At 39.9% G+C, this 71,735-nt stretch overlaps 2 protein-coding genes across 2 annotated transcripts; both read right to left on the bottom strand.

Annotated features, from left to right (window-relative positions):
* Positions 1-19,437: 19,437 nt before the first annotated feature.
* LOC122121331 (sulfotransferase 1C1) lies at positions 19,438-30,464 on the bottom strand. Its single transcript, XM_042695497.1, has 7 exons — positions 30,293-30,464; positions 28,232-28,360; positions 26,877-26,974; positions 24,247-24,373; positions 21,315-21,409; positions 19,790-19,970; positions 19,438-19,550 (listed from the first exon to the last, which is right to left on the bottom strand). Exons 1-7 carry the CDS (start codon positions 30,462-30,464, stop codon positions 19,438-19,440), a joined length of 915 nt encoding a protein of 304 aa, XP_042551431.1.
* A 19,949-nt stretch (positions 30,465-50,413) lies between these two features.
* LOC122121299 (sulfotransferase 1C3-like) lies at positions 50,414-65,356 on the bottom strand. Its single transcript, XM_042695456.1, has 8 exons — positions 65,201-65,356; positions 63,073-63,252; positions 58,499-58,627; positions 57,664-57,761; positions 55,005-55,131; positions 52,765-52,859; positions 52,429-52,609; positions 50,414-50,783 (listed from the first exon to the last, which is right to left on the bottom strand). Exons 2-8 carry the CDS (start codon positions 63,233-63,235, stop codon positions 50,671-50,673), a joined length of 906 nt encoding a protein of 301 aa, XP_042551390.1. The 5' UTR covers positions 63,236-63,252; positions 65,201-65,356; the 3' UTR covers positions 50,414-50,670.
* Between the last annotated feature and the right edge of the window lie 6,379 nt (positions 65,357-71,735).

Here is a 71,735-nt window from a genome sequence, read left to right as displayed (position 1 = left end):
CTCCCTCCAGTTTGGCAGGGAATCCAAAATGGGCAGAGATAGGCAACATAGCTATGCTTTCTGGTCAAAGAAAACTCAGCCCAAAGCTTTCTATGCTTCTGACTTTTGCAAAAGAAAAAAAAAAAAAGAAAAAAGAAAAAGGCATATGCCTCTTTGAACACACAGCCCTTGTTAATCATTTAAACTAACAGTGCCAGGTTGGTTACCTGACTCTCTCCTCCCTTTTTAAGACACATAATGCCAAGATATGCCAAATCAGTAGATTCCTAGCCACTAGGTTTTGTTAATGATTTCCTAACCTAAGGAGTTCTCTTCCTACGTTGCATAAAGATGAAAGAAAAGAGCCTAAAACCTGTGTTATGGTGTTTTAGGCCACCTGCCTATTGTATTTGTTTTGCTGGCCTCCTGAAAATATTCTTTTCCTTCCTCAACAATTTGTGTGTGTGTGTGTGTGTGTGTGTTGTGTGTGTGTGTGTGTGTGTGTATGCTTGAACTAATTTAGCTTCTTTGCTTAAGGCTGGCACAATACCATTGGTTAGCATAATAACCATCTGATTAGTTGGAGATAAGACTCTCATAGACTTTTCTGACCAGGCTGGCTTTACACCAAGATCCACAGATCTGAATGGCTAATATTATTGGTGAGAGCCAATGGTGTTCAGATTTTCCCAACAATTATATCCTCAATCCATTGAACCTCTTTTGAGTGGCAAATAAATGGATCGGGGTTCAGTAATAGGGGAAAATGAAGAGTTGGTTTTTGGACCAAATGCATCCAGCTCCAAACGGTTTCCATTCCTTTTGTGAGACTCTCTTCTTAAAGAGATTTTCTTTTTTTCTTTTTTATAATATTTTTATTCTCTCTCTCTCTGTTTTTTTTTTTTTTTTTTTTGCCGGTCGTGGGGCCTGAACTCTGGGTCTGGGCACTGTCCCTCAGCTCTTCAGCTCAAGGCTTGCACTCTACCACTGGAGTCACAGCGCCACTTCCGGCTTTTTCTGTTTATGTGGTGCTGAGGAATCGAACCCAGGGCCACATGCTTGCAAGGCATGCACTCTACCGCTGAGCTACCTTCCCAGCCCCTATTTTTATTCTCTTTAAATAGTTGTATAAAGAAGTTACCATTCAACAAAGCAGCTTATGAATACAGTGTGTTTTGGTCAATGTCACCCCTTTCAACGTTCTCATGTACCCCTCTCAAACCCATCTCTTCCCTCACTTTTCTTAATTTTTAGTATATTGAATTTTTTGCTACTTAACTAAGAAGTTTATGTATACAATGCGTCATGATCTATGCGAGATTTTTCTTAGTGAAATTTCCTTTCTGCATGTATGTAATGTGGTACCTATATTCAATTGATGATTGTGTGTGTGTGTGTGTGTGTGTGTGTGTGTGTGTGTGTGCTGGGTCTAGAACTCAGGGCCTAGGCATTTTCCCTTAGCTTTTTTGCTCAAGGCTCATGCTGTACCACTTGAGTCATAGTTCCACTTCCACTTTTTTGTTATTTTGGTTTTCTTTTTTTTTTTTTAATACATTTTTATTCTAAAAATACTATACAGAGGGATTACAGTTACATGAGCAAGGTAATGAGTACATTTCCTATCAAACATTGTCACCTCCTCCTTTGTTTTTCCCCTACCATCCCTTCCCTCCCACTTCTACAACTATACTCCCCTGCTCTGTTATTTTGCTTTTCTTTTGCCAGTCCTTGAACTCAGGGCCTGGGTGCTGTCCCTGAGCTAGCTTTTGTGATTAAGGCCAGTGCTCTACCACTTGAGCCACAGCTCCATTTCTGGCTTTTTAGGATTTAATTGGAGATGAGTCTCATGAACTTTCTTGCCCAGGCTAGCTTCAAATTGTGACCCACAGACCTCAGCTGCCTGAGTAGCAAGGATTACAGGTATAAGCCATTGGTGCCAGGCTCCAACTGATATTGTATGATTAAAAACATCAGGGTAATGAAAACTACCTGTCTAGCACCATAGTAAGTGTTTCCAAATGCTGGTTCTTCTTTTCTCCATCCCTGCCCCCCAATATAGTCATCAATGCCTATATGTGGAAGAAATAGAATAAAAATTTACATGTGTAGTTATTTATATTTATATCATATCTTATACAAAAGACATACTTGCATGAAGGTAGCTTAGGTTTCTGGAGTTCCTGGCTACCTGTGAAACTGAACGGATCATTCTGCCAACCTGTTCATAACTTACTCTTTAATTTCTTGAATTCAAGTATTAAATCTGTATTCAGCTTGCGTTCCTGCCAAAGCTTGCCTTGCCTTCCCTGACCCTGTCCCTGCTGATGTTACATAGCGGGGACCTCACATTCCTCCCCTTTCCAAAGGGTGTTTTCTTTCTTTAATTGTGAATTATTTTTCTTCCTTCTGTTCTCTTTCCAATTCACCTCTCTTGGTGCTGTCAACTCAGTCCCATGACTGTCATAGTTCTCAGCATTTACTCAAATATGTTCTCTGCAGTTGAAGTCTCTCATGTCTAGCTGTCTGCTTATGTGTTGAGAATACCACCATACATCAAATTTCACCATCTTTCACACCTGACTCCTCCTACCTATCAATGCCATTGATTAATTAATTATGTATTTATTGAGGGAGTCCATCTATCCCATTGCAGTTAGTAACCATTGCACATAACTGCTTCTTCCTGGGACACTGCACAACCAACCTTCCAGCCACTCTGCTGTCCTTTGGTCTCAGACACTCAGCATAAAGACTAAGCTCAGTTCAGATCGGTATCCTTGTGGTTGTTGATGACCCAAGTCTGGAAGTTTCCATCTGGAATTCAAGGTGCTTTTACTCCGTTTACCACGGTCCTCTCATACCAGATGAAATGTGCAAGTAACTGTTCCCTACATGCACTCTATAGTTCCAGACTCTGCTTCATGTCTGTAATTTTCCTTGCCAAAATGCTTTTAATTCATTTAATTTTAATATTAATTCATTTTAATTCATTTAATACACGGAGTCAAATCTGTCACTGTTGCTCCCATCTTTCAATTGAAGTCTTTCCGTAGGTTCCAGCTGACAGTAATCTGGACTGTGATCTATCACATGTTATTATTTTTCATATGCTTTTTAATTTTAATTTTATTTTTCATATGATTTTTAGAAATACAAGTTTTATTAAGATCTAACTCACATGCTATATATGTTACTCATTTGAAGTTAAAGTTCAGTTGGTTTTAATTATTCATGTATCACTTTAATCTTGTGTGTGTGTGTGTGTGTGTGTGTGTGTGTGCGCGCGCGCGCGCGTCTGTGCACACGCACCTACACCTACCATACTGGGGTGTGAACTCAAGGCCTCATGGTCTCACTTGGTTTTCCACTCAGGGTTGGCACTCTGCACTTGAGCCATACCTTCACTTCTAGCTTTTTGCTGGTTAATTGGAGATAAAGAGTCTCTTGGGTTTGTCTGCCAGTGCTGGCTTTGATCTTCAATCTTTATATCTCATTCTCCTGAGGAGCTAGGATTACAGGCATGAGCCACCAGCACCTGGCTTATTATTGCATTTAGCTCTCTAGCCACTGGTTCTTGGCACATCACTATAACTTTAAGAAGATTTTTCTGTCTCATAAATAAACCCAAGGCTAATGACAGAGCCCTAGAATGCATGAGGGCCTGGATTCCATCTCCATTACTGAAAAAATAAACAACCCAAGCCCAGTTAACAGTCATTTTTAATTCTCTTATCTCTCACCCTTAGGTAGTCACTAATTTATTTTATGTATCTATAAACTTGCCTATTATGGGATATTTTATGTAATTGTAAATCAATCTGATTTAAAGTGTCCCTAAATTGGTAACTTAATGCCCAATCCCATACTGTTGAAAGGAAAGACCTTTAAAAAATGATTAGAAGCTAGGTGCTCATGGCCCATACCTGTAATCCTAGCTACTCAGGAGGGTAAGATCTGAGGATCAAGGTTTGAAGCTTATTTGCACAGGAAAGTCCATGAGGCTTTTATGTCCAATTAAATACCCAAAAGTTGAAAGTAGAGTTATGGCTCAAGTGATAGAGCACTAGCCTTGAACACAAAAGCCCAGATCCTGAATCCAAGCCACAGGATTCCACGCACATGTGGGCACACACACACACACACACACACACACACACACACACACACACACACACACACACGATTAATGCTAGGTGCAAGTGGCTCATGCCTATAATCCTAAACTACTCAAGAAGCTGAGCTCTGAGGATAACAATTCAAAACCAGTCTGGGTAGAGAAGTCTGCAAGACTCTTGTCTCCAATTAATCACCCCAAAAAGTTCGAGTGGAGCTGTGGTTCAAGTGGTTGAGCACTAGCCTTTAGCAAAAATGTTCAGAAACACTGCCCAGGTTGGCTTCAAATTGTGATCTTCAAGTCTTAGCCTCCATAGTAGCTAAGATTACAGGCATGAGCCACCACCACCTGGCTTACATTTAGCTTTCTAGCTACCCTGCTGCTTTTCTTCCAAGAGAACACTGAGCCAGTGGGGGTGGGGGTGGGGTGCTGGGGTGGGGGATAGGATGTGTGGCTCCAGATCACAGCAGCAGGGCTCAGGTTTGAATCCCAGCAGGCAGCAGCTTAAATCAGGCTTTCAAGTCTCTCTCTCTCTCTCTCTCTCTCTCTCTCTCTCTCTCTCTCTGACTTACTCCTCAGTTTTTAATTTCTTTATTGTAAAAATATGGTACAGAGGGGTTACAGTTACATGAGTAAGGTAATGAGTACATTTCCTATTGAGCATTGTTACCTCCTCCTTTGTTTTTCCCCTACCATCCCTTTCCTCCCCACCTCTCCAACTTCTTTCTCCCACCCCAAGTTGTAAAGTTCATTTTCAACACAGTGTCTTGTACATCTCATTGTTACAATGGGTCAACCCGTGTCCTTATTTCAGCATTTTGTTATTTCCCTTCTCCCCCCCCCAAATTAGAAAAATGCATATACAAGATGCAGGGCACTGACATCAAATACAGTGAAAACAGGGGTTATACCGTGGGGGAAGAACATACAAGAGAAACAAAAAAATGACATGGTATACTTTAAATACATTGAAAACAATAGCAATAAAGAAAAAAAAACACTTCTGTCTCTATCTTAGGGTTCATCAAATATCTCATTTTTTTAAATTAAGTTTTTTATTGTGAGAATACTGTACAGAGGGGCTACAGTTACATGAGCAAGGTAATGAGTACATTTTTATCAAGCATTATTGCCTCCTCCTTTGTTTTTCCCCTACCATCCCTTCCCTCCAATCTCCACAACTTCACTCCCCTCCCCCACCTAAATTGTAAAGTTCTTTTTTCAAAACAGTGTCTTGTACATCTCATTGTTGCAATGGGTCAACTTGTATCCCTATTTAAACAATTTGTTTTTTTCCTTCCTCTCCCCAAATACCAACATCAAATACAGTGAAAACAAGGGTTATGGAGGGGGGGGAGGGACATACAAAGCAACAAAAAAAATCATGTGGTATCTTATAAATATGTTAGAAACAATAGCAAGAAAGAAAAAACCACTTGTGCCCTTATCTTGGGGCCCATTTTGCCTAACATCATCTTTTTTTTTTATTGTGAAAATACTGTACAGAGGGGTTACAATTACATTGGAAAGATAATGAGTACATTTCTTATCAAGCATTGTTGCCTCCTCCTTTGTTTCCCCTTTCCATCCCTTCCCATCTCCCCCCTCCCCTTACCCACCCCCAAAGTTGTAAAGTTCGTTTTTCGATATGATGATTTGTACATCTCATTGTTGCAATGGGTCCACCTGTATCCCTATTTAAATGATTTGTTTTTTCCCTTTCCCTCTACAAATTATACCAACATCAAATACAGACCTTTTCTGCTTGTCTCAGACATATACTACTTATTGCAAATAAGGGAAACCATGGGACTTATGTTTCTTTGGGCCCGGCTTACTTCACTTAATATAATTTTTTCCAAGTCTTTCCATTTCCTAACAAATGGGACAAGGCCATTCTTTCTGATGGAGGCAAAGAATTCCACATTTTTTTGATCCATTCATCTACTGAGGGTATCTGGTTTGGTTCCATATCTTAGCTATGGTAAATAATGCTGCAACAAACATAGTTGTGTTGGTAGCTAAAGGTTGGACAAATGGGATTGCATTAAGTTGCAGAGCTTCTGCATGGCAAAGGACATAGCTGGCAAGATCAATAGAAAGCCCATGGATTGGGAGAAGAACTTTACTAGCCATACAATGGACAAGGTTCTCATATCTAAAATATGCCTGGAACTCAAAAAATTAAATCCCCCAACAACAAATCCTCAAAGAAACAACTGCCCAATAAATAAGTGGGCTAAAGACTTAAAGAGAAACTTCTCTGAAGAGGAAAGAAGGAAGGCCAATAGACACATGAAGAAATGCTCAACCTCTCTAGCCATAAAAGAAATGCAAATCAAAACAACATTGAGATTCCACCTCACCCCAGTTAGAATGGCTATAATCAAGAACTCTAATAACAACAGATACTGGAGGGGATGTGGACAGGAGGGAACCTTACTGCATTGTTGGTGGGAGTGTAAACTTGTTCAACCACTTTGGAAAGCAGTATGAAGGTTCCTCAAAAGTCTCCACATACAGCTCCCCTATGACCCAGCAATCCCACTTTTGGGCATTTACCCAAATGTTCATAAACAAGACCACACTAAAGCTACCAGCATGACTATGTTTATTGCAGGATTACTTACCATAGCTAAGATATGGAACCAACCCAGATGCCCCTCAGTAGATGAATGGATCAAGAAAATGTGGTACATATATATACACAATGGAATTCTATGCCTCCATCAGAAAGAATGACATTGCCCCGTTTGTTAAGAAATGGAAAGACTTGGAAAAATTTATATTAAGTGAAGTAAGCCGGGCCCAAAGAAACATAGGTCCCATGGTTCCCTTATTTGCAATAACTAGTATATGTCTGAGTCAAGTAGAAAAAGTCAGTTAAGTTGATGTTAGGGAAATGAACCCTAAGATATGTATTCAAATGTTTTTTTTTTCTTTCATGCGATTGTTTCTAACACAGTTATAAGATGATTTCTTTGTTGCTTTGTATGTCCTTCCCCCATGGTATAACCCCTGCTTTCACTGTATTTGATGTTGTTATAATTGGTGGAGGGGAAGGGAAAAAAACAAATCATTTAAATAGGGATACAGGTGGACTCATTGCAATAATGAGATGTACAAGTCGTTATGTCGAAAATGAACTTTACAACTTTGGTGGGGGGGAGGGAGGAGGGTTAGGTGGGGGAATGGGGGAGGAGGGGATTGGAAGGGGAAACAAAGGAGGAGGCTACAATGCTTGATAAGAAATGCACTCATTATCTTGCCCATGTAATTGTAACCTCTCTGTACAGTATTTTCACACACAAAAAAAAAAACTAAAAAAAGAACATTGAGATATCACCTCACCCCAGTTAAATGGCTATAATCAAAAACTCTAATAACATTTACCATAGCTAAGATATGGAACCAACCCAGATGCCCCTCAGTAGATGAATGGATCAAGAAAATGTGGTATATATACACAATGGAATTCTATGCCTCCATCAGAAAGAATGACATTGCCCCATTTGTTAAGAAATGGAAAGACTTGGAAAAACTTATATTAAGTGAAGTAAGCCAGGCCCAAAGAAACATAGGTCCCATGGTTTCCCTTATTTGCAATATCTAGTATATGTATGAGTCAAGTGGAAAAGGTCAGATAATGTGATGTTAGGAAAATGAACCCTTAGATATGTATTTTAATGTTTTTTTCTTTCATGCATTTGTTTCTAACGCATTTATAAGATTATTTCTTTGTTGCTTTGTATGTCCCTCCCCCACAGTATAACCCCTGCTTTCACTATATTTGATGTCAGTATAACTTGTGGAGGAGATGGGGAAAAACAAGTCGTTTAAGGATACAGGTGGACCTGTTGCAACAATGAGAAGTACAAGTTGTCATGTCGAAAACGAGCTTTACAACGTTGGTGGGGGGGGGGGGGGAGGCGGGGAGGATTGGGTAGGGGGGGGAGGCTGGGAAGGGATGTGAAGGGTAAACAAAGGAGGAGGCTCCAATGCTTGATAAGAAATGTACGCATTATCCTGCCCATGTAATTGTAACCCCTCTGTACAGTATGTTCACAAAAAAAAACAAAACTCTAATAACAACAGATGTTGGAAGGGATGTGGACAGAAGGGAACCCTACCACATTGTTGGTGGAAAGCAGTATGGAGGTTCCTCAAAAGATTCCACATAGAGCTCCCCTATAACCCAGCAATCCCACTTTTGGACATTTACCCAATTGATCACAAATAAATATCTCATTTTAAGGCTATCTTTATTATCTTTGTTTCTTGGTGATTGTAGACTTTGAGAATAGCTTGCAAAGTCCTTTCACTGGGTACCATGGTTTGGACAAGTGTTCTTCAGAGGCCCCTGTGTTAAAGGCTTGGTTCCTAGCTTGTGGATCTCTTTTGGAAGGAATGCAACCTTTAGGTGTGAGGCCTAGTGAGAGGAAGTAAGGTTTTTGGAGGTGTGCTTTGGATAAAGGATCTTGGGACTCTAGCTGCTTCCATTCTTTCTTTGCTTCCTGGCTGCCCTAAGGTGAGCAGCCTTTTCTGTTCTACATCCACCCATCATAGACTGTGCTGCCACAGGCCAAAAAGCAACAAAAAGCAACATGGGTAAAGTTGTAAGCCAAAGTAACATTTTTCTCTTTTTAAGTTATCTCAGATATTTTGTTGCAGTCACACTGGGTCACTTCTTTTGAGGTTAGTCTCCTCACCCCTGGGTTTGAATTTCTAGAGGAAAAAAATGTCTGCTAGTCTCTTATAGCACTGAATCCTTTCCCTTAAGTGCCAGAGGGAGCTCTGGATCACATTGTTAAGGAAACAGTTATCACTTGTTTTGTCTTCTAGGGAAATTGTTCTTTTGCCTTTGGGGTTTCATGTTAAATGTAAAGGGAAATTTGTTGATTTAAGGTTTGTACAGATAAATATCATATATCTATCTATCATCTGTCTGTCTGTCTGTCTGTCTGTTTGTCTATCTACCTATCTGTCTATCTTGAAGATTAAACCCAGGGCCTTGCTCTTGTTAGGCCAGTGTTCTATCACTGAGTTACATCCTCAGCCCCTAATCACTTTTCTTTCCCCTGTGCTGTGGCTCAAACACAGAGCCTTGCACTTGCTAGGTAGGTACTCTATACTGAGTCACATCTCCATTCCCTGCTCCAGTCCCCACTTAAAAAAAAAAATCTCTAAGTAGATCAGGCTGGTCTTGAACTTGTAATTCTCCTCCTCTACTTTCCAAATGTTTCAATTAAAGGCAGGTACCACCATTCCTGACAAACACTATTAATTTTTTTTATAGTTTTAGCAGAACAGAGCCAGGGTCTTGTGTATGTTAAGCATAGTTTAAAAAGGTTAGTCAAATTCAGTTGAAGTTTACCCTTATTGTTTAAGGGACTAAAAAATCTTACCTTTTCAAATTTCAAATCTCACCTGTTCAAATTCAAAACAGCTTTTTTTTGTTCATTGTTTGAATCTATTTCATTTTAAGGATTGTTAAGTAGAGGCAAAGCTACAAATATACTCTGAAGTCTCTCTCTGATTGCTTACAGTTGATGTTTAAGGCAAGCAGTATATCCTTAGGTGATAAAGTTGGGGTCTAGGTTTTGTATTTCCCGAGAGAGTCTTAAACCAAGGCTCACTTTATTTGAGTGCCCTGATTTAAGATTAACTTGCATGCAGGAATCTAATCACTGTTACCCTACCATGGAGGGTGTGGCAACATCTTGGTGAAGCTGTAGCCCATAGTTTAATGTGACATCCTTCTTCAAGAATTCATTTTTTCAATGTTACCCTATCAGGGTTCTGATTAATGAGTTTACTTTTGATAGCATTGACCACTCCTAGGTATGTGGTCAGGGTTGGATTTCTGACCTCTGGGGACAAGTACACACATGCTGAATCTACCCTTTGTGAAAACTAGACTTACTGAAAGTCTGAGTCCTCTTTGTGTTTCCTGTGTAGTATAAGGGAACCACGGGAATAGTTGCCAGCTTAGATGCTTGCTTCTGCCATCATGATTCAGTTATGGAAAGGTAGAAAGTACTGGAGGCAGGTGGGAGAAGGCTGATGATTATATTAAAAGATTGAGAAGGACCCAGATGACCCTTCCTTCAGAAATAGAAGTGAAAGAGATACTGAAGTTTCCACAGAAGACTTATAGCAACATCATCCGCTCATTTATTTCTTCATTCACTCATTGTTCACTCATTCATTTTTTCATTTATTCATTCAGCATTGGTTGATCACCAGGCACTGTATAGAACATTGAAAATACAAAGAAACAAGAGATTAATAAGCCAAGTGAGCATGAGACACAGAGTTCAAACCTCAATACTTCAGAGAAAACTCTTTAACTTGGTGGAAATAAACAGCTACATTTAATAAGATTTCTCCCTATATACTACTTGTTGCTTAAATCCTCTCCTCTCCTCTCCTTTCCTTTTCTTTTCTTTCCTCTCTTTTCTTTGGCACCAGTCCTGGGGCTTAAACTCAGTGCCTGGGTGCTGCCCCTTAGCTTTTTTTTGCTCAAGGTTGGTGCTCTTCTAGTTGAGCCATAGCTCTACTTCCAGCTCCTTCTCTTTCTGTCTCTCTTTGTTTTGTGATTAATTGGACATAAGAGTCTTATAAAGGTTTATTTCTGGGCTGGCTTTGAACTGTGATCTGTAGATCTTAACCTCCTGAGTAGCTAGGATTATAGGCTACTCTGATTTAGAATTTTCATGCACTACTGTTGACTCAGACCTTCCACTCAGCCCTAGAAAGAGTCTCACCACCTGCCTTTAGGTAAGTTAGAAAGTGCAGATGACCTATCCATGTGATCCACACAAAGCTGGGTCTTGTTCTGGAGATAGAGGGTGGACCACTAACCTCAGTATGCTCAGGGAAGAGACTGGTATCTTCTGCCTGCTCCAGGCCTTCAAGCAGCTTCTGCCCCTTCTTCTCATGAGCTGCTCTAAGCATTTTTCCTGACTCACGAGGATAATGTTAAGGTCTGGCTTCCTCTTTTCCTTTCCTGCATTGTTTATATTTTGTATCACTTTTTCTTTCTGTAGATAAAATAAATGTGAAGGATTAGTATTGGTTTGTCTTTTTTTTTTTTGGTGCTGATCCTGATCCTGGGGCTTGAAACTCAGGGCCTAGGCTCTGTCCCTGAGCTTTTTTTGCTCAAGGCTAGTGCTCTACCACTTGAACTACAACTGTACTTCCAGGTTTTTGGTGGGTAATTGAAGTTAAGAGTCTCACAGATTTTGCTGCCCAGGCTGGCTTTGACCTGTGATCCTCAGATCTGAGCCTCCTAAATAGCTAGGATTATAGGCATGAACTACCAGAATCCAGTCATGTTTGTCCATTTTTAAATTGGGTTATCATTTTATTGTTGAGTTGTAAGGCTTTTTTTAAAAAATGTATTCCAAATCCAAGTCTTGTCAGATGTGTGACTTGCAAATAGTTTCTCCTACTGTGTTGATTGGTATCCTCCTTCTTCTCCTTGTGTTCTTCCTCCCTCTTCCTCCTCCTTCTCCTTCTCCTCCTCCTCCTCCTCCTCCTCCTCCTCCTCCTTCTTCTTCTTCTTCTTCTTCCTCCTCTTCCTCCTCTTCCTCTTCCTCCTCCTTCTCTTCCTCTTCTTCTTCCTCCTCCTCTTCCTCCTCCTCCTCTTCCTCCTCCTCCTCTTCTTCCTCCTCCTCTTTTTCCTTCTCCTCCTTCTCCTTCTTTGCCATAACCATGATTTGAACTAAGGACTTTCTTACTTATGGCAGGTGCTCTATCACTTGAGCCATGTCTCCAGTCGAGCATTTTGCTTGTTAATTGGAGATATAATATAGCAGACTTTTCTACCAGCAATGACTCAAACCATGATTCTTAGATCTCAGGCTCCTGAGTATCAGGATACAGGTATAAGCCACTGATGCTTGAGTCCTACTTTTTTGAAAGTATCTTTGAAACATTTAATGTTGATGAAATTCAACCTGCCTATATAAAATTTTTGAGAAAGTGATGGTATTGTAGCTCAAATGGTAAGGTATCAGCCTTGACCAAAAAAGCCAAAGGAGAACATGAGGCCCTGAGTTCAAAGCCACAATACCAACACACACACACACACACACACACACACACACACACACACACACACACACAATACATAATTTTCTTGTACTTTTGTCAGTACTCCTGGTTTAGAGGCTCATCCTCAAATTCCTGTGGTCTCTCCAGCTCTTCCATTTTAAATCTTTTGGTTTGTGAGACCACCTGTTCTTCTTTACTTTCAAAAAACATAAAGCACTTCTATCTCACATTAAGTATTTATTGTTCTGCTTGTGTCCCCTGAACCTACCCATGGACTGAAGCACCAGATTCTGCTCTTCTCTTCTGGTTGGGGGTCTGTGTAATCTCCAAATGTCCCTAGCAGAGAGATGAGATGAGGCCATTCATTTAGGATATTGTGATGGCAAGAACTCCATTGTAAAAGTTGATATTGATTTATTTGTATAGTTATGTTTATATGTGTGTGTATGTGCACATGCATGTGTCAGGGAGGGAAAGAGGAGAGATAATGGGAGGGAAAGAGGAGAGAGAATGGGAGGGAGGAAGAGAGAAAGAGATACGGGGGTGAGGCGGGGAGATATCCTGGAGGTTATGTATCTCTTGGAGTTTGCATTGATGTGAATTTATATACCATACATTTATGTTGAGGTGCTAGATTTCTTTGATTGTTAGCAATAGGAACTAACTTGGGAGGTGAGGAACAAATGTTCTTTATTGGAAAGATATGATATAACCACAAATCTGAGAGAAAAGAAGAAGAACCAGGACAGGAAGTAAGTAGGCTTGGTAATCTAGAAAGCTGTACTTACAGGACCATCTCTTCAGAATTCTCCTCCTCCTCCTCCTCCTCCTCCTTCTCCTTCTTCTTCTTTTATGGTCAGTTGTGGGGCTTGAACTTTGGGCTTGGGTACTCTCCCTGAGCTCTTCAGCTCAAGGCTAGTGAACTACCACTTGAGCCACAGCACTACTCCAGTTTTCTGGTGGTTAATTGGAGATAAGAGTCTCACGGACTTTTCTGCTTGGGCTGGCTTTGAACCACGATCCTCAGACCTCAGCCTCCTGAGTAGCTAGGATTACAGACGTGAGCCACCAGTGCCCAGTCAGAACTCTTCTCTTAAGTTGAGTGGGCACCAAATAAATTCAGTCAGTGCATCATTAACATTCTATAGCTATTGCTCTTTGGTCAGGTAGACAGTTCTGTGAAATTGTGTACCTTTGGGGAGAGACATTTCCTCAGAACAAAATTGATGTGTCAGTAGAAGGAGGAACTGGTTTTTGAAAGGCAAAAGCAACACAATAATTAGAGCAATACAGGAACAGCAACAATTGAAGATGAAACAGATACATACCATAAAGAACATATAAATAAAGTGTTTTGAAGGCTTAAACAATTTTTTAAAATAAATCTACTGAGGGACAGGTATCTATCTGACTCTAATTAGGCAATTAGGGATAGAAGGAGGCTGGGACAAGGCTCATACAGCAGAAAACAAAGAAAGGACATAAATTACTATTTTTGTTCCTGTTGACTTGATGGCAGGTTCCCTGTCCCAGCACACGTGATTAGGTAGACCAGACATAAAACTCAGAAGGCAAGCTCTATCAACCCTCCCCTTAGGTTCTGAGATGGGAAGGGAATCTAATCAGAATCTAATCTAATCCATGCTTGGGAAATCCAATCAGAAAGTGTCTGTGTCCTAGGTGGAAGTGTCACCTCTTTCTTCACTTCTGCAGTATTGGGGTTTGAACTTGGGGTCTCAGGGTAGCTTGCCTTGCTTTCTCAAAGCTGGTACTCTAACACTTGAACAATGCCTTCTGCCTTGCTCTATGCTGGTTATTTTGGAAATGGAGTCTCAGAGATTTTATTTTTGTCCAGGCTGGCTTTGAACAGTGATTGTTTGGGTCTCAGCCTCCTGAGTATATAGATGTGAATATATAGCCTCCTGAGGATTATAGATGTGAACCACCAGTGCTTGATTCAGTTTCACTATCTAACTTACTATAAAAAAATAATTTTAACATAGAAAACGTTGAAAGGCATAAGCCACATAAAATCTACTTGGCATTGTGGGATCCTGAAACTTAAGTGTTTGAGAAACATTGGTATAGAGAAATGGTTTCAATACTAGAGAGTTTATCTGGCTTTACCTAAAAGATTGTGTGATGAGTTTGCTAGTAGGGAATTTTCACAAGGTTTGAACAGGAACATGATATATTTACAAAAGCCTTTTTGAGGATAATATGGTTGCAGACTTTAGAATGGGTTGAAGAAACAGTGGTGGAGAATGGCAGGGGAAATGGGTGTGCTATGAGAGCCCAGGTGAAGGGCACATTCGTGAAGTAGGAATTAGTGTGAAAGAGAAGGTGGGCAGTCAAAAGAAAAGGAGTTGGCCATGTAGACCACTCTGTGATGAACAGGGAAGTTACTGACAGTGAACTGTTAATAATGCATGACTTCAGCTGCACGTGGGTGGTTTACTCCTGTAATCCTAGTTACTTAGGGGACTGAGATCTGAGGATCACAGTTTAAAGCTAGCCGGGGAAGTCAAGTCTGTGAGACTCTTATCTCCAATGAAGTACACACACACACACACACACACACACACACACACACACACACACACACACACACACAGAGCTAGAAGTGGAGCTGTGGCTCAAATGGTAGAGAGCAAAACTGTTTAGGGATAGCACCCAAGCACAAAAAAAGCACAACTTTGAGTAAAATTCATGTGTGTGTGTGTGTGTGTGTGTGTGTGTGTGTATACCAAAGTATGGAAGTATGGTATTTGCAGAAGAGTCCTGGTATATGCAGGGGAGGACTCCAGATATATAACTCCTATGAACAATGAACTTACAGTTTAACAGAATGAATACCAGGAATATGTGTTTTCTGGGGTGGAGCTGTCAAAAGGTAGGAAGGTAGATAAACAGAGAGAGGAAAGGTGGGAGAAAAGTCATAATGTTCAATGTACATATGTGAAAATGGAACCTGGCAGCCTGAAGGGATGGGTGGGGTTGCCAGAGATGGGGGAGAGAATGATGGAAGGGATGACATTGATCAAGATGCATTGCATTAATAGACTGAAATGTTGAATTGAAGCCCCTTTGTACAACTATTTAAAGAGAACAGAATGAATGACTTTGAGGTTTAAGACTTGATTGTTAAGTTATGTCAACTTGAGTGAACCATGTCTAAATATTTGCTCAAATATTATTTGGGAATTTCTGAGGTGGATTTTGGGTATGGTTAGCATTTAAATTTGTAGCCTGAATAAAGCTGTTTGCCTTCCACAATGTTGGTGAGCCTTATCCAATCAGTTGAAGCAGTGAATAGAAAAGGTTAACCTAACCCTCTCCTGATTAAAAGAGAACTTCCCCCAGTGCTAAAGATTGAACTCAGGACTTTGCATATGCTGGGTTAAATAGCCTGACAAAAATATTCCCAAGTATTTTATATATATAATCACTTGGAACTTTGCTGCTTGCTTCTAATGCTGCCAAACAAAGTTGAGAAAGGAAAAGATGGGCTCAGAGATACAAATTCCTAGCTCAATGGCCCCATAAATTTACTTATCTCTCTGAAAGAGATCATTGTCTTCTGTAACTGTAGGTTTCATTGTTGGAATCTAAGCCTATGTCTGAGTGCTTTTATTACATTGCAGTGAGAGTTATCAGCCTCACAGTGCACCTACTGTTAAAATGAGAGCATCTGGTGGGAAGAACTGGATACTCAAAAGTTGAATCCAGGAAATGTGGGGAAATGCCTATGGACCTGAACATGTTCAGTTCTTTTTTTTTTTATTATGAAAATACTGTACAGAGGGGTTACAATTACATGGGCAAGATAATGAGTACATTTCTTATCAAGCATTGTAGCCTCCTCCTTTGTTTCCCCTCCCCATCCCTTCTCATCCTCCCCCAACCCCCAACCCAAACCTCCCCCCACCAAAGTTGTAAAAGTTGTTTTCAACACAACGACTTGTACATCTCATTGTTGCAATGGGTCCACCTGTATCCTTATTTAAATGATTTGTTTTTCCCCTTCCCCTCCACAAATTATACAGACATCAAATACAGTGAAAGCAGGGGTTATACCGTGGGGGAGGGACATACAAAGCAACAAAGAAATCATCTTATAAATATATTAGAAACAATAGCAAGAAAGAAAAAAAAACATTTGAGCCCTTATCTTGGGTTCATTTTGCCTAACATCAACCTATCTGACCATTTCTGCTTGTCTTAGACATATACTAGTAATTGCAAATAAGGGAAACCATGGGACCTATGTTTCTTTGGGCTTGGCTTACTTCACTTAATATAATTTTTTCCAAGTCTTTCCATTTCCTAACAAATGGAGCAATATCATTCTTTCTGATGAAGGCATAGAATTTCATTATATGAATATACCACATTTTCTTGATCCATTCATCTACTGAGGGACATCTGGGTTGGTTCTATATCTTAGCATTGGTAAATAATGCTGCAATAAGCATAGTTGTCCTGGTAGCTTTAGTGTGGTCTTGTTTATGAACATTTGGGTAAATGCCCAAAAGTGGGATTGCTGGGTCATAGGGGAGCTCTATGTGGAGTCTTTTGAGGAACCTCCATACTACTTTCCAAAGTGGTTGAACAAGTTTACACTCTCACCAATGCAGTAAGGTTCCCTTCTGTCCACATCCCCTCCAGCATCTATTGTTATTAGAGTTCTTGATTATAGCCAATCTAACTGGGGTGAGGTGGTATCTCAATGTTGTTTTGATTTGCATTTCTTTTATGGCTAGAGAGGTTGAGCATTTCTTCATGTGTCTATTGGCCATCTTTCTTTCCTCTTCAGAGAAGTTTCTCTTTAAGTCTTTAGCCCACTTATTTATTGGGCAGTTGTTTCTTTGAAGATTTTTTGTTGGGAGATTTAATTTTTTCAGTCCCAGGTATATCTTAGAGATGAGACCCTTGTCCATTGTACGGCTAGTGAAGATCTCCCAATCCATGGGCTTTCTATTGATATTGCTAGCTATGTAATAAGTTTTTTTTTATTGTGAAAATACCATATAGAGCAGTTACAATTACATGAGCAAGGTAATGAGTACATTTCTTATCAATCATTGTTGCCTCCTCCTTTTTTTCCCTTACCATCCCTCCTCTCCCATCTCCACACCCCTCTTTTTTTGTTGGTCATGGGCCTGGGTGTTGTCCCTCAGCTCTTCAGCTCAAGGCTAGTGCTCTAGCACTTAAGCCACAACACCATTTCCAGCCTTTTCTGTTTATGAGGTGCTGAGGAATTGAACCTAGGGCCTCATTTATGCGAGGCAAGCACTCTACTACTGAGCCACCTTCCCAACCTAATAGCAGACCTTTTTAAGAGAGAATTCTAAAATGCTTTGAATGTTTTAAAGACCATAAGAGTGGCATGCATTTTTACAGTTAGAGTAAGAAGACCTTCACCATTCTCAAAGAAGAAAGGGACATTTTGCCTTCTTGAAAAGTCCAGATACCTTGCCTATATTCCAGTCACTATCTTCTGTGTGACTAGTTTCCATTATATTCAGAAATGGAGCTGTTAGGTGCTTACTCTCTTAGTTTTGGGGTAGGTAAATCCTAGCTGAAGATATTTGATATGGGAGTTCATTGACAAAAGTTGGCTATTCATCACATAGATATATTTGTTTCATAATCTTTCCTTTGTGCCAGTCAACCCTGTATAACACTATACTACTGGATTATTCATCATATGGTTAATGATTAGAATGCTTCCCTTAGAAAATGAAAAGATTAAAGAAGACAAACAAGGCTTACTTTGTTACTGGGTGGAGGATATATTTTTCTGTATTATGAGATTTATAGGAAACCACCTCTCTCATATCCTGAACCTTCTTGGCATTGTATTGTTTTTTGAACCCCCTATATCAATGACAAGAGAAGTTTTTTGTGTGACATGCAATATTTTCAATTTTATTTATTTACTTATCATTTTAGTTTATTTTTTTTTTTTTGAGATAGAGTTACACTGTTTTTTCCAGGATACTATGTTGCCTAGGATGGTCTCGAATTTCTGGGAACAATAAACAATTTCTTTGTGCTGTGATTTTCTTCTTTTTTTCTTTTTTGCCAGTCCTGGGGCCTGAACTCAGGGCCTGGGTATTCTTCCTAAGCTTTGCTCAAGGCTAGCACTATACAACTTGAGCCACAATGCCACTTCTGGCCTTTTTTGTTTATGTGGTACTGAGGAATCAAACCCAGGGCTTTGTGAATGCTGGGCAAGCACTCTACCACTAAGCCACATTCTCAAGTGTTGTGATTTAAAAAAAAAATTGTTGGTGTCAGTCCTGGGGCTTGAACTCAGGGCTTGGGTGTGGTCCCTGAGCTTCATCTACTCAAGGCTCTAGCACTCTACTCCTTGAGCCACTGCTTCACTTCTGGCTTTTTGGTAGTTTATTTTTGTCCTCAGATTTCAGCTTCTTGTGTAGCTAGGATTACAGGCAGGAGCTGCTGGTGCCTGGTGACAAGAGACTTTTTTAAGATGGTTTAATAAAAGGAAGAAGAAGCAATATACTTATATATGTAGTTGGTTAACTTGACAATGCGGATGTTTTTTTTTTCTAGAAGTTTTCTATTTTTTTTTAAAGTAGAAACAATGATTTTTGGAAGTGGCTCTGTCCCACCATTTCTATGCTCCTCCTGTATTCTCCCCAAACAGATAAACATAGACAAGAAAAAAGGTACAGAATACAGAGTGACAAAAGAGAAAAAGCAAAAACAAAATAAAACCCCCTCTTGTTTTTATTTCTTGGGATTCACTTTGATAAGTATCATTTTATATGATCACATGCACATAGCTATTGGGCCTTTGTGACCCTTTCCTAAGAATATTCTCCTGTGTGAATGTCTAGAGTCCCTAGTGCTCAATTCTTATTTTCTCTTTTTCTTATTCACTTTCTTTCTCTGATGTTGAAACTTTGTTCTATTATTTCTCTTTTCATGAATTTTGCTTGTGGGAGACTAGACAGTTGTAGGCTACTTTCGGATTTAAGTTGTATTTATTTTGTTCTAGGACAGGCAAGTATCATGTGTAGACGTCTTCATGAGAGATCTTGTAACTTAATTAAAAATGTTCTACCAGGGTCTCATTATATTTTGATGACTTCCTAGTGAAGTCTTTGCTGACTTATCATAGTGACACAGGACCTATAATGAGTGTGGGTCAGCTAGTGTGGATAAAGGAGGTCTTTGTTTTAAGTATGTTAGAAGATAAGACTCAAATAGGTAAAATCAAGCCAGAAAGTCTGGGGCAGATCCCTTTGGGGGTCTCAGATCTCTGTGCGAAAGGTCACGGTGCTCCCTGCCATCTTCTTCTGGTAGTCTTTGTCAAACTCTTCATTTTGAGCCACTGTAAAATAGTTCTTCCAGTCCCCAGGCATCCCTGAAACAAGGCAAAATCTCAGGGAATGCTGCAGATGTACGGGAGGAGTGAGCGTTCACTCTCAGAACCCACACAAGATGGGTGGGAACACTAAGGTATCTCTCCAAATCTGAGTGGTAACTCTACTGGCAAGAATAGGCAATGCAACAATAGGCAAGGCAGCATGGAGGATCAGTGGAAATTATGAGCAGACCTTGGGGATCCTAGTCTCACGTGGCATCTCTAGATGTAAGTCTTACCTTTCCTCATAAAAGGGGAGATGGAGTGGTCCATGATACTGGTGGGCATAGTGGTATAGTTGGCCATTGGGTTTTGCTTCATGACATCAAAGGAGGTATAATAGATGATCTTATTTAGAACTTCCTCTGCTATGTCTTTTTCCAGGAACTTCACTATTTTCTCTATTTCCCTCTTTGGGTCCTGTAAGTAAACAGTTCACAAGACAAATAATTGGGGGACATTCCATTAGAGACAATGTTCTGTTTGGACAAACTGTTTGGGGAGAGATGTGTTAAGGGGTCAATTAAAATCCAGTAAATATTTCTCAAGTGACTCCAGATCAGGGCACTGACTGTCTATGGCCACAGGGAGGCCAGGACTATTCTTTTTTTTTTTTTTTTTTTTATCTTTTTTAGTACTGGGGATCGAACTAAGGACACTACACTTGCTAGGCAAGTGCTTTGCCACTGAGCTACATCTCAGCCCCCAGGCCAGGACTATTCTTGATATCCAGGGGTTCACCCTGCAGGAGGGGAGTCTAATGTGAAACAAACACAGTGATCCCTGGCCAAGAAAGTACATGTTTCCTGCCTCTAGAGAGAATGCCAAAAGGCTCTGGAGATGGAACCATGGATTCTAGGGAGAGGGAGAGGTCAGAGAAGGTTGTCTGAAGGTTGAATAAAGCAGGGTTGGTCCTATAGTTAGTATCTGGACTATGTGAAGTGGTTTGGAAGTTAACAGAAGGTCAATGAGAGGACGAATAAATGAAATCTCAGATTCACTCAAGAACGTGTCTCCTGCTCCTCACTTCTTTCTGATAACAAGAGACCCCAAAAAAGTAAGCACTGTAGTTTTTGATGAAGTCTTAAAGTATTTCTTTTTCCTCTTTTTCTCCTCCTCCCCCTCCTCCTCCCATTCCTCGTTTTCCTCCTCCCATTCCTCCTCCCCCTACTCCTCCTCTTCTTCCTCTTCTTCTTCCTCCTTTTCCTCCTCCTCCTCCTTCTCTTCCTCTCCTCCTCCTCCTCTTCCTCCTTCTCCTCCTCGTGCTATTACTGGGGCTTGAACTCAGGACTTTGTGTTCTTCACTAGGCTTTTTTTTCTGCTCAAGGCTTGTGCTCAACCACTTGAGCCTCACCTTCACTAGTGGCTTTTGCTGGTTAAAGAATCTAGTGGAATTTTCTATTTGGGATGGCTTTGAACCGGGATCCTTAGATCTCGGCCTAGCCAGGTGTGAATCATCAGCACCCAGCAAAGGTCTCAGATTTCTTTGCCTTGGCATAGGAAGTAGTTTTGTAACAAGATGATAGGATCATGAAAGTGGATCTGTGGTCCATTTGTCCATATGGAAAAGAGAAGTCAGTTAGCTCACTGTCCCAGTGCATGGGATTGATCTTGTCCATGATGATATGGACATTTAGTTTAAGAGGTTTGGAGTATGGAAGAGGAAGAAGGAGAATACATTTCTTTACAAGTGTGTATGCTTTACAAATGCAATAGCATCCATATCTGTCGTAATCTCATGAGTGCGATCACACTGCTCCTCACCTCCTTCATGTCCTCATAGAAGAGGTAGAGAATGCGGTGCTGGTCCTTTATGTCCCACCATCCCTTTACATGGTCATACCAGGAGCCCCACAGCACTGAGGAGGAAGAAGATGGAATGTCAGTGAAGAAGCTTAATGCCAGCTCAAACCTTACTGAATGACACGATGATAATAATAACCATAATAATGAGACAGGAATGTAAAAGGGGGACTGTCTGGAAGGGGGTCGGGGAGGGAGGAGGGAAAGGAAAGACTATTGTAGGGTGAAGAGGACCATAGTCACACTCACACACACACACACACACACACACACACACACACACACACAGAATAGTTAAATCTACCAAGCATAGTTTTATTTATTTATTTATTTTAAAAATCCCTTCCCATCTCTCCCACCCCTCACCATTCTCCCCAATCCCGTGCCAAAGTTGTAAAGTTCGTTTTTCGACATAACGTCTTGTACATCTCATTGTTGCAATGGGTCCACCTGTATCCCTATTTAAATGATTTGTTTTTTCCCTTCCCCTCCACAAATTATACCAGCATCAAATACAGTGAAAACAGGGGTTATACCGTTGGGGAGGGACATACAAAACAACAAAGAAATATCTTATAAATATATTAGAAACAACAGCAAGAAAGAAAAAAAAATGTGAGTCCTTATCTTGGGTTTCATTTCACCTAATATCAACTTATCTGACTGTTTCTGCTTGTCTCAGACATATGCTAGTAATTGCAAATAAGGGAAACCATGGGACCTGTGTTTGTTTGGGCCTGGCTTACTTCACTTAATATAATTTTTTCCAAGTCTTTCCATTTCTTAACAAATGGGGCAATGTCATTCTTTCTGATGCATAGAATTCCATTGTGTATATATACCACATTTTCTTGATCCATTCATCTACTGAGGGGCATCTGGGTTGGTTCCATATCTTAGCTATGGTAAATAATGGTGCAATAAACATAGTTGTGCTGGTAGCTTTAGTATAGTCTTGTTTGGTTAAATGCTCAAACGTGGGATTGCTGGGTCATAGGGGAGCTCTATGTGGAGTCTTGTGAGGAACCTCCGTACTACTTTCCAAAGTGGTTGAACAAGTTTACACTCCCACCAACAATGCAGTAAGATTCCCTTCTGTCCACATCCCCTCCAGCATCTATTGTTATTAGAGTTCTTGATTATAGCCAATCTAACTGGGGTGAGGTGGTATCTCAATGTTGTTTTGATTTGCATTTCTTTTATGGCTAGAGAGGTTGAGCATTTCTTCATGTGTCTATTGGCCATCCTTCTTTCCTCTTCAGAGAAGTTTCTCTTTAAGTCTTTAGCACACTTACTTATTGGTTTTAAAAATGGGGATAGAATGGAGACAGTGAACTTGTTCAAAGCAAATTGTATTATGCATAGGCTAGCAAATGAGATCTTCTCATATTACAATTGTATGCTAATTCAATAATTCAATAATTCAAAATTAAAAATTTACTAAATGATCATGACTTTCCCTAATAAAAGAAATCATTTCCTCAGCAATACCAAAACACAGAAATCCAGAGCAGAACTCTTATTTGCAGAAAATAGGTTTTGTTTATAAGTATTTAGAGAAATGATAAAACTTTTCTGGGTTCCTTGGTTTATATTTCCATAATTGAATTTACTCCACTGTGAAGTATTGTCCATGGATAGGGCTTCAAAACTTTTATTTGCCTGTGTCACTACATAGTATATAGATCAATACTGTGCACTAGATATTGCTTCCTAATGGGTATTGATTTTGAGTAGACCTTCACTTGGAAAAATATATAACTACCAGGTATTTGATAACCTTTGCCCTTTGTAATGGAAGGAAAAGAAACATACTAAGTGTCTTTCATTAGTTCTGCCAACATCACCCTGCCCAGGGCATTACTAATTGAATTCTGTACCTTTTGTCCTATATACTATATAAGTTTATCTGATTTGGGGATGGGAAGGGGGAGCACAGAAACAGTGGGACAAAGGATGAACCAATTCAGTTTGGCTACAACTTGAGAGAAGGGAGAGAAGGGAGCCTGGGAGGGGAAAAACTGGGAGAAAATGAGGGAGGGGGTAACACTGTTCATTACCTTACTTATGTAACTGTAATCCCTCTGTATACCACCTTAAAATTTAAATTATGAAAAAAGAAGAAATAAAAACTGTGTCACTGGGATTTTTGCCTTCAGGTCTAGAGCCGGATTTTGCTGCAAGAGGCACTGGAAAGCTTTGGAGGCCAGAGGAGAGGGAGGATAATGTTCTTATATCTCAGATGCCTTCCCTGCTGGCTCTCAGTGGTGAGTTAACTGCTGTCCCCACCAAACCCTCAGCTCTTGTCAAGGGTTTTCTCCCATCTCAAGGGGTTGGTACTCCCCAGGAATACTCTATTAGCCTTCTCTGGTTTATCCAAACTCTACTTACAGCTTTGTAAATATCCTCTTTGTCAAAGCCTCCCTAGCCAAAGTTACCTAAGTGTGTCATCTCTTTCTTGATAGATGTGTGTGTATGTGTGTGCGTGTGTGTGTGTGTGTGTGTGTGTGTGTGTGTGAGACAGAGAGAGAGAGAGAGAGAGAGAGACAGAGAGAGATAGAGAGAGACAGAGAGAGACAGAGAGAATGTGAAAGAGTACTGGGGCTTGAACTCAGGGCCTTCAGCTTTTTTTTTTTCACTCAAGGCTGGCGTTCTACCACTGAAGCCACAGCTCCACTTCTATTTTTTGCTGGCTAATTGGAAATAAGAGTCCTAAGGCTATTTTTTCCAAGGCTGGCTTTGAACCTTGAACCTAAAATCTCAACCTCCTGAGTAGCAGGGATTATAGATGTGAGCCATCAGCACTTGACTTCTTGGCAGATCTTGAAAAATGAAATGATGTCAGCTGATAAGTGAATGAGAAAATAAGAATCCACCATTCTCTTTCACTCACCTTTTCCATCTTTGAATGCTTCAATGTATTCCTCCCATGTACCAGGGTCAGGAACCATTTTATTCATTCTGGAGAAATGATAGTAGGACACCAGACAGTCCTTGGCATTTCTAGCCACATAGATAATCTAGAATTAGCCAGCAAAGGAAGCAAGAGACAGAGAAAGCCAGACAGAAACATCATTATTTTGTATGGAGGCTCAGGTTCCCAGAAAGCTTTTGTGAATCATTTTGAGCCATCCCACTGGAACAACTGGGTGGACATGGGCTTTCTCTGATCAAAGTGGCCATCACTTCCAGTTTGCCTGTGAACACTTTTGATTTATAGCTGTGGCCTAAGCATTACTATTAAAGAATACATAAATACTAGGATGCTTCTTTGGAATCCCAAAGTAGCTTGCCCTCAAGGAGCTGTGCTAGTCTAGCTGATGTATATATTTGGTTCTTTTGGGTAGCTATATTTTTATTGCAATAAATACTGGGCTTACTTTAACTGGGACAATGTGAAGACTACTGATCATGTTCTAGACCATCCAACTGGCTCTAACAAAATGCTAGGAACTCAGTACTTTCTAATCAACAGAAATTTATTTCTCACTATTCTAGAGGCTGAGGAATCCAAGGCAAAGTTGACAACAGATTCAGTATTTGATAAGAGCCTACTACCCCATAGCCATATTTTATCAAGGTCTGGATACATGAGAGAGGGTCTTCATTTCATTCTTGACAGCTCTACCTTCCTGACCCAGTCACCTGTTAAAGTTCCTATCTCCTGATTCTCTCAGCTTGGGAGTTAGAATTGCAACATGTGAATTTGAAAGAGGCATAATAGACAGAGTGTAGGTTACGGTATTTTTCAGCATGTGAAGGGAAGGTCTTTCACTAAGCCAGGAATCTAACTAGTTATGGGATGGGAGGAGCTAAAGCATCGAACCATCTAGTCTTATTTTTACAAGATGAATTCTAGCCTTGTAAATGAATGATCATGGAAGCCTAGAAAAAAAGAGGAAGTGAGAGAAGAGTATCACTTGCATTTTTTAAAAACCTGAGAGTGAAAAAAAATAAAAATCTGAGAGTGGAGTATCCTGGCTAAACAGAGTTTGCTCTTATGGTTTTCCTGGGAAGTTCAGCCCAGAAAGTGAATGTTTTGATTGTAAAACACTTGTAAATATCTACTCATTCTCAGCTACCTGTAGATAACTGGGATCCCAAAGTAGCTTGCCCTCAAGTAGCTGGGCTAGTCCAGCTGATGTAAGTATTTGATTCTGTTGGGTAGCTATACATTTATTGCAAAAATTTAACTTGATATTCGGGCTATATCCTATAGTTCATTGATTTCAAGACTTGTTGGTCAACTAGATATTAATGAAGGCAACACTGCTTTTTATAAGTATTAGTTTATGTGGGCAGGTAAGGATGCTTTGGGAGGTTCGGGAATTCTGGTCCCATGGTACAATCAATGTACATTGCCTTTCTAGGTCCTGAATTAATGTGTCAATCTAAAAAATTTAAATTGTAAAAAAGTATAGAATACCCAAGAGCTTGCTTTATGAGACACTGACAAAATCAGATCTCTCTCTCTCTCTCTCTCTCTCTCTCCCTCTCTCTCTTGCTTTGTGACAATACTGAACTTAGGGCCTGGTATCTGTTGCATAGCTTTTTTGTTTCAGGTTGGCACTCTACCATTTGGAGCCACAGCTCCATTTCTGGCTTTTTGGTGATTAATTAGAGATAAATGACTCACAGACTTTCCTGCCCAGGCTGGCTTCGAACTGTAATCCTCAGAACTCAGCCTTCCAAGCAGCTAGGATTACAGGGATGAGCCACCGAGGCCTGGCTAGATTTCTCATTTGAAAAGGATGAGGACTAGGTTTTGGACATGAAGGTGATGTCACATTAGGGCAACAGATTGGTGGCCCTGAAGATGATCTATTCAGCTCTCTGGCTGTAGCGGGTACAGAAAATCCACCATCATGTTCCACATGAGGTTAGTTCCCAAAGGACGGCTCTTGGGTTAGTAAGTGTGCACAGCAGGGACACTAAGACAAGTGGGGCTTTCTGATGCCTGGTTTTGGTTGGTTTCTTTTTTTTTTTTTTTTATTCTGGTTGGTTTCTTGACTGAGCCTTGCCCAGTGCTGAGTTGCACTGCAGCTGGAGTCTCTTGTGCACCTTTATTGCTTTTCCCTTAATGCCCTCCCCCCATTCTCTACTTTTTCTTTTACATGTTTCACGTGGATTTCCTTCATATCAAACTCTTCTTTAGCTTCGGCTTATTGGAAGACCTAAATTAAGATAAGGGTCTTCCTCAGGAACGACTTACTTCATCACTCCCTCTCTTTAAATATGGCTTAGTTGTACATCATCCGAATAATTTGCCTGTAAAACTTCCCAAATAGGTACCCAGAAATAATATTTTGAAGGAGAGATGGATCCAGAATGTGTGGGCTTTTGGTAGCTTTGGTGATTTCTTTCTTGTTTAAAATTTAATTAATGAATTAAATAATCAATTGACTTGTCTCATTTGATGTTTTTGCTCAAGGATGGTGCTCTACCACTTGAGCTACAGCTCTACATTCTCCCCTGGTAAACTCTGTTTCAGTGATGGAGGCTTGAAGAGTGGGCTCTTCTTACCTTTGAATTTTCTTTCCAGAATGAAGGTGGTACCATTTGAACAGGAAGATGAGTTTTCATAGTTCTAGGAGAGGGCATGTTGTTAGCCAGATCCAATCCTGGGAAAGAAAGGCACATCATTCAGCCTGATGATTCTCATTAACTATCTATGTTAAATGGTAGGAATTATGATGACCAGGTGATTGGCTCCTGTCTAAAATGATGGTTTCACCTGTTTATGTGCCCTCTCTGATGGTGCCTTGCCTGTTCATTCTGGTAGAGGAAGGCATCAACTAGGTATTACAAATTCCTGGATGACAGTGCTAACTCACTAGTTGAGTGTTGATGTATGTTTATGTGTGTCCGAAGACGGTGATGTCGTGGGAAACTTGAGGTTGTGAGAGCTACTGCTCCAATAAGCCAGTGTCTCATCTGTCTTTTGAATTCTATTATTCTTCCAATGTGGGGAAGATATGCAGATGGAGAAGTGCTGATATCCTTCTTCAGGGAGAGAGGTTATAAGGCATTCTAGAAGTTTTAGCCAGAGAAATGCTGTCTCTCTTCTCCTTTACTCTTCTTAACCTTCTTTCTTTCTTTCTTTCTTTCTTTCTTTCTTTCTTTCTTTCTTTCTTTCTTTCTTTCTTTCTTTCTTTCTTTCTTTCTTTCTTTCTTTCTTTCTTTCTTTCTTTCTTTCTTTCTCTCTTTGTTCTTTGTTTGGGTGGTACTGGAGTTTGAATTCAGGGCCTCGTGCTTGCTTGCTAGATAGGCACTCTGCTGCTTGATCCATGCCCCTGATTCTTTTTGGCTTTAGTTATTTTTTAAAATAAGTTTTTTATTGTGAAAAGACTGCACAGAGGGGTTACAATCACATGAGTACGTTTCTTATCAAGCAATGTTGTCTCCTCCGTTGTTTTCCCCCTCCCATCCCTCCCTTCCCATCTTTGCTTTAGTTATTATGTTTTTGTGTAGAGGTTCATATTTTTGCCTAAGGCTCATCTCAGACTGTGATCCTCCTATTTTCATCTCTTGAGTAGTTGGTACACAGATGTGAACTACCACACCCAGATTGCTGGTTGAAATGGAATTTCACTCAGTTTTTGTTTTTTGCCTGCTTTGATCAAGGGCACTTGAAGGGCATGGGATACTTCTGTCTTAGGCGCCACCTCCTAAAGACTTTGCTACCCCCCACTAGCACTACCTGGGGAGCAAGACTTCACCATCTGCAACTTTGAGGACACTGAAGACTCCAGCACAAAAATATACTCCTCTGTTTTACCTGGAAATGTTTTCTAGAAGGCATGTCATAGAAACAGTCCCCTTCCAAAGACCCTGCATTAAGGCGACACTTCTACTCTGTCCTAGGTAGGCAAACTTACCTGAGTTGAGGGGTGGAGGCAGAGTCCACTCGATGAAAGGATGCCGGTCGAACGTGTTGGCCCGCTGACACTTCTGCACATCCCCGTCATTCTGGATCATGTCCACAATCTCCTGTGTCCAGGTGGTGCCTAGAAGTATTGCTTGCTGTCATCCCCCACCCACTTGAGGCACAATCCGGCCCTGTTACCTCAATCATGCATGCATTTAGTCAAGTTTGCTTTTGCTGAAGGTTGAGCAGAATCAGCTCATCTGTCATAAACTATGTGTGCTGCCCTAGGTGGACAGGGTGAGCACTGGTCCTTTGGGTTCACTGCCATCAGCTCCCTATAATATAGCCTCCTTGTATCCCTCTGTTCTTATCGCCTGGTACCTGATGTAGCTTGGCTATATAAAATTGATGCAGTTGAATGTAAGGGAAATATAAAGTTGAATTAACCAGTGGACATGTGTTAATGAGCTTATGATCTTTTTTAGATTGTAAGATCAGAGGTGTCAGAAACTGCTTGTTGTCTAGCTACCATCTATTCTTTTTCAAATAAGAGACCCTCTATTTTGGTAGGGTATATAGCCTGTGACAAAGGCTCCATGTTTTCCATTTTTCTTGTAACTACATGAGGCCAAGCCATTCATATCTGGGAAGTTGGAGTGAATAGAAAGTAACACGATCTTATTCTTCCCTTCCTATTTTCTTGCCATTATTTAGAATGTATATGTGCTGGCTGGAGCACTAGCAGTCATACTGGACCATGAAATCTAAAGGCACACTTGAAGGTGGTAGAGCAGAAAGTTAAAAGGAGCCAGAGTCACTGATGACTTCTGTGGCTACCATTTCTTCCCTGGACTGAGACGGCTTTTTATGGTGTGTTATTTTGGGCTTTCTGTTCCTTTTCCCTAAAGTGAATTCTATTTTATACAGAGAAAAGTATAGACATAGAGGTAGATAAAAAGTTGAATAATAGCAGAGCATGTTAATTTTCCAGCAAATATCCATTCTTCTTTTTCCTATTATGTCTTGTTGCCAAAGTTAATGCTAATTAACAAGTGAGAAAAACACACAGCTAGAAAGAGAAGCAGTGTACTGGCAGGCCCTTGAAGGTACACAAAGTGTGTGGGAGTTCAGAGGAGGAAGGGGGACTTACTGCTGAAGGGGTCAGTAAAACTCAGCTTCAGAGATGGGACAATGCCTTAAGGGCATCTCAGGACCTGTCCAAGGGCTCACAACCACATAGGCTCAAGGATATGAAAAAGAGAGTTTATTTGAAAGACTTTTCCTTGGGAAGAAAGACCTTCTAGGGCCTTTTGTTCCCACGAGGGGTTGTTTTGCAAGGCCTCATTTCACAGATCTTGGCTGGTTTTATCTGCATGCAGAGACTTCCGCCCAGCTGAGGCAATATGTGGAGGAGCGAAGTTCCTGCCGGCTCTGCCCTCTCAGAGGGAGATGTAGGAAGATAATGGGGGTAGACCTAGGTTATGAGAGAGACCCTGAGATGGTAGAGAAGCCAAGAGATTATTAGTCATTTATTACTATCTCCCTAAGGGTACTATTTACCATTTCCCTGCCCTGAATAAAGTCTTCAATGCCCATAGCATTCCTGACCCTTGCTTTCCCTACAAACTCCTGTTCATTTCTATGATTCCAGTAAACAACATCTCCTTTCCCCTGATGCATCTGCCATAGGTTTTGACCAGCTATTCGCCTTGGAGTGGGAGCACTTAACTCCATATCTGTCCCTGCTACCAGGACGGGGTTCTAGGGTTGAGGACTGCAGGATGTCCAGGGAAAGTTAGCAGAGGGGAACAAGGAGCATGTGGCTGGCAGGATTTAGTCTGAGGACTGGCACACTGTTTCTCAGACCTTACACTCTTCCATCACTTAGTAATTCTTTCTGGTTTACCATTCTACCAGGGACCCATATTAAAGGGAAGATCATTGGACATTGGAACTCATGAACAGGTCTAGTTTGCATTTTTCTAAGGTATTGCTGAAATCCTGAGTGTTTAAAATAAGGAGGCCTACCTCTGCTAAAGGTAGCATCACGAAAGCCACCTCTGATACCCACCTGCCTTTGCGTAGGTTGCAATAAGGAGATCATCAGGCTTTGCTTGGAAGTTCCAGATTTTGTGCCAGTTATCACTTATCAACTTGGTCATGAGGATTCCATTCACTTCTTTAGTTTCTGGTTTTATATATTTTCCCTCCAGATGGAGATCTTTCATTTTGTCCAAGGACATCTTAGTACCTAGGTTTGACAGGAGCTTAAATGGAAAGATGAACTTGTGTCATTTCTAATACTTAAAACATTATTCTTCAATTCTTTATATCCTAACATACATAATAAAGATTCATAATGAAGGTTTAAAAAGCTACTCTGTGAGAGATACATGATGGAAGTTGAGTTCTATGGTTAAGATTCATTTAAGCAAGAAAAGTCAGAACAGTTGGCTCTTGGAGTGTTTTGCGTTCCTCTTCAGGGATGTAGGTGACAAATATATCGGGAGACAGTTGCAAGGGGAAAAACAAACTCAGAAGATTGGCTGTTTAGTGTCAGTTCCTTCCAGTTGGCTTGGTCTGAGGCCTCAGACACCAGCAGAGCGCCTGTCAGCTCTGAGCAGCACTATCCAGTGGACTCAGTACAGAGTAGAATTCAAGTAGGAGGGATTAAGAGTGGGTGTTAGCCAATACTCTCTTCTCTCATAGCTTAGTATGCTCCCTTCCTAGGCAAACACTAGGCCCATTTAGTAAAGGTAGTAAATATTTAGCCTCTACTCCCTTTTATCTTGAGATGTCACTCCTTTGGGATGGCTATAACCATATAAGGCAGCAAGATCCCCTAAACCTCGCAGATTTTAAGGGTCACCTGAGACAATAACCTGGGCTTCTCTCTTGTGATAAGAGGTCTCACTGGCCCCTTTGCTGCTAATAAACCTTTATTTATTTATTTTTTGTTCTTTGTATCTGAATGTCCGTGTGGTTTTCTGGTAAAGTCTAATTTACTCTAATAATGGGGAACTGGAGTAGGGGTAGAAGAGGGGCTTAATTACTATTTTTGACCTCTTCAGCTACTGAGCTTGAGAAGTTATTTCATCAAATGCCTGCTGAGGTCTTTTATTGGAATGTGGTCATTGAAAGGTCACAACCAGGGGCTCACATCTGTAATCCTAGCTACCCAGGAGGCTGGAAGATCCTGATTCAAAGCCAGCTTGGAGAAGAAAGTCCAGGAGACTCTTATCTTCAATTAATCCAAAAAGGTAGAAATGGAGCCGTGTCTCAAGAGATAGAGCAGAAAAGCTTAAAGATTGCCCAGGCTCTGAGTTCAAGCCCCAGAACCAGCACACACACACACACACACACACACACACACACACACACACGTGTGTGTGTCACAGCAAAGCAGTTTGAGTGACACAGAAATCTCCCAGAACAGCTCCAATTCCAGATTTGTGTCTTACCCTACATCTGTGGCTGAAGAGCAGTTAGTCAGTTCAGGAGATGACCTCAGTTTACTTGGGGGAACAACTCTGATGGTTTTGTTTCAATCCTAAGGTTGTTGAGAAGTTTATTGTAAAGCTGGGTATGGTGGCAAATGTTTGTATCCCCATACTCAGAAGTTATGAGTTGAAGGCCCGCCTGGGCTACATGGTGAGATTCTAATTCCTCCAGTCCCCAGCTGACTAAAAAATTATTACAGAATGTAATAAATCAAACCACAGTATAAGTTGTTGTAAATTTGAGGATAATCTTGGCATGTCAGTACTTGTTATATAAAAAAGACTTTTGGGGCTGGGAAGGTGGCTCAGTGGTAGAGCGCTTACTTTGCATGCATGAGGCCTTGGGTTCAATTCCTCAGTACCACATAAGCAGAAAAAAAAGCCGGAAGTGGTGCTATGGCTCAAGTGGTAGCGTGCTAGCCTTGAGCTGAAGGGCTGAGGGACACCGCCCAAGCCCAGAGTTCAGGCCCACGACTGGACGCCCCACCCCCCCCAAAAGAATTTTGTGTATTGGAACTTCTAACAGGTGAACCTTGAAGTCAGAAGTTAGTGTATTATTGAAGAATTTAGTACATAAACTTGGGATTTTTAGATTGAAATTTCGTTCAGTTTTGCCAAATTTATAAATGTTTAAGAGTATTTGAGTTAGCATATTCATAATTTTAATTTTCCACATTTATGAGATTTATTAAAGTAGGACTTTGTTGTTACTGAAGGCTGAAGAAGAGAACATTAAATGGCAATTTAGAATATGTAGTGGAATTTTAATAACTATATTGAAAAGCTAAATTAAAGAAATTAGGTGGGAAACATCTTATTCCTCAGCTCCTCTGATGTCTAGTTAGAGGGGTTTGGGTGGAGGAAAGGACAGGAAGTCAAGAGTTTCTGTTCTTTTTCTGTCTGAGTTTTGCTTTTCTTATTGCCAGTACGAGATCAGACTGACGCTCTCAGTTCCTGTGACTTAATTAAGGTACAACAGTTAAGTTACAACTAACTTATAAAACATTTCTACATAAAACTTATGATATATCATGTATATATCTAATATACTCTAATAGCATGTTTAACATATAACATGTTCCTCAGCTACAGGTCTAAAGTCAACAGTGGTCTTTCAGTTTATAAAAGCTATATGACTTCCTTGGGTCTCCATTTACAGTTATCTGCCATGGGCTGCTGTGCATGTGACAAAATTTAGCTATCATATCCGTGTGCAGTCTCCATGTCCCATAGTAGGACCCTATTCTCACCAGCCCTCCTCCTTTCTCTTATTCTCTGTTTACAACCTTAGTTTCCATTTGTCAAGGCCAACCATTACCAGCAGCTGCAGCTGCTTTGGGAATACTGGATGTTTTGGGATAACCATCTGTTTTGGGCTTAGAAACTAGAGACAACAAAACAAGTGTTGACAATGATCTTTTTGAGGATGCTGTTTTCCCTTCTTACAAGCAGTCCATGCTGACAGTGTGCTCAAGTTTCCTGGGAAAGCATGACAAAGGTCAGAGCAAGTAAAGCACATGGAGGGTGGGGTGAGGGCTCTGAAGGTGCTAGGTTCATGCAGCCCACTTGCCCACATACCTGAATGGAAGGGTTCCATCCCAGGACCAAGAACTTGGTCCATCCAAGTTCTTTAGATGTAATCTAGGTTTGGGTTGGAATTATTAAAAAAAATGACATACTTTTCCAGTTTTGGACATGGCAGTGAGTACCAAAGGACTGAAAAGTCCTCTGTGGAGGTCACAGAGAAGTCTTGAACGCAGGCCTACCTTCCTGTTCATTGTCTTTTTGTTGTTTGGACCCCAGAGCATGCTATGGTTTCAAAATGATGGATCTAAAGGATGAATAAGAAATACCAGCCAGGTGCTGGTGGCTCACACATGTAATCCTAGCTGCACAGGAGGCTGAGCCCTAAGGATCGCAGTTCAAAGCCAGCCTGGGCAGGAAAGTCTGTGAGACTCTTATCTCCAGTAAACCACTAGAAAACCAGAAGTGGCGCTGTGGCTCAAGTGGCTGAGCACTCTCCTTGAGCTGAGGAGTGCAAGGACAGCGCCCAAGCCCACAGTTCAAGCCCCATGACTGACAAAAGAAAAGAAAAGAAAAGAAATAGGAAGATACCATGGCCCTGAAGCATCTGGAAGGTGCCATCTGGGTAGAACAAATGTTTTCTGGGGACAGGGCTGGTGGGTCAGAAGACAGGCCAGACCTTCCCACCCCAGTAAGACCCTGCACTTGGGAAGTACTATGGCTTCTACTCAGAAGATGTAGTGTTTGTTACAGAAAGTGGATTGACCTATACCACAAAAGGGGGCTTCATGGATTTATTTTGTGTCAGTCCTGGGGCTTGATTTCAGGACTGGGAGCTGACCTTTAGCTTTTGTGCTTAAGGCTAGCACTCTACCACTTGAGCCACAGCTTAACTTCTGGCTTTTAGGTGGTTAATTGGAAGTGAGTCTGATGGATTTCCTGTCTAGGCTAGCTTTAATCCTCAAACTTCAGATCTCAACCTACTGAGAAGGTAGGACTAAATGAGTGAGCCACTAGCATCTGCCTTATGCATTTTTGTAAATGTTCTGAGAGCATCCTCTTCAGATGTAGCTGCTGTGGCAGGTGACTCCCTCTTAGGTCAGAATGGTCTCAAACTGGCTAGCCATTTCCCTTCTTGAGAAAATCCAGTCTGGTCCAGGATAGTGTCTGAATAGGAGGAAAAAACCCCCATTCCAGTCCTACTTAACTTACCCCTGAAGGAAGGATGTTCAGGAGAATCACATTAATCACACAGTAACATGGCTGAGCAGCCAGGTAAGGAAGGCTTGGTTAAGAACCCAGCAAGATTCCAGTGAAGGTTACTTTTAATTTGACTTGATATATGTTTACACTTTTCTTTCTTTCTTTCTTTAATTAGTTGTGGGGCCTGAACTCTGGGCCTGGGCACTGTCCCTCAGCTCTTCAGCTCAAGGTTTACACTCTACCATTTGAGCCACAGCACCACTTCCAGCTTTTTCTGCTTATGTGGTGCTGAGGAATCGAACTCAGGGCCTCATGCATGCAAGGCAAGCACTCTATCACTGAGCTACTTTCCCAGCCCCATGTTTGCACTTTTCTTTTTCTTCCCCCATTGCAACAACTAATGGAATACTTGTTTATTTATATTTTATATTTTTAATGATTAATCATGAAACAAAATGGGTGTGCCAAAAGAACATCATGGAAACTGACAGTCACTTCAGTGGGTAATAGGTTAACTTACCTGGTTAAGTACAGAGATAGCTAAAGTCCTTGAGTGATCTTTTCCTCTTTTCTTACAGGGGAAATTGAAATCATATAATCCATCATAACTATAATTCAGAATTGAGTATACATCATTCTTAGAAATGATTTTTAATTAAATTTGTGTTAATAGTAAATGATAAATAATACTTGCAGTGAGTTAAATATTCTATTGGGAAGGGGGATACAGCACATACTTAGCTTGTGCGAAGCCCTGGGTTCAGTACCCCAACTCAAGAAAAAAAACCCAAAAAGTAAGAAAAAAAACTCCTCACATGGAAGTGTCCTATAAAATATTTTTGATTTTAACACTTAACATTGTATTTTCTAAGATTTATTAATGTGATTAAAATCTGTCAGAACCCTCATGGTATTCATGCCAAAATATTTAATCTGAATCTAAACATGAGAAAACAATCATAGGATTCAGAATTTGGGTCATCTTGTAAGACAATTGGCTTGGCCTCTTTAAGAAGGTTAATAGAACCAGAAACCACAAGAGTCTGGGAGGCTGTTATAGATGAAAGAGGTTTGAGAGACAAACCAAATATTTTGATTGGATCCCAATAAAATAAAAGCCATGGGAAATATTCTTAGCACCCTGGAGCTTTGGATTGGAGAATGCATGTTTAATTGTAAACTGGTCATATAGAAAATATCTTGTTTATATAGAATTCACTTATACTGATCACTGTATTGTGATTTATTATATAATGATGTTTGTTATTTGTGCTGTTAAAGCCTTTAGTACCTTTACCATATTCCTTCTGTTTAATTCTTTATTTGCTGGAATAGGAGCATAGAAAAGCTGAAGTGGTAATAAAAGTTATAAACTCCTTATAATTCCTTTTTTATATGTTTTTTATTGTAAAAATACTGTACAGAAGGGTTACAGTTACATGAGTAAGGTAATGAGTAAATTTCCTATTGAGCATTGTTACCATCCCTCCCCTCCCCACCTCCCCATCTTCTCCTCCCCCACCCCAAGTTGTAAAGTTCATTTTTAACATAGTGTCTTGTACATCTCATTGTTACAATGGGTCAACATGTATCCTTAGTTCAGCATTTTGTTATTTCCCTTCCCCTCCCCAAATTAGAAAAATGTATATACAAGATGCAGGGCACCGACATCAAATACAGTGAAAACAGGGTTTATACTGTGGGCAAAGAACATACAAGAGAAACAAAAAAAATCACATAGTACATTTTAAATATGTTAAAAACAATAGCAAGAAAGAAAAAACCAGTTGTGTCCTTATCTTGGTGTTCATTTCACTTAACATCATCTTATAAGGTCATATGTACATCGCTTTTGATCTTTTCTGCTTGTCCTGGACTTATACTAGTTATTGCAAATAAGGGAAACAATGGGACCTATGTATCTTTGGGCCTGGCTTACTTCACTTAATATAATTTTTTTTTTCCAAGTCTTTCAATTTCCTAACAAATGGGGCAAAGTCATTCTTTCTGATGGAGGCATAGAATTTCATTGTATGAGTATACCACATTTTCTTGATCCATTCATCTACTGAGGGACATCTGGGTTGGTTCCATATCTTAACTATGGTAAACAATGCTGCAATAAACATAGTTGTGCTGGTAGCTTTAGTATAGCCTTGTTTGTGATCATTTAGGTAAACGCCCAAAAGTGGGATTGCTGGGTCATAGATGTGTAGTCTTTTGAGGAACCTCCATACTGCTTTCCAAAGTGGTTGAACAAGTTTACACTCCCACCAACAATGCAGAAGGTTCCCTTCTGTCCACATCCCCTCCAGCATCTGTTGTTATTAGAGTTCTTGATTATAGCCATTCTACCTGGGGTGAGGTGGAATCTCAAAGTTGTTTTAATTTGCATTTCTTTTATGGCTAGAGAAGTTGAGCATTTCTTCATGTGTCGATTGGCCATTCTTTCTAATAATTCCTTAAAAAAATATTTTTTTGTGCCTGTATTAGGGCTAGAACTCAGGGACAACGTGCTGTCCCTGAACATTTTTACTCAAGGCTGGAACTCACCACTTTAGTCACAGCTCCACTCTGGTTTTTGGTGGAGTCTCACAGATTTGTCTACTTGGACTGGTTTCAAACCTTGAGTCTCATATGTTAACCTCCTGAGTAGGATTAAGGGCATGAGCCACCGGTGCTTGGCTTAATTCTCCCAATTTTGTGCTTTATAACTCTGAGTCTGTTAATGGCCATATACTATTTCAAAAAATGTTTTACCTTCTGGTTTTTTTTCTTTTATCATTATGAAATTCTATCTTTATTTCTACCATTGCTTTTTCTTTCAGTTTTTCCTTGACATAACCCACGTAGCCCAGGAATTTTTTAAAATGGTAATTATTATTTTGTGGATTCTGGGCCAGGTGAGCCCACCATTATTTGATCTGTTGTACGGTTCCATGCTGCGCATGTCTAAAGAGAGACTTCTGTGTAATCTACAATGGAGGATGACAACAGTCTTTCTCTCTATGGGACCGCTTTCCTCCTGAAACCTTTGAACAACCTAAGTTTGTATTAGACCATTCATTTCCAACTCCTTTCCCTCCCAAGGCGAAGGCTTAGTGTGATGATCTTCGCACAGGTGCACTTCACCTACCCTACCTGATATGGCCACTGAATCAGCCACATCATGCCAGAGCTAAACCATTCTTCCAGGCACATTGGAATGTGCTTTTCTCCCTCAGTGCTCAGCTCCACCTTTAAAGACCTTTGTATCTAGAATTTCTTGGTGTTTGTCTTGGGAGGATTTCTCAAGTATTCTAATAGTGTTTTGTTACCGGAACTGAAGTTCCTTAATCTGTTGTTTTTGGCTTAAGTAATAATCCTTTATTTTGTAAAGGGGAAGAGCACCCCAGAAATTTGTTTTAAACAGTTCTTATACCCAGTTTTTTAAAAAAACATTTACCTAAAAAAAGAAATACTTAAATTAAAAGCCACATTAATGTATTATGTTTAGCAAAAATAATTTCTATGGCTTAGAAAAAAAATCAAAACAGTGACCAGAAAATTTTGCTCTGGGAATCTGTAAAGAAAATAGTTTCAACTTTTGACCACAGGAACTAGGAACCAGGAACATCTGTGCAGCTCCAGGTTCTTACAGCTGGCCTGATAACTCAGAGCAACCAGGTTTCTGTTATTATTAACTGACTTTGAATTTACTAATCTTCCCATTAGATAGAGGGCATAGTTTTCAGATTACATCTTGATTCTTGCCTAGCCCTAATGAGTCACACAAATTACTGCAGATCCAGCTCCAGCCTTCAGATTTCCATGGGAGAAAAAGAGATCAACACATGGCTGGCTGGGAGGAGAGGGCTCCATGCAGGCTCCTACTGGAGTTCTAACCCCATAGAGCCTCTACCATGACTGAGCCTGTGGAGCTATATGAGTGACAAAGAATTTACCTCGGAACCCAGTAAGAGGGGTGCCATGTAAAGGACAGGGGTCCAGGCTACTTGCCCAATGGAAAGTAAATATGCTACATGGTGTCTCACTCCACAATCCATCTATTTCTTTCTTTTCTTTTTTCTTTTTCAGTCATGGGGCTTGAACTCTGGGCTTGGGCGCTGTCCCTGTGCTCTTCAGCTCAAGGTGAGTGTTGTACTGCTTAAGCCACAGAGCCACTTCTGGTTTTCTAGTGGATTATCGGAGATACAGGTCTCATGGACTTTCCTGCTCGGGCTGGCTTTGAACCGCGATCCTCAGATCTCAGCCTCCTGCATAGCTAGGATTATCAGTGTGAGCCACTGGCACCCTGCTCTCCATCTATTTCTTTAGTGTGTCCTCCTGTAGTTTTCTGGGCACTGAGGCAAGGTGAAGGGCCTAGAAGCCCACTGTGCTACAGAGGGATTTGGGGGCCTAGTCCCTTGTGCTGATTTTCTGAGCCACATGAGGGAGGGCCTTCAGCTCTGAGGTTTTTATTCTTGTGGACCCCCCAAAATGCCAGGTCATGAGACAATCCTTTAACTTGATCATGCCAGGCAACAATGTTACATGAGAATTTCATCAGTGAGGTACAGAGAAGCCACACTGCAAGAGGTCGAATTGGGAGCCTTTATTAGAAAGCTGGAGCCTGCAAGGGACTTATGTCCCTAAAAACTTGCAGTTCCAAATATAGCTAGCACAAAGCTTATACTGGCCCAAACCACGTGTGGTGCGAGGAATTAAACCTACCAAAAGTGTTTTACACAACTAAAGCAAGCCAGGTGAGGAACGGAGCCTAATGAAGTGTTTTACTTAAGTAAAGCAAGCCAGGCTGTCAGACCTGAGTATCTGCAGTTCTGTGATCTGAGTCCTCTGTAGTTATGTGATGAGGAGGAAAGAAGACCATTGGTCAAACCCGTACCTCTAGTCACTGACCCAGATGCTGCTGTAGACTGCTGGCCTGGACTCCTGTATCCACTATGTGGACATTTCTACACAGACATTGGTGAGATCCTGGCCCTATTTAGTTCAGGCACATATGCTGGGAAACTTCCTCTATGCACCCAGGCCAAGGAGGGGAAGGGGCTGGCAGTAGTTTGCTCAGGGGAGATTTAAATTAACTTCTGAAGAAAGACTTAGTCTTGAATCTAATAAGGCCACCATGGGACTAGTGGACTGAAACCTTGGGAAATCTGGAGCTCCGTGTGGAAACATTTTTCTCCATCCTATCTTTAAAACACTGAAGTTTTGGTATTGGAAAAGGTGACCACCTCTCCTCTCTTCCTGGTTATCCTATCTGTCCCCCAGGGAGACAAGTCTGTTAATTTAGTAGAAAGATGTTCAGCTAGTACTCACTAGACTCCAGGCGAGGGGATCTTTGATCTTGACCTTTGCTTCCTGCTTGTTGACCTGTGATGACTTGTCTCCTCCTCCAGGTTGCTTACCAGTTCTGAGGCCTGAACATGTGCTTCCTGCAGACGAACCCTGTTGAGAGCTTCTGTTATTAATCCTGTTCCTCCCTTCCCTAGATATAGGACCTATTTAAGGCGGGCAGAGGATCAGGCTACAGTGTAGGACAATGGGAGGAGGAGGAGCGAGAACGGCTTGTCCTTGGATCCAAACTCGTCTGGTCCTAAGGCTACTGTTACATGTTTGGATCTAAGAGTTTGGGATGACAAGGAGCAGTATTTATGTTGGCACATGCTGTATCACTTTTTTTTTTTGCCTTGAGCTGCACTGTATACATCCGTAAATGATCAGAGAACTCTTTATAATGAACCCTGATGTGTCCTCAGTTTCCTTCTTAACATAGTTTTCCAGAGAGCAGCTTCCAATTGATATGAGTTGGGCTCAATATAAAACCTGCTTGCTGGGTGCTAGTGGTTCACACCTATCATCCTAGCTACTCAGGAGGCTGAGATCTGAGGATCAAGGTTCAAAGCCAGCCTATACAGGAAAGTCGGTGACACTCTTATCTCCAATTAACTACAAAAAATAAAAAATAAAAAAGAATTGGAAGTGGAGCTGTGGTTCAAGTGATAGGGCAAGAAAAGCTCAGAGAAGCCCGGCGCTGGTGGCTCATAGCCTGTAATCCTAGCCACTCATGAGGCTGAGATCTGAGGATCATGGTTCAAAGCCAGCCTGGGCAGAAAAGTCCATGAGACTCTTATCTTCAATTAACCACTAGAAAACCAGAAGTGGCGCTGTGGCTCTAGAGGTAGAGCGCTAGCCTTGCGGTGAAGAGCTGAGGGACAGCACCCAGGCCCAGAGTTCAAGCCCCACAACTGACAGAAAAAAAAAAAAAGCTTAGAAATAGTGCCCAGGCCCTCAGTTTAAGCCCCAGGACCAGCCCTCATCCCACACAAAAAAGACTTTTTTCCATCCTTAGTTTATAATGCACATAAAATCTGGAGGAATAAAAGCAAGGGTTAAAATTACATTGAATTACTTGCTTAGAATTTATTAATTATTGCCACTAAGGATTTTGTTTGTTTTCTTTGCTTTATTTATCTGGCTGCCTTATATAATTCTATTATTATAAAATGTCCTTTGGACAAACTGCATGGGTATTTTGCATAAAAATGGATACTTCTTTGCTAAAATTGATACTTCTTTATTTCATAAAGCTATAGCTACATTTACTCTAATGTTATTAAATAAATATTTTTTGTTCTACTTTCAATTTACATTGCATCAGGAAAATTAAAATTATGTTTGTGAGGATTTACATGTTGCTCTTGCTTGTGAAATCACTATGCAAAGTACTTGTGGGTCTCTGAATAAAATATGCCAAACAGTAAGCCCCTAACATTCCTTAGGGGTTAACTTGCATCAGGCTCAATTTCAGACATCATTACATATCTTACTATAATTTAAATGTCTTTACCATAGTCCTGCGATCATATTTACAGGTGATATCATTACCATTTTACAGGTAAGGAATCTGAGAGCATCAATCACTCATGTGGAATCAGATATGACTTACTCAGGATAAGAATACATATTTGATTTGTGCTCACTATATATTTCTCTCATCTACAAAGATGATGGCATAACTGGATGCTCTCTTTTTTTGGTTATTTGTTTAAGCAACAGGAATTTACTTCTCTACAGTTCTGGAGGCTAGGAAGCTGAGATCAATGTGTGGGTTGGTTTCTTCTGAAGCTCCCTCCTAGGCTTGCAGATGATGAGCTTCTTTCTTCCTGTGACCTCATGTGGGCTTTCATGTCAATTTTCACTTTGAACATAAAAAAAAAAAAATCACCAAACATATAATTATCTAAGTTGGCTTTTTTTTTTTCTGGTCTGGGGCTTGAACCAGATCTGGGCCTGGGCACTGTCCTTGAGTTTCTTTTGATCAAAGCCAGTGCTCTATCACTTAAGTCACAGTGCCACTTTTGGCTTTTTTGAATATATTATTGGAGATAAGAGTCTCATTTCCTATCTGGGCTGGCTTCAAACTATGATCCTCAGATCTCAGCTTCCTGAGTTGCAAGGATTTCAGGTGTGAGCCACCAGTGCCCAGCTCCTTTAAATTTTTATATGTTAAAAATAAACATAGAGGGCTACTAAGTTAGGTATGTATATGAAAACATTTTGAAGAATTTTAAGTCACTTGTCTCATAAAAGTGCTTTCTCCAAAGTGATAAGACTTTAAAGTGATAAGACCTCAATTTAATACAAATAGTGGAGGAAATAGTGAAGTGGGAGAAATAATATATTTTCTCCTTATTGACAACGTTTAGAAACTCTGTGTTCTGGAATTTCAGCAATGTTATTGATATTTACGAATTCTTGAGGTCCACACTTAGAATGCAAGTGCTAGTTATTTGAAAGCTGTATGTTTAGTTGTGAATCACTGATAAAACTTTTAATAATTGTATTGATTTTTATTTCTCATGTGCAAATGTTGTAGGACTTGTTACTGGACTAATCCAGAGTAGGGATCCTAAGGAAGCCAGACTACCACTTACATCTGGATCACCATATTTGAAAATAGTGAGGTTATGGGTACCATGGAATGAAATGAGAGAATAGACACTCATTATTAGTTTCTTGTATTAATGCTCCAACTATATAGGAGATCTTCATTCATCCAGCCAGCCACCCACCTATTCATACAGCAATGACTGGACACCTTCTCTATCTAGGCAGGGTTTAAGTGTTGATGTTGGAGAGAAAGAGTGGGGGGGGGGGAGGAAGAGAGGTTTCCAATCTGCTGCAAAGAAACAAGTAACAATACAATACTGTCTTAGCAGGTGTTTTGCAGTGAAGAAAATAAAGAAGTTTGGGATGTTTGGGATGTGGTCAAGAAGCTGTTAAAATATTTCAAGGTAGGTGGAATTTAGATCTGAAGAGCTTGGCTGGCAAAAGCTTTGGCAAGGGAGTTCAGGCAGAGGAGCCTTGAGTTCTAAAACCATGACTCCATCTATTCCCAGACTCACAGGAGGCTTGAATCTGTGTTCAAGAGGAGCAAGTGGTACAGGGTGAATTGAAAGGCAGCTAGCTAGCCATGAGACCAAGAAGGTTTGGAGACTGCAAGAGAGTTTGGTTTTTATTCTATATCAGGAGGGATTCTGTTGGCGACTAATTTACAAGAGAGAAGAATGCCAATGGTGAGATCAGCTCAGAAACTTTTCTGCAATCAGTCAAATAATTGCTCATGGAAAATTACTCAGAGTGATGCCAAAATGGCAAGTGATTTGTAGGTAGGCTTAGAGTTTAAAGGGTTGGCAATAGTTATGGGAACATGCATTCTGGCTAATAAAATTCAGTGTTGTTACAGATCCAAGTTAGTCATGGGGAAAGAACTAGTCACGGATCCCAGCTGCATTACTTTTTGGCCCCTTTCATTGGAAACACCTGTTTGAGTGTATTGGGTTACCTCCTGGGCACCTGTAAGGATTACTTGTTTCTGTCCACAAAGGATTTTCAGGGACAGCAGTATTCCCAGCTTGGTTATCTGGAGTCATAATGAGATTTCATCACTGATGGAGATAAGTTCATTCGTGTGCAATCACAAAGGGATTAAGGAGTTGTTTACCTGTTGGTGGAGAACCTGTGAACAGTGGTTTGGGCAGTGTGGGCAAGGCTTAGCAGGACCTCCTCTTCCTTCTTCCTTGCTGGGGGAAGAAAGGGACAGAACTATAATTTAAGGTTAAGTCTGTGTTGGAAAACAAACAAATAATAAGCTATTGAAAAATTACCAAAGGAAGAGGAGTAAACGTTCTGAGATGAAGTCCAAACCTTAGGACATTTGATGCTCCACAACTGATTTCCTTAACAGACTCTTCAATGAAGACTGAAGTTCCTGAGATGTAGGGCTGAATTCTAGTCTGCGCTTTCCCAGTACCTGTTATAGACACACGTTTGGAGCTGGTGATAACAGGGCAGTGTCTAAGAGAAGGGCCTCTGGACCTCAGGGTGTTAGGAAGAGACCTGGGATTGAAATGGGTTCATGTTTTCTCAAGGGGAGACACATTATTCCAGCTGAGGGTGGTTGGATAGACAGAATTGCCCAGATTATGGGATCCTATGTTGACACTGGTCAGTTGGTCACCATGATATGACATGAAGGCTTCCTGGAAGCTCTATAATCACGTCTGTGGCTCAAGTGGTAGAGTGTCTGCTTAGTTGTAGGTGGCTCTGAGTTCAAACCCACCTATATGTGTGTGTGTGTGTCTGTGTGTGTGTCTGTGTGTGTGTATGCTAGTCCAATGAGCTCCCTTCCCATGGCTTAGCATGTTCCTTCCCCTTTCTACAGCTTAGCACGCTTCTTTCCTAGGCAATACTAGGTCCATTTAGTAAAGGCAGTAAATAATCATCTTCCAACACCCTTTTACTTTGAGATGGCACTCCTCTGGGGCAGCTACCATCATATAAGGCCAACAAGAGCACCTTAGAATGACCTTCAGGTCTGGGCATCTGCAATATCCCTTATCTACTATTTGAGCAGCAGCCATAAATCCTAGTCTGATATGGCAGAGCCCCTGGTCCACACATCTATACTAGGGTCTCTGCTTCCTAGCCCCTTCTAGCCCCTCCTAGCCTCAGTAGGTTATATAGGTCACCTCAGACAATAGCCAAGACTTCTTCTCACTCTTCTCTTCTGAGGAGTCTTGCTAGTCCCTTTACTGGCAAGAAACCTTTCTTTGTTCTTTGTACCTGGATGTCTGCATGGTTTTCTGGCAAAGTCTAGTATACTCTAACATTATATCTATATATGTACACATTTTATATATACATTGTGATTTCTTTTAGCCATCTTGAAATGCACTGTACATTGCTGTTCACTGCACATCACACAGTTTTCAGAGCACTGCAGCATAGTCCTGTAATGTCACGGAAGCTTTCTATATCTTCCATCAACATTGTTCCTTTTCCCCCTTCCAACTTCAGCCTCTGCTTCTGGCAACTACATTCTACTCTTGTTTTGAACAGATTTAGTTTCTAAGTTCAAAATAAAAGTATGCACACACAATATTTTATTTTTCTGGATCTGGCTGATTTCATTTGGCATAATGTTCTTTAGTTTCACACATGATGTCTTTTTAAGGAGATTTTTACCATGATTGAACTCTTTGGTTGTTGGACTCTAATATCGTTTCCTTACCTTGGCTATTGTGAATAATGCTGAAATGAAATGGAGGGCAGACAGGTCTTTAGCATCCTGAGTTAAATTCCTTTGGCTATATACCCAGTAGTGGGATTGTTGGATCATATGGTAATTTTTATTTTGTTTTATGAGCATTACTCTGAAGCCAAATCCGGACAAGGACAATGTTAAAAGAAAACCACAGGCCAACATCCCCTGATGAACACAGATGAAAAAAATCTTTAACCTAATATGAGCAAAGTAATTTTATAGAACATTAAGAACTTTGCTCAAAAGCTGGGTATCATGGCACACATCGCTAATCCTAGCTATTTGGGAGGTAGAGTTTGAAGGATAATGGTTTGAGGTCAGACTAGGTCAGGACAAAGTGTTCAAAAGGCCTTATTTCATAAAACAAGCTAGATGTGATGGTACTCTGTAGTCCTAGCTACTTGGGAGGTGGAGGTAGGAAGATTGCACTTCTGGGCCAGTTCTAGGTAAAAGAGCAAGATCCTACCTGAAGCAAGTGAAAACTACAAAAGGGATGGAAGGCATGGCTCATGTGGTAAGCACAAGGTCTTCAGTTTAAACACCATTCTTCAAAAAATAATTTACTGTAATAAAGTGGGATTTATCCTTTGGATGAAAGATGATTCAGCAGAGATAAGCCAATAGCTGTGATAATACACAAGAATGAGGGCCAAAACCACATGACTATCTTAGATGCCATCTTAGAGCATCTGGCAAAATTTACCATCGGTTAAAACCCCCCTCAAAAATAGAAAATACATCTCAATACAATAGAGTCAACATATGAAAAGTCCATAGCTAACATCATCATCAGGGTAATGCTGATCTCACAAAGTAAGTTTAGACTTGGGTATCGTCCCTTAGCTTTTTCACTTAAGGCTGATGCTCTATCCCTTCAGTCACAGCTCTACTTCTGCTTTTTAGTGGTTCACTGGGGTCTCATGGATTTTCTGCATTGGCTGACTTCGAACTATGATCCTCAGATCTCAGCCTCTTTTTTATTTTTTTAAATTTATTTTTTATTTCATTGTTAAGATGCTGTACAGAGGGGTTACAGTTACATGAGTAAGGCAATGAGTACATTACTTGTGGATCATTGTTACCCCTTCCCTTCCTTGTTTTTGTCCCATTATCCTTTCCCTCCCCCCCGCAACTCTTCCCCTCCCCATCCCATTCCCCGCCCCCCCCCCCCCCCCGCCCCCCGACAAAGTTGTGAAGTTCATTTCCAATATAATGTGCTTTGGGTATCCTTGTTGCAATGGGTTATCCTGTGTCCTTGTTTCAGTGTTTTGTAATTCCTCCCAGATTAGACAAATGTATACACAAGATGCAGGGTATCAAAATCGAGTACAGTGACAACAGGGGATATGTCATAGGGAAAAGAACATACAAAGGAAAACAACAACAACAACAACAAAATAAAATCACGTGGTACATTTAAAACAGTAAAAATGAAGACAGACTTCTTGTGTCCGTATCTTGGGGTTCATTTCACTTAGCATCATCTTATATGATCATTTGTACATGGTTTTTGAGCTTTTAAGCTTATCTGATAAGATTATCCTATATGTGTACTAATTGTTGCAAATAAGGGAAACCATGGTACCTAAATTTCTTTGAGACTGGGTTACTTCACTTAATATGATTTTTTACAAGTCTTTCCATTTCCTAACAAATGGGGTGGTGTTCTTTCTGATGGAAGCATGGAATTCCACTGTGTGTGTGTGTGTGTGTGTGTGTGTGTGTGTGTGTGTCACATTTTCTTGATCCATTCATCTACTGAGGGGCATCTGGGTTGATTTCATATCTTAGTTATGGTGAATAATTCTGTGATAAACATAGTTCTGCTGATAGCTTTAGTATGCCTTGTTTGTGGTCATTTGGGTGAATGCCCAGAAGTAGGATTGCTGGGTCATAGGGGAGCTCTATGAGGAATCTTTTGAGGAACCTCCATACTGCTTTCCAAAGTGGTTGAACAAGTTTACACTCCCACCAACAATGCAGTAAGGTTCCCTTTTGGCCACATCCCCTCCAGCATCTGTCATTATTAGATTTTTTGATTAGAGCCATTCTAACTGGGGTGAGGTGGAATCTCAAGGTTGTTTTGATTTGTATTTCCTTTATAGCTAGAGAAGTTGAGCATTTCTTCATGTGTCCTTTGGCCACTATTTTTTCCTCTTCAGAAAAGTCTCTCTTTAAGTCTTTAGTCCACTTATTAATTGGGCAGTTGTTTCTTTGAGGATTTGTTTTTGAGTGACTTAATTTTTTGAGTTCCAGGTTTATTTTAGATATGAGACCCTTGTCTGTTGTATGGCTAGTGAAGATCTTCTCCCAGTCTGTGGGCTTTCTATTGATCTTACTAGCTATGTCTTTTGCCATGCAGAAGCTCTGCAATTTCATGCAATCCTATTTGTCCAACCTTTCTTTGATTTATTGTGTTTCTGGATCTTTATTAAGAAAACTTCTGCTTGTGCCAAGGTCCCCTAGAGTTTCTCCTATTCCTTCCTGTAATGTTTTTAGGGTGTCTGCTTTGATTTCGAAGTCTTTGATTCATTTTGCATTGATTCCGTGCAGGGTGATAGATAATGATCTAGCTATAGGTTTTTAACCAATTTTTCCAGCACCATTTACTGAAGAGACTGTCTTTCTTCTATTCTTGTTTTTTTGGCTCCCTTATCAGATCTCAGCTTCTTGAGTAACTAGGATTACAGGCATGAGCCACTGGCACCTGGTGGGAGCATATTGTTTAATTTCCACATATTTGTGAATTTTTTGTTTGTTTATAAAAGTCTTACTGTGAGCTGGGCGCTGGAGGCTCACGCCTGTAATCCTAATTACTCAGGGGGCTGAGGTCAGAGGATTGGGTTCAAATTCAGCCTGGGCAGGAAAGTCTGTGAGACTCTTATCTCCAATAAACCACTAGAAAATCTTACTGTGTACCCTAAGTTGGTCTCAAACCAATGATTCTCTTCTTTAAGCTCCTTCCCTTGGATTGGATTTTTGAGTGTGTGTGTGTGTGTGTGTGTGTGCTTGTCTTCAGGCTTGAATTCAGGGCTTGGGCACTGTCTCTGAGCTTTTTTTGCTCCGGGCTAGTGCTCTACCATTTGAGTGACAGCTTCACTTTCGGCTTTTTGGTGGTTAATTGGAAATGAGAATCTGACTGACTTTCCTCCTACCATAGCCACCTGCCAGGAGCAAAGCAGCCAGGGTAGAGGACTCTCAATAGAGCCAGCACCATGATACTTTCTGCCTCCAAAATTGTGAGCTTAAATATAGATGTCTTCTTTATAATTAGCCTGTGTTAGGTATTTTATTATAGCAATGAAAGCTGACGAATACAGTTGACTTCTGAGCATTTATCTTGTTCTTCCATTCAGAATGTATTTCCTCCATTTTTATCTTCTTTGACTGTGTGTTGATTTATATATACTAGATAAGAGAATCATATCTCCAAGTGTTAGTAGACTGGTCTTAAGTGTGGGCCCTGCAGTGGCATGCCTGGGGTTTGTCATCCCAAAGGTTTACTTTCCAGAAACATAGTCATCGGTGTGTTGGTGAACTGAGGTGGGATTTTTAAGAGGTGGGTCCTTGTAGGGTGCCATTAGGTCTTTAAGTGTATTAAAGTTTTCCTTGTGGGGATAGGGTCCTCTCACTTTTAGTCTCGCAAGAGTAGCTTGTTTCAAGCAAGACTGGCATCTTCCTGAATCCTTCTTTTGTATGTGTATGTGCTGCTTATCATTTCTGCCCATGTTTTCTTTTTTTCTTTTTCTTTTTTTTTACCATGATGTTGTTGCCAATCACGAGACCCTCACTAGAACTCAACAGAAGAAATTGGCATCAGGCTTTTGAATTTCCAGAACTGCAAACCTCTTTCTTTTCAAAGCACCAAGTATTTTGTAATACTCATAGAAAACAGGCAAATACAAGCACAAAATGTATGATAAAAGCTTCTTAACTTTCAGAAAGGAACTGGAAGTTACTTTCCTTCTTGAGTGTAGGGCACTATGCTCCGAGTAGAGGAGGTGTGAAAGTATTTTTCTGCTTTCCTACTCATTTGGGTATTTTCTCAGTTATCTACTGGGTAAGAATCCTCCCTCCCTTCCTCCCTCCCTCCATCTCCTTCTTTCTTTCTTTCTTTCTTTCTTTCTTTCTTTCTTTCTTTCTTTCTTTCTTTCTTTCTTTCTTTCTTTCTTTCTTTCTTTCTTCCTTTCTCTTTCTTTCTTTCTTTCTTTCTTCCTTCCTTTCTTTCTTTCTTTCTTTCTTTCTTTCTTTCTTTCTTTCTTTCTTTCTTTCTTTCTTTCTTTCTTTCTTCCTTCCTTCCTTCCTTCCTCCCTCTCTCCCTCCTTCCCTCCTTTCTTTCCTTCCTTCCTTCCTTCTTTCTTTCTCTTTCCTTCCTTCCTTCTTTCTTTCTCTCTTTCCTTCTCTCTCTCTCTTCCTCCTGTTCCTCTCTCTCTCTTTCCCTTCCTCCTTCTCTCTTTCCTTTCTTCCCTCCCTTCTTTCTTCCTTTCCTTTCTTTCTATGCTGGTCCTGGGACTTTAATTCAGGGCCTGGGCATTGTTCCTGAGTTTTTTGCTCAAGGCAAGTGTTCTACCACTTGAACAACAGCTCTACTTCTAGCTTTTTGGTGGTTAATTGGAGATAAGACTCTCCTTGACTTTCTTGCCCAGGCTGCCTTTGGATGAAAATCCTAAGATCTCAGCTTCTTGAATAGCTAGGATTACAGTCATGAGCCACCAGAACTCAGCAGGAATCTTAATTTGGGTTCTGTCGGATTTTCTTTTAATTCCAGTGCTGGTGTTTCTATGAGAGTGAAGGATATATGAGACTCCAATGCCACCATATTACTGCTGTTATTACAGCAAATGATTCTTTATACAGAAATGCCTAGGCACCGGCCTTTCTCTTAATGGAGCTTCTGATATCTACCTCTTATTTTTTTCATAGTAAATTATTTAATTTTTACACAAATAAATTATATGGGTTAATAATGAATGGGTTAGTTAATTATGAATACCAATTGAATAATTATTATATGCTTGGCATTTATTTAAGCTCTAAGGCAATTACATAAGCAGACAAAATTACAACCACAGATTACAAAAAGAACTGAGGCCAAAATTAGTTAAGTAAAACTATCCAACTTACAAATCTAGTAATTTCAGAATTGATCACTTTTTTTTAATTGTGAAAATACCGTACAGAGGGGTTACAATTACATGGGCAAGGTAATGAGTACATTTCTTATCAAGCATTGTTGCCTCCTCCTTTGTTTCCCCTTCCCATCTCTTCCCACTTTCCCATCTTTCCCTCCCTGCCCCCCTCTTATTTTTTTGTGAAGACCATATTATATTACACATATGAATGAATGATACAATTATTTGTTTTTGCCTTGTCTGTCACATACAATAAAATATATTTGCATTTCAAAAAAGTCCTATTGTTTTGAGACACTGATCTTCACTCATTTTGTTTAGTACAGAAGCCATTTGATTAATATTGAAATCACATTTTAGTATTTTGTCAGATTAGCTGATTCTGTGGGGGAAAAAGACAAATTTCAAACAAACATTCAGTATTTCCCCATGCCCAGTAGATTGTTGGAAGGGGACATAATACTCTCTCCATTTTTTCTTCTCATATCTCTGTACAGAAGGTCAGAGTGGTCCCTTCCATCTTCTTCTTATAGTGCTTGTCAAAAGTCTCATTCATAGCCACAGTAAAATGGTTCTTCCAGTCACCAGGCATTCCTGAAGGATCAAAAGAAGTTCATGAATAGTCCCTCAGCCCTTTCCACCTGCTTTTTCTACAGTCTACCTGACCTTCTCAACATGGATGGCTTCTCTATCTGACCTTCTCAATATGGATGGTTCTTCAGTTCATTTTACTGGTTCTTCCCACCATGAATGGCTCATTAGCCCACTCTACCTGAACTTCTCTTCCAGAATGATTCTCCATCCCTCTCCCTGGGTTTATGGACACTCTCTTAGCTCTACTCCTCATGTACCTCCCTTACAAAACACACAACACATTTATAACCCTCTTTTTCAAATTCCTGAAGCTCCACTGGGTGTCCCATTTGTAACCACTATTGGCACATCTGATATATTAAACCACAAGTCTTAACTGGTTACTAGTGGACTTCAAGCCCTAATACTTTGTTGTCTGAGACATAGTGAAATGTCTTACAAAGTAGTACTTATTTTGTTTGATAACATTATTCTTATTAGGTGAAGATACTTCTTTCTTCATAAGTGACATGTGGACATCAATGATATTCCTCCAACTTCTGTACCTTGGTAGTCTATCCTATGTAGAATGAATGAATTGTTTTTCTACAATCTCCTATGGCATTATTTCTAGTGTTTTCTCACCTTTCTGCAAAAAGCCCAAAGTGGTTGTCAATAATATAAAATTATGGATTATAACAAATTAGAATCTTCAGGAATGTTGCCAGAGAATCTGGACCTTAAATTTTGATCCATCTGAGTGGACTGATATCAGGGACCCACTAAAAGAGCTTCCAATTCACTCTCTTGTCAATTTTTTGTTTGTCTGTTTCTCCCTGTCAGTTCTGTTAACCATTTGAGGATACAATCTCCTTTTTCTTCATGCTCTCTTCACTCTCTTTCAGATGGTATTTATTCACATCTCCAAAGCAGAATAACATTCTGTACTAAGTACAAGCTAGACCAAACTGAAAATGATTTTCTCTTCTGTACAGTGACATCTTCTAAACAAAAACAGTGATTGACTAAACAGGGAGTGTTCAAGGCTGAGCAGAGGATGAAAGAGACATTGAGAAGAGGTTATGATTTATCTGGGTTTCATGTTTGTAGAAGACTACAGGTAGTCTTCAAATGACTTATAGCATCTGCATTACCTGAGAACTCACTAAAGACCTATTGAGTCAGATGTTTGGGCATGGGTTCTAGCAGTCAACACAGCAGTAAGTCCTCCAAAGATTTCTGATTACACTTCAATGTGTACTTGGAACCAGTGGGACTGCCATTCACCAAACAGGCAGGGCAGAGGAAGCACAGTCCACATTGAACTGAGCCATCTCACTTCTTACTGAAAACTGGGTTTAAAATGATTTTTAAGCTAGTGGTTCACACCTGCAATCCTAGCTACTTAGAAGGCTGAGATCTGAGAATTGTAGTTTGAAGCCAGCCAAGGCAGGAAAGTCTGTGAGACAATGGTCTTTTGTTAACCAGCAAAGAGTCCAGAAATGGAGCTGTGGCACAAGTGGTAGAGCACCAGCCTTAAGTGAAAAAGTTAAAGGACAGCATTCCAGCCCTGAATTCCAGCCCTAGTAGCAGCAAAAAAAATATTTTCATTTTCCAGGCAGAATACCGTTTTAGAGTTGAGTTAAATAAAAGAGATGTCACCAACCTTTCCTCATGAAATGTGAGATGCTGTGATCAAAGATGTGGGTAGGTACACCAGTTTGGTTGGCCATGGGATTTTCCTTCATCACATCAAATGAAGTGTGGTAGATGATCTTATCGATCACATCCTCTGACAAAGTTTTCCCCAAAAACTCCAACATTTTGTGAATCTCACGCTTTGGATTCTGATCATGGAGGAAGATGGAATTAGAACAAAAGGAAATAAGAAAGGACTTTGATTACTGAAGAGACAGCTCATCAGGCAGGAGTCCTCATAATGGATAGAATGACATCACTATGGGCTTTGCTGGGTCCAGCAAGCATGCTCAATATGACTTACCCTTTTCATATCTTCATAGAAGAGGTAGAGGATCTGGTACTTGTCTTTTGCAGCCCACCACCCTTTCACATGGTCATACCAGGACCCACAAACCACTAGAAGAGGCAGGAGAACTGTTAGTTTTCAGGACCAAGGCTAAACCCAAGGCAATGAGATAAATTAGCATCTCTTCGAAGTAAACTCTGTAACTCTTACTCAGCTTATGTGACAAAAGTGAATTAATTTTCTGCTAGTAAAAGCTGTCTGAATTTACAATCAGTGATTTGTAATGTACAGTTGTAACTTGAGACTTGGCCACAAATATTATGTCCTGGTACTCACCTTAAACATTTAAGAGATGAAACCTTTCACCTTTCCTGGTAAATGCTACTTAGTTTCAAATTCAACTACTGATAAAGGCAGTTAAATCATGGGGTCCTTCTGTGGCTCTCACTTCACCCATGTGCCAAACAAAGCATTAGAAAGGGATACGGAACCATCAGAAGCAGATGCAGCAGCATCAGAAGCAGATGCAGTATCATCAGAAGGAGAGGCCTCTCTCCTGTGTTTATTATTATGCCAGGAAGAGATGGCAATTGTCATCAGACCTCACTTCCTAATTTGATAACCTTTTGTCCATTTCCCTGACAAATACTAGCTCCCAAGGACAAAGAAGTCCCAACATCAGAACATAGATACTTCGTTTATAAAAGGTTTAAGTATTTTGGATGTTGTGATTAACTGACACCACACTACTCCCATCTATTTGTCTATACTGTCCACGGTAGCTACGATGAAATACTGGCATCTGCTTCTACATCAAAGCTCTTACAAACATCTAAACCATCTTGATTTGTCTATGCATCCCTAGTTTCTTTTTTTTTCATCCCTAGTTTCTTGAGATACATTTTCTTCAGTGAAGGTTTTGAGATTCCTATTAGTCTGAGTTAACACTTGGCCAATTTTGGTCATCAGCTTTTTTGAAACGTGAGGCCATAAATGGTCCGTTTTTGTTGTGGAAGTACAATTTCCTCAGTAGAAAGACCATACTGTTAATTCAAATTTAGAACTCTGATGGAGGAGCTCTCTCTCTCTCTCTCTCTCTCTCTCTCTCTCTCTTTCTCTCTCTCTCTCCCTCTCTCCCTCTCTGTAGTGGAGCTTGAACTCAGGGCCTAGGAGTTGTCCCTTAGCTTTTTCACTCAAGACTATCACTCTACCACTTGAGCTAAGCTCCACTTTTGGCTTTTTGGTGACTAATTGGAGATAAGAATCTTTTGGAGCCAGGTGCCAGTGGCTCACACCTGTAATTCTAGCTACTCAGGAGGCTGAGATCTGAAAATCATGGTTTGAAGCCAGTCCCGGAGGGAAATTTCATGACTCTTATCTCCAATAAACTATCCCAAAAAGCCAGACATGGTGCTGTGGATCAAGTGGTAGAGAGCTTGCTTTGAGCAAAGGAAGTTCAAGGACAGCACCCAGGCCCAGAGTTCCAACCCCAAGACCAGAATAACAGCAAAAAGAATCTTTTAGTTTTGTCTTCCCAGGCTGGCTTGAACTGTGATCTCAAATTTCAGTGTCCTGAGTAGTCAGGATTACAACAGTGTGCCACTGGTACCTAGCATCTTTTTCCCCTCCCTCCCTCCCTCCCTCCCTCCCTCCCTCCCTCCCTCCCTCCCTCCCTTCCTCCCTTCCTTCCTTCTTTCCTTCCTTCCATGTCTGTGTGTGTATTGAACTTTGTGCCTCACACTTGCTTAGTCAGTTCTTTTTTGCTTTTAGTTTGTTTTTCAGATTTTACCTTCCAAGGAGCTGTGATTACAGCTGTGCACTACCATAGTAAGGGAGATTTCCTATGATTGCACATTTTGATTGATGGGGAAGACACGTTGTAGTATGAAATGTTTCGGTGAGTGCACATGGAGGCCTTACACTTTACAACACTGTTAGATCAAGGCAGTAGGACACTATCTTGTGAGCTTCCATCCATCCAGGTCTTTGTATATGAAATCACTCTCCGCCTTGTTTCTGAAGATTTCTTGAAGCTTACATCTAGGATTTGCCCTAATACCCACAGAGGATTCCAATTTACATTCTTATCAAGTTTTGGAGAAAATTCCCTTTACTTGGCTTTCCCAGTCCTAGGTCTTCAAGACAGGACCAGCTTGCTCAGGATTTCACCTCATACCACTTTCTACCAGATTCTAGATGCACCTATTGCTGGAACTTCCAAAAAGACAGAGCACCTAGAAACCTGTTGTACTCACCTTTTCCTGCCATGAACTTCTCAAAGAAATCCTCCCAGCTCTTAGGGTCAGGCAGCATTGAGGTCATCTTGTGGAAGTAGTAGGAGGACACCATACAGTCCTTGGGATTTCTGGCTACATAGATGACCTAAAGTCAAGGAGCAGGAAGGAAGCCAAAGAAAAATAAGATGGAGTGAAATGCTGTAGGAGAGTGTTCGGAATCAGTAGCTCCATCTTCTTATATAGCGTATAATAGTATGTAGTGCTTCATCCAATGTCAGCCTAAAGGAAATAAACACTAGGCGGGCTGGTAATTCTAGGCTATAACCAGGAGATGAAGGCTGAAAGATCAATAGTTCAAGGTCAGCCTGGGCTACCCATCAAGACCTTGTCTTAAAAAACAAATAAAAACACAAAACTTAATGAAAACAAATGAGCCTCTTTGACTTTGCAACTCTGATGGACAAAAGGAGTCTAGAGACAAAACAAGAGTGCCTTGTTCATACAAAGATTATAGGCATGAGGAAGCAGGTCAGATGGTGCTGTGAATGATCAGAGAAGAAACTGTACATTCCTGACATTTAGAAGAGAAGGTGACTTGAAAAGCCAGTCATCCACTTTGAATGGAGGAGAGGCTAGGGAAAGAGCAAGCATTTTGTTCATATCATTCATTTGACTCATCAGTGCTAGCTAATGAGAAGGAGGTATTTCCCTTTGCTAATTGGTGAACTGAGATTTAGAATTGGAGGGACTTTCTGCTATTATAGGGCTGGTGCCTGATTGGTCAGGCTTAGAACAGAGAAATGGGTGTTGAGTCCTGAACTGCCTGTAATGCAGACATAGTGACAAGACACCTTCTGAGGGGTGTCTCAGGTGGTTTCCCAATGATTAGAATGGTTTTGTTAATGTGTTATTCTTTTTTTTTTCCACACTTGAATTACCCTTGGCTTCTTCCTAGAAATCCATGCAACCAGGGAGAGTGGCTTGCTAATTAGATGACTGGAAATTTAGGATCCATCAATCATTCAACAAATGCATAGAAGATAAATAAGCCCTGTTGTGTGCCAGGCCCTGTTTAGAATGGAAAAAAAGCAATACTAAGTCACTTTCCCACAATGAACTACAGTCTATCAGAGAGGCCGGAAGAGAGAAATTTATAACATACAGGAACATACAACAGAAGAAACACAAACACAACAAACGCACATATTCCATTGTATGTATGATGGATCTGTAGTATTTTCAGCATGAGTGTGGTGAGAAAGGAATGTAAAAAGGATGATCTGCAGCTAATGTAGGTCAAAGGTAGGGAAAGTCATGGTACTTGAACTTGATCTCTACCTCTGGAAGTGTTTAAAGCAGTGCATTTGCATTTTGGAAGATTTGCATTTTAGGAAAATTACTGGCTACAGAGTTTGGAGGTGGTAAGAAGACAAGGCAGACAGGTAAATTAGGACTCAAAAGAGAACATTGACTAAGATTTCAGGACAGGTGGAATAACACAGTATAGTGACAGATTAGAAAGGGTTAAATTACTGGGTTCTGATGGCTCACATTTGTTATCCTATCTACAGGAGGCTGAGAGCCAGAGGATTACAATTTGAAGCCAGGTCAGAAAGAAAAGTCCAAAAGATTCCATCTTCTATTAACCAGCCAAAAGCTGGGCTGGAAGCATGGCTCAAGAGGTACTGCACCAGATGTAAGCAATCAAGCTGAGTGACAGCATAAGGCCCGAATGCAATCCCTGGCACTGGCACAAACAAAACAAAAAGAACAAACAGGTTAAGGAATAACTAGACTTTGTTAGAGATTAGATATAGAACAAAGAGGGCAAACATGATGACTGGGTTTGAACTTGAGCATCATGTGTGTGGAGGAGGTATGAAAGTGTAGCTGATGGATAGACTTCACATTTGTGCTTCGCAGATGAGATCATCTCTTCGGCAGAGCAGAGATAAAGGGTTAAAAATTTAATTTTATTCCTTTCATTTTACGGCTTCCTTCTACTTTCTGGCTTGCAGTAACATAGAGTTTTGTTTTGGGTAAGGTGAGCAAAGCATGATATGAAATAAGCTCTTAGTGTGTAAGACACCATGTTGAGAATGAACTTTACAACTTTACAACTTTGGGGGGGGGAGGAGTTGGGGAGGTGGGGAGGGAAGAGATGGTAGGGAAAAACAAAGGAGGAAATAACAAGGCTTGATAAGAAATGTGCTCATTACCTCACTCCTGTAACTGTAACCTCTCTATACAGTATTTTTACAATAAAAAAGCATAAAAAAGAAATAGGCTCTTAGGAACAGAATGTTAGGAATCATGGATATCTACAGATTTCAAATGTATATAATCCTTGATTTTAATAGAAATGGCACCTATTTTTTTTTCAGTCTTGAGCCTGGGTGCTGTCACTGAGCTTTATTGCTCAAGGCTAGTGCTCTACCACTTTGAGCCACAGCACCACTTCTGGTTTTCTGGTGGTAATTTGGAGATAAGTCTTACAGACTTTAATGCCAGGGCTGGCTTTGGACTGTGATCCTCAGATATCAGCCTCCTGAGTAGCTAGGATTTCAGGTGTGAACCCCTGATGCCCAGTGGTACCTATATTATTTGGAAAAATTTCTTCACTTATGTCATTTAGGTAGCCAATCCAGGGGAAGCAGGAGAAACTAGCTGTCTTTACCTTGCAGTTTTGTTTCCAGATATTTGGTGGTATTAAATGCGAGGGGAGATGAGTTTTTAACATTCGTGGTGAGGGCATTTCATTAGCCCAGTCCAAATCTAGAGAAAGAAAAACACAATCCATATTCTCCATTCATTCTTGCCATTCTTGGGAAGTCCTTGAACTTGCATTCCTGTAGTAATCTAGTAGGTGATTTTTATTTTTCCCTAAGAGACAGTAGTTGTATGCAAAAGAACATATAAATTTTCTCCCTCCCTCCCTCCTTTCCTCCTTTCCTTCCTTCCTTTCTTCTTTGTAGATAGAATCTGTTATGTAGCTCAGGCTGGACTTGTACTCATGACGGTCCTGCCTCTGCCTCCCCAGTGCTAGAAATACAGGCATGTACCACTGTGCTTGGCTCCTGCTAAGCCTTCTGTTATTCAGTCTCATTCTTGGGGCTTTTACATTCTCAGAAGTCTTTAGCATCCTCAGCTAATTCTGTGGACATCTATTAAACATGGCTCTCTTACTTCTTTCTTATTCAGAAATCATCTCCATTCTTTTCATAAGCTAAGCATGAATTTCCATCCCTCCCACTAATTCCAACATGGAAAGTAGAAAGGAAAAGGTGGTGGACTCCATCAATTCATTGGGAAGAACAAGAAGTAGAACGAATAACTTGCAGGGAAGGCATAGTTCAACAGCTAAGAGAAGGTCTGACTTCTTCACCAGTGAGCAAGTTGCCCATGGAAAACAAGACTAGTTGAGGCATCCAGGTAAATCTTGCCTAAGACTTTGAGCATAGCCTTGGTACCTTCTAGCCTAAGCCTTTCCCTTCTTGCTGCATATTACTCACCAAGCTTTTCTTTATGGGTAAATGTTAACTCAATGAAAGGGTGTCTTTCTGTAGAAGTGGCTCGTTGGCATTTTGCCACATCACCATCATTGTGAATCATGTCTAAAATTTCCTGTGTCCAGGTTGTACCTGAAAACAATTAGAAACATATATTTTTTTGATTTTAGATATCCTAAGTAATCGAGTATTTTGAAGAGAGACAGCAACTTGAAAGCACTTTGAAATTAGATTAATGGTGAGGCGGTGGAAGGGGGTGCTTCCTTAGTATACCTTCCCTTCAAGGGGAGGTGTTCACAAATTTCCTGTGATACAGCTTGGAGCATTTGTTCCAAGTTTTGTCAGAAATATATAAATACATAGAGAACATAATGTTATAAAGAATACCTCAAAATGTCAAGTTTTTTTGGTGGTATTGGAGTTTGAACTGAGGGACTTGTGCTTGCTAGGCAAGACTTTACCATTGGTGTCACGGCTCCAGATTCTCAGTAGAGTTTTGTGTTTTTGAGTTTTTTTATGGGCTGCCATCAGACTTTTATTTTTTTAATCTATCTATTATCTATCTATCTATCTATCTATCTATCTATCTATCTATCTATCTATCTATCTATCTATCTATCTATCTATCTATCTATCTATCTATCTATCTATCTATCTATCTATCTACCTACCTACCTACCTACCTCCTGGCTAAGTACAGGCATAGATTACTATGATTACTATGGTTGCTTCCATATTTAGGAAATGGATTCTTAGAACTTTTTACCCAGGCTGGCCTTCAACTGCAACATTCACCATCTTTATTCTTAGTAGTAGGCATTACAGTTGCTTGGAAAAGAATTCTTTTTTTTTTTTTATAAAACTTTTTTTTGGCAAAAGGAAAGGTGGTAAATACAGTCATAATGTCCAATGTGCAAACATGAAAATAGAACCAGGTAACTTGAGGGGATGTTTGCAATTGGAAGAGCTGAGGGTATGATGCAAGGGGTGACATTGATCAAGATGCATTATACTCTTAATCTGACTTGTAGAATTGAAACCTCTTTGTACAGCTACTTAAAAGTAAATAAAAAAATTAACAACAAGATACACTGTTCCCATCAGCTGATAAGCTGAATTGAAACCTTTTGCAAACCACTTAAAGATAAGAAAATTAAAATAAGAAACCACTTGCTCTTTCTCATCTAACCTATCATTTACCAGCTCTTACTTGTATCAAGTTTATCTATCATCTACCTAAAAATGTACCAACTGACTTATGTACCATCTTTTCTCCTCTGTCTCAAATACATACAAGTATTAGGTATATGTGTGTGTGTGTGTATATATATATATATATACATATATATATATATATATATATCAACCAATCACTTAACTATCTTATCTAATCCATCATCTATCAAGTTTGAAGGAATCATTTCAGAGTAACTTTGTGATGACTTTCATGCCTAAAAGTGACCTTTTCTAAAAGGTGATATTGATCAAGATGCACTGTATTCTAAAACTGCTTTGGTGAATGCCAACTCCTTTGTACAGCTACTTAAAGATAATAACATTAAAAAAATGACCTTCTTCTATCATGTTTCCTCCATATTTCTCATTGCACCTAATTTATAATGATTTCCTAATGTTGTGAAGGGCTCATTTTGTATTAAATGTTTTTCCCAGTTGCTAAACACTGTCATTTATATCTTTTGTGGTTAAAGTTTAAGGACTTTTGTTTTGTCAGTTGTAGGGCTTGACCTCAGGGCCTGGGCACTGTCTGTGAGCTCTTTTTGCTCAAGGCTAGCTAGCACTGTACCACTTTAAGCCTCAGATCCATTTCTGGTTTTTGAGTGGTTAATTGGAGATAAGAGTCTCAAGGGGACTTTTCTGCTTGGGATGGCTTTGGACCATGATCCTCAGATCTGAGCCTCCTGAGTAGCTAAGATTACAGGCTTGAGCCATGGGTGCCTGGCTCATGGACTGGTCTTGAGGTCCTGTCTCTTAGCCTAATTCCATCTTCACTTTTTTTTTTTTCTCATGATGTTGAATTTTGCACAACCAGTCATCTGTCTAGTAGTATGTCTAGCATTTTGAATGTGCCTGATTACTTCTTTAAAATTTTTTTTGTAAAAATACTGTACAGAGGAGTTACAGTTATATGAGTAAGATAATGAGTACCTTTCCTATCAAGCATTGTTACCTCCTCCTTTGTTTTTCCCCTAAAATCCCTCCCCCGACCAAAGTTGCAAAATTCTTTTTCAATATAGTGTCTTGTACATTTCATTGTTACAATGGGTCAACCTGTATCCTTATTTAAACATTTTCTTATTTCCCTCCCCCTCCCCAATTTAGAAAAATTTATACACAAGATGCAGGGCACCAGAATCAAATACAGTGACAACAGGTGACTACCATGGGGGAAGAACATACCAAAGAAACAAAGAACATGTGGTTATGGAAATGGAAAGACTTGGAAAAATTTATATTAAGTGAAGTAAGCCAGGCCCAAAGAAACATAGGTCCCATGGTGTATGTCTAGGACAAGCAGAAGAGGTGAAAAGTTATGTACATATGATGATATAAGATAACATTAAGTGAAATGAACCCCAAGATAGGGACACAAGTGGTTTTTTCTTTCTTGCTATTGTTTTTAATGTATTTATAATATACTGATTACTTCTTTATGGTAACTAATCTACTCTTTTCTTGCTTTTGTTTCTGTAATCTGGAAATTTGATCTTGATTAGGTTCAAGTAAAACATTTTTTGCCAGGGAACTTCTCAGGTGAATTTATTTTTCATCATGCTGAGAATTATATTATGAACTCAAGGCCTGGGCACAGACCCTTAGCTATTTACCTCATGGCTAATGCTCTATCACTTGAATCATAGCTCCACTTCCAGTACCTATGTTATCTGTCTGTTTGTCTGTCTGTCTGTCTGCCTGTCTGTCTCTGTCTGACTGCCTGCTTGTCTGCCCATTTCTACCTATACACACATACATATATGGATATACACACATTATATGTTTATGGTACAGCTATGTATTATATGTATTTTATAAATATTTATAAATTTATTTATATTATAAATAAATTTATAAATTTATATTTATAAATATAAATCATAAATATTATAAATATAAATATTATAAATAAATGTTTTGCTATTTTCTTTTAGGACTTTAATATTATTTGAAATACTAAAATCATTTTCTAACCAACACTAAAACACAAAAAGTACATGTTAACAGAATATATTCAATATATCTCTCATAGATTGCATAATGTTTAAATAAGGCTAACATACGTTTTCTATTTTTTTGTTCTAGTACTGTGATTTGAACTAGGGCCTAGGAGCTTTAGCTTTAGCTTGTATGTGTGTGTGTGTGTGTGTGTGTGTGTGTGTGTTTGTGTGTGTATGTGTGTGTGTGTGTGTCCGCATATGTGCAGCAATTCTGGGGTTTGAACTCAGGACCTGGGCACTGTCCCTTAGTTCTTTAGTTTTTTTGTTCAAGGCTAGTGCTCTACCACTTGAGCCATACCTTCACTTCCAGCTCCTTGCTGGTTAATTGGAGATGAGTCTTCTTTGTTCAATTCCTTCCTCTCTAGCATTCCACTCTGCTCAATGAAACCATCACAGCTCACAGAACTCTTACATGTGGTTCCTGACTTGCCTGCTACCACACTCCATTCACAGTATCTTCTTACTAGAAGCTAAGGTCCAATGTTGGCAAACAATAGTTTCATATCTTTTGTCCAGTTTTCTAATTGCTTATGGTTAGAGTACAAGTCTAGTCTAGAGCCTCATCATTGCTGGTCAGAAAGATTTTATTTAAAGTTAACAGTTAAAGGTTAACAATATTATTATTTTAGATGTTAAAACTATTTAACCCTTGGCCATTGTGAGCCTATTCAAACTGGCTCTAAAGTTCTTCTGACCCATTATTTTTGAATATTTACATGTTTTCTGGAAAATAAGTGATCCTAGGCTCATCCCATACAGTCTCTCTTTAGAACTAAGATTCTTCAAATATCTTTGGATCCTTTAGGTGAGGAAGAGTGTTTGAAAACCAAGTTCTATACATAAGGGATACACTTACATTTCTTAGGAATATTCAGGAATATTCAGTTCAGTGTATCTTAAATAAAGGTTAACTCTTTTGGCTTCTCTGAATGAGATTTAACTGGGACAGAGGAAAAGGTCTTCATTGACATATTCCAGGAATTTTGGACAATTGGACAACTAGATCTTAACTATCTGTAGTATAACTTGTTTTAATAGAAATCTCTGAATGAAAGTTGATACTGTAGGAAAAATCATATATTTTTTGATTTATTGATATTTTATCTAAGTTATTGATTCTGGAATGAAGGTATTATCTGGTCTATTCCAAGGCATTTGGAAATGTGTTTTGTTAATTAGGAGCCATGTCATGAAAAACTGGTGCAGTCCAGAGATGATAAAAGTCTGATAAAACAAAAAAAGTAGATCTTCCAAATGAAGAATTGCTCCTTTTCAAATCCCAATTATATATCTTGATCAATACAGATGATCAATAGTTTCATGTTGGAAGGTTTTGATACTTACCTGACTTTGGGTAAGTTGCTAGAATAAGATCATCAGGCCTGGCTTGGAAATTACAAACCCGAGCCCATATTTCTTTTGATATTACTGGCAACATGACACCATCAACTTCTAGAAGGTTGATTAGGGTTGACTCCTCTTCAGTCTTCTCAGTCTGTGCCATCATGAATTGATACTGCCAACCTTATTTAAAATAAAGTATTTCTATCGTACTGTTGTTTAATTACACAAAATAAATAAAACCTATTATAAAAGCATATTGATCAGTTATTCTATATATCATATTTATTTAATCCTCAAAGGAGTTTCATAAAATATAACACTTCCATTTATTTGATGAAGAAGTTAAGGTTATTATTGGCCAATGCTTCAGTAGACATAAACTAATAATTACTAAAGATGAGAATTACACTCAACTTGTGAAGATAATCTAAATGACCAAATACTAGTAACAGAAATCTATCTTTCTTTTTTTCCTCTGGAAATATTTATTTCTTTTCCAATTTATTCATCTTTTTTTTTTGGTATGGAGACTTGAACTCAGGGTCTATGTGCTGCCTCTTTGCTTTTGTGCTAACGGCTGGAACTCTTCCACTTGATCCAAGCTCCACAGTTAAGAGATAAGAGATAAGAGTCTCATGGACTTTCTTGCTTGGCTTGGCTTGGAGCTGTGACCCTCAGATCTCAGCCTTATTAATGTCTAGGATTACACAGGTCTGAGCCATTAGCACGTAGCCTTTCTATTTATCTTAATTTACACTTTGCCAAACACGGTTTAAATTTGAGAATGCAATGAGTAGGGCAAAAGTTGCTAGAGAAAAAAGACTTGTGAAAAAGAGGGTGATGATGAAAAATCCAGGTAAGAATCCTGCAGTCTCTTGCCGCAGTGTATGATTGTCTTGCCATTTCTTGGGGTAAAGAGATGGTGCTAACATATTGGGAATTGTTAAATTAAAAATATGTACAATTACTCAGCTGCTTTCTTGGGGAAAGAACAAAGTATGTGTATTTCAAATCATCATGTTATACACTAAATTTTTTTTACCCTTGTGACAGTGGCTCATGTCTATAATCCTAGTTACTCAGAGATGTGAAGATTGCGGTTCAAAACCAGCCTAAGAAGATACATTGGAGAAACTCTTATCTCCAATTAACCAGCAAAGAGATGGATATGGTGGCTCAAGTGATAGGTAGAGCACCAACTTTGACCAGAAAACACCAAACAACAGCATGTGGACCTGAGTTCAAGTCCCAGAACTGGCACAAAAAGTTAAAAATAGTTAAAAATAACCATAAGCCAGGCACTGGTAGCTCACGCCTGTAATCCTAGCTACTCAAGAGGCTAAGATTTGAGGATCACAGTTCAAAGCCATCCCACACAGGAAAGTCTGTGAGACTCTTATCTCCAATAAACCACCAGAAAACCAGAAGTGACTCAAGTGGTAGAGTGCTAGCCTTGAGCTGAAGAGTGTAGGGACAGCGCCCAGGCCCAGAGTTCAAACTGCATGACTGACAAAGAAAACTGAAACAAAATAATACAAAGTTCTTTAAAACAGCTATATTGCCTACTGACTTCAATAATATTTTAATAAACACCTTGAAAAAAAATGTTTGAGCCATAGTGGGGCTCAAACTTAGGGTCCTTAGCACTTGTTTGGCTTTTCCACTAAAGGCTAGCACGCTATCAATTCTGCCTTTTTACTGGTTAATGGAGATAAGAGAGTTTTGGATTTGTCTGCCTGGGCTGGCTTTGAATTGCAATCTCCAAATCTCAGCCTCTTGAGTAGCTAGGATTACAGCCCTGTGCCATTGGGACCTGACAAGAAGTTCTTCTTAATTCTTACAATAAATTTACCAAGTAAGTAGCTGTTTCACAGATAACAGATGTGAGACTTAGAATGTTTAAGTAGTCCTTTAATAACTAACAGATCTAAGATGGAAATCTTGGCCATTACTCTCAGTTTAAACTCTAGCCATGAGGGACAACCCTCCAGCATCCAATTCTGAAGATCCCAAGCCTAAAGCCATTAAACAGAAACAGTCACTAGTGAGAGTTGAATGCTTTTGCTCTTTCCTATGCCTCTATGGAAGAAAAGTCCAGCATGACATTTCTCAGAGCTGGCAAGCTTACCTTGCAGTTCACTGGTCAAAGATAGTGGTCGTAGGTTGATAAAATTTAGATCGATAAAAATTCAGAGTCAAGTTGTAGGCACCCTGTGCAAGTCAGAGCTCAGAACAGAGGCGACTGCTGCACTGCAGGGCTTTTAAAGCCAGATGCAGGGTGGGGTAGAGCAGAAAGATGATTTAAAGCCTTGGGGTGGTGGTTGCCCTTGGGAGGACTTTGTACTAGGCCGCTCTGCTATGCCATGACTAGGTGCTAATCATTTCCTCAGTTATGACTCTGGCTTAGCACTTTGGTCTACAGCAAACCCCAAGTTGAGTGATGCAGGTTAGCCATCTGTAGGAAGCTTGGAGGAGGGCAAGTGGGAAGATATAATGAGGGTAATAAAACAGAAAAAATCTTGAGGTGGTTACTAGAGCGAGGCATCTGGACTGACAAGGAGAATGGAAGAGGATGGATGCATTTGAAATAGATGGCTTGCAACTATGCAAATAGAGCAATGAGATCTCTGAAATTGTTTTATATGCAATATTGTGATATATTGTAAATGAGTAGACATGTAACAATAACATATCTCCTTATGTAACTAATATGAGCTAATAAAACAAAAACCCAATAATCCTTTCTTCATCGTACTGACATCCTGGATGGGGGCAGCCTCACACACATTGTAGATCAAAGTCTACAAGGACTTTTAAGCTCAGTTCCAGAATAGGAACTTGCAGTATTCTAACTCAACCCTTTTGGTCCTGTGGAAGACACATTCTATTCCTTCTTCCCCAAACTTGTTGTTGGAATTGGGTGAGAACCCTGGTGCTGGTGGCTCATGATTGTAATCCTAGCTAGTCATGAGGATGAGATTTGAGAATCCCAGTTTGAAGCCAGGTAAGGCAGGAAAATCCATGGGACTCTTTATCTCTAACAATCGCAAAAAGCCAGAAGTAGAGCTACGACTCAAGTGGTGGAAAATCAGCTTTGAGTGAAAAAGCTAAGGGACAGTGCCTTGAGTTTAAGCCCAGTATGGGCACACACACACGAAAAAAAAATAGTTGAGGAGAAAATCCACTTCAGGTTATCACAAAGCCTGTAGCATAACCATAAATCTTCCAGTTCCCAATATGTGTATATGCTCATGTGTGTTTGGTGTGTTGGAGTTAGTGCAATTCTTGTGACTACCTATGTTTGTCAGTGGGGAGGGAGAATCCAGTCTCCAGAGTTTCTGGCTTTGCACCCCACATTGGTTCTGGTTTTAGTTTTCCTTCTTGTCCTTAGTTTGCTTGTTGAAAAGTGTAGTTTTACACATACAAAAACTGAAATATCCCTGTAACTCAATTTTGAATTGAGTCATAACAGTTTTATAAACAAACATCTGTAAGAACTCAGGAGGAAGCGGTCCATGGATTCCTCCTTAGGCTTTGGTATTAGGTGAAATTTGATCTAAAGTATTGAGAGTTTGAATTGGATTATGTTAAGTAGTTCTCACTCCTACCCCTAGAATCACTCACTTTAAACTTTATGTTGATCTGAAATATGATAAGGCCATGAATCCCTCATCTCAGATTTTTCTGACCCAGGGTTTGTGTCAAACTATAATCCTCAAATCTCAGCCTCCTGAGTAGCTAGGGCTACTGGAGTAAGGAACCAGGACCCTGCTTGAAAGAGCTTTTAATTTCCTCTTACATCTCTATTATTGTCTGTTGCTAGGTTTAAATTATTTCTTGACAAGTTGGGTACAAGCATTAAGCGACTTCATACATATAGCACTTACAACAGTATCCAGACAGAACAAGCAATGTTCCTGATAGGTAATGTTCACTGGCTTTGAGTTCTTGGGATGATCATGTGAGCGAAAATTCAGAGATACTTTGTGACTGTCTTCTCTCTCTACACCTATTCAATGTAGTTTAGAATTTCTTCTTTTTGTCTTTGTTTATATATATATATATATATATATATATATATATATATATATATATATATATATATATATTTATTTATTGTAAAGATACTATACAGAGGGATAAGAGTTACATGAGGAAAGTAATAAGTCTATTTCTTATCGAGCATTGTTACCTCCTCCTTTGATTTTACCCTACCATCCCTTCCCTCCCAACCTCCCCAACTCCTCCCTCCCGCCACCCTCCTCCCCCCCAGTTTAGAATTTCTAGCCAAAGCATTAAGGCAAGAAAAAGATATAAAAAGAATTCTTATAAAATGGAAAAGTCACACTATCCCCATTTGTAGATGACATGATCCTATATCTCAAGTATCCGAAGACTCCATCTACAAACTCCTAGATTTGCTAAATACCCTCAGCAAAGTAGCAGGATATAAAATCAACACAAAAACTAGCAACAACGAGCAGATAGAAAGGGAAAATAGGAGAACAACTCCATTTTAATAACCTAAAAAAGGTACCAAGGAATAAACCTAACCAAGGAAGTGAAGGACCTCTGAAGTAAAAACTACAAAACTTTGAAGAAAGAAATTGAAGACAATACTTGGAGGTAGAAAGACATCCATGTTCCCAGATTGGCAGAACCAATAATGTGAAAATGACTAGTCTACCAATGGAAATGATCTACAAATGCAGTGCAAAACCCATGACAACCCCAATGTGACTGTTTATGGAGAGAGGAAATAATCCGAAAATTTATCTGGAACCACTAAAGGCCCCCAAATAGTTAAAGCTATCATGAGCCTCCCCCTCCAAAGAAATTTGCTGGAAGTGTCACAATTCCAGACTTCAAACTTCACTGCAGAGCCATAGTAACACCAAGGGGCTGCTAATGACTTCAGCTATCAAGGTATAAGATGACTTTGGCTAAGAGATCAGTGCTGGTCTGTTGGTTACATGGTCACACTGTTATGATAGAGTGAAGCCAACAGCGCTGTTGATGGTGGTCCATAATTCTCATGAAAAAGTCCTACAGCATTACTTTGCCCTGACTTCCTGCTTAAGGGAGGACCTGAGCATTCAGGGACTCAGCCTCAGGGTGCCTTGTTCATCTGCTGCCCGTCCTTTGTCTTTTCCTGTGCTTTCTTTGTTCTGCTCCATGTGACCCAATAACTATGCATACTTTGGTTTTGTTTTAGATCATTTTAGCATGTTTTCATTTTAACAGCTTCAAAAAGCATAGATCAGTACCTGAAATTCTCCACATTTAAAAATTTTATGTATGTAAGTGTATGTATGTATGTATGTATGTATTTATTTATTTATTTGGTGCAAGTCCTGGGCCTTGAACTCAGGGCCTGGTTGTTGTCCCCGAGCTTTTTTGCTCAATGTTAACACATTAATATTTGAGCCACACTTTTGAACTTTTGCTGGTTGATTGTAGATAAGAGTTTCTTGGAAAAAAAAAGAGTTTCTTGGGTTTTCCTGCCTGAGTTGACTTTGAACTTCAGTCTTCAGATCTTAGCCTCTTGAATTGCTAAGATTACAGGCCTGAGCTACCAGCACCTGGCTTCTTAATACTTCTAATTCATGACTGTGTAACTAAATCTTTGGCACATTGTCTTGCCTGGAAAAATGATTACTTATTTAATCCATCCCCCTTGAGCATAGCAGGCTTCCTTGGTCTTGCTCAATTTTGATTGAGTTTGTCAATGTTTGTTTACATTAGTTGCCTTCAGAACTCCCTTTTGGATCATGTATGATGTCTGTTAGCAAATCCAAAGCCTTGGTTTGCTCCTGGGAGAGTTGTGTGTCCACTCACCTGTGTGTGGCTCAATAAGGTGAGTTCTAGTATGGGGGCCTTCCATATCACAGGGAGGCCTGTATTACTTGCTCTCTTCTCTGTTGGCTGTCTGAAGAAAGGGTGTATGCTATAACCTAAACTGATGTGTCTTTCAGAACATGTTTCTGGATGCCTTATGGCTCTGAGTTGCTAGGATTATTGACTGACACCCAGGAGGACTGGGGACTGGGTGTTAGTAGGGCAATTCATTGAAGCTGGGTGCCGTAGTGAAAGTCTGTAACTTAAGCACTTAGGAGGCTGTGGCATGAAGATTGCAAGACTAAGGCCAGTCTGAGCTACATTGCAGGACCTTATATCCAATAACCTTCAGTCAGACCTCCCTTTTCTTCATTTGGGAAAAGATTGGGGTTAGTACACCTGCTTTTGAATGTTTGTTATAAAAATTAGGTTAGAATACTTTTGCTAAAATTATTTGTTGTGGCAAACTGAATGTGGACTTTAAGTTTTAACATCTTAAGATATTACAAGTCATATCTAGGTAAGTTTCTATGTCTTATAGCTCCAATGTCTAAAAGGACTAGAAAGACTTTTTTAATTAGAAGGAAGCAAAGGGATTACCTTTTAGCCCCATTATATATTTTTACTTTAAGAATAAGAGTAAAGTAATTCAGTGCTTATGGTCAACAGCTGTAATCCTGGGTTCTCAGGAGGCTGTAACTTGGAGAATTGTGGTTCATAGGCAGCCCTGGCAGAAAAGCCCTCAAGTCCATCTCCAATTAAACAGCAAAAATCTGGGCTGGAGATATGAGTCAAGTGGTAGAGTGTCAGCAGAGCTAGTGAGAGGCTAGGTACTACTACTAGTACTGGCACTAGGCTCAAGTTCAAGTATTAGTGGCAACACTACTAGTAGTGGTCTAAAGTGACTCTAATCCATTAAATAAAATAGAAAGTTTTTGTTTTTAGTACTTGGTTTGGGTTGAACTAATGGTCTACCAAAGGAGCTAATTTTCTTAATTTGTTACCCCTTTCTTAATTATAGCTCAGGAAATAAGAGAAAGAATTGACAAGTGTAATTTTATTAAATTGAAAATCTGCACACACAACAAATGAAATAAACAACAGAGTGAGGAGAGAGACAACCTACAGAACAAGAAAAAAATCTTTGCCAGTTATTTAGCTGACAGGAATAAAATTCCAAATACATAAAGAGATCAATAAATGTCAAAAACTTATATAACCCAATCAACATATGGCAAATGATCTTAATAGGTACTTCTCAAGTGAAATACATTTATTGACATTAGAAAATATGACCAAATCTATATAAGTATTAAGAGAAGCCAAGTGCTGATGGCTCATGCCTGTAATTCTAGCTACTTAGGAGGTCAGATGAGGATTTCAGTTCAAAGCCAGCCTGGGCAGGAAAGCTTGTGAGATTCTTCTCTCCAATTGAGCACCAGAAAGTTGGGAGTGGAGCTGTGGCTCAAGTGGTACATCACTAGCCTTGAGCAAAAAAATCTCAAGGGCACCATCCAGGCCTTGAGTTCAAGCCTTAGCACCTCCCCCCCCCCCCCCCCCCACCACAGCACACACACATGCACACAGAGAAAAAAATAACACATAGAAGCATTGGAAATATTCACCCAGGGTTTTGACATATGTATTATTCTGCTTTTAACAAAGGAAAGATGAATCAAAGTAATTTGAACTGGTAAAATATAATAAAAAGAATTAATAACTAAAATAAGGGTTTGGAGTAATGAAGATTAGCTAGTGGGGGGGAAATAAACTGCAAAGAAATAGAAATAGCAGATACAAGGAGTAGCTGCTGTAGGCTGAGATGGGGGGAGAGGGATGCTAAGGAATCTGCTGGATCCCCACACTGCAAGGCCTGTTCATTGGTGAGCCACATCAACTACAGAAGCCAGACCTGGAGAAGACACCAATAGCAAAGAAGGACTGAGGCTGCCTGGCCAGCAAACACCCTGAGCAGGAAGCAAAGCTCTGGCCTCCTGCCTTGTCTCTCCAGTGCCCTCTACTGACAATTCAATGTACCAGCAAGCCATTGAAGGAAAAACATTCAAAACATCCAGGTTCATTTTTGCAGAGCAAGTAGAAAGAGTGAATTTGGAGTCTAGGGGAAATCTCTTGATAACTGGCACAATGCAGAATAGTTTTACGAGTTCACTTGGTCTCTATATGGCCAGAGTCCGTAGGAAGCAAATTTCAAAAGAAACACACATGGTTAAATAAGCGAGTACTTCAATTACAATCTAATATTGTATAGTTATACAGTTTATAGACTTTTCTGTTATATTCCAAAACAACATGCAATTATTACCAGTATGTTTTAGGAATAAGCCAAAGGCTTAACATAGCAAAATATTATTTTTCTGAAAGTTCAAATTGTTTTTTTTTTAAAGCAGTGCTATAACAACCATAAAGACTACATATATATATATATATATATATATATATACACACATATATATATATATATATTTTTTTTTTTTGGCTGGGGGGCAATACCATTTGGGGGCTAACACCTGCCTTAAGCAAATGCCATCTATGGCTCCAAGAATTGTGCATGGCTTTCTGTCATAAATTCCTAGCATTGGGGCTAAAGTGGATCACGAGTCAAGTCGCAGAACTGAGATGGAGTGTTAAACAAAAATGGAGTTGCTTAGGTTTCTTAAAACATTATATTTCTTCCCTAGGGCCTTACTGCCCCGGCCTCCGGGAAGGGCGTTGCAGCTGTGGGGATAATTCTGAGGACTTTGCACCCTTGGTCAGGGCTGTAAACCCTTTGAAGTCTTTTACTAAGCAACTCTAGGCTCCCAGTC

Source organism: Dipodomys spectabilis, unplaced genomic scaffold, assembly GCF_019054845.1.
Source record: "Dipodomys spectabilis isolate Male_0828 unplaced genomic scaffold, ASM1905484v1 ptg000187l, whole genome shotgun sequence".
Classification (NCBI taxonomy): Eukaryota; Metazoa; Chordata; class Mammalia; order Rodentia; family Heteromyidae; genus Dipodomys; species Dipodomys spectabilis.
This window is presented reverse-complemented; position numbering and strand designations above follow the sequence as displayed.

Excerpts from the sequence above, each read along its gene's own strand:
- LOC122121331 (XM_042695497.1), bottom strand. The coding sequence starts at position 30,464 with ATGTCCTTGGACAAAATGAAAGATCTCCATCTGGAGGGAAAATATATA. Across the intron at positions 19,971-21,314 it reads TCTATGAGGACATGAAGGAG|GACCCAAAGAGGGAAATAGA; the intron begins GTGAGGAGCAGT and ends GTTTACTTACAG. Across the intron at positions 19,551-19,789 it reads CTCCCCTTTTATGAGGAAAG|GGATGCCTGGGGACTGGAAG; the intron begins GTAAGACTTACA and ends GCCTTGTTTCAG.
- LOC122121299 (XM_042695456.1), bottom strand. The coding sequence starts at position 63,235 with ATGATGGCACAGACTGAGAAGACTGAAGAGGAGTCAACCCTAATCAAC. Across the intron at positions 55,132-57,663 it reads TCTGGAAACAAAACTGCAAG|GTCATCTATGTAGCCAGAAA; the intron begins GTAAAGACAGCT and ends CCTTGACTTTAG. Across the intron at positions 52,610-52,764 it reads TCTATGAAGATATGAAAAGG|AATCCAAAGCGTGAGATTCA; the intron begins GTAAGTCATATT and ends CTCCATGATCAG.